This window comes from Argiope bruennichi, chromosome 1 (genome assembly GCF_947563725.1).
Source record: "Argiope bruennichi chromosome 1, qqArgBrue1.1, whole genome shotgun sequence".
Lineage (NCBI taxonomy): Eukaryota > Metazoa > Arthropoda > Arachnida > Araneae > Araneidae > Argiope > Argiope bruennichi.
Window position 1 is genome coordinate 74,253,756 of NC_079151.1, and position 72,089 is coordinate 74,325,844.

A 72,089-nucleotide genomic window follows, 5' to 3' on the forward strand; every position below is an offset into this window, starting at 1 on the left:
TGTTTCAATTTTTGAAAATTAATTGCTCTATAATATATTCTTGAAAAAATTTATGGGTAAAGCAAAAGCTGTTTATTCATGTTTCTCATATTTTATTGTTTTCTCCTTTATTCGCGATATATTCGAATGTCTTCACAATTATTTTATGTGATAATAATAAGTAAGTTTCTTATTATATCACATAAAATCATAAGTGGTATACAATATCCTTTCGAAAATTTCGAATTAAAAGTAAAGTAAAATAAAAAAAATGTCTACATTTTTCATTTGAATGAAAATAAAATAATGTTTCTAAATCACATTATAATAAACGATAATTTTTTAGAGTAAAGAGAACTGTTCAGAAATAAATAAGCTAAAGAATTATATGAAGCAAGAGACGTTTTGCATAGCTTTGTAAAACTGGAACTTATAAAAGATTTTGATTTTTATATGAGTATAAAAGTATAAAACTCGAATAGAAACTTCTATCGTGAAAAACATCCACAGCTAAAATCCTTCTTTAAATGTGAGATTTTATATTTGATTTATTTACTTTTTATTTAGTTAGATTTTCCAATTTAAAAATATTTTTGGTTATAATTATAATATTTTGATTATAATTATGTATCCGTTATTCAGCAATTAACATATACACATATTTTGCTTGCCATGTTCCAAGATATTTTGGAAGATATCGAAATGAAAATTAAAATCTACTATCACAAATTTCAAGTTATCATGTGTGAACATTATTATTTTTTAGTCATTATTTGTTTTAATTAATTTAAGTCATTAACCAGTTTAAACCGGTTTAAAACAATCCCATTTTATTTCTCCCTCCCTCCCTCCCTCTCTCTCTCTCTCTCTTACACACACACACACACACACACACACACACACACACACACACACACACACACACACACACACATATATAATATAATTTTTTAAAACTTTCATTTTTAATTTTACTATCTGGCAAACAAAGTTTTGGATCTCGACCGATTTTGAGATGAAATAACAGTTATGATATCATAGTTCTACGTCAACTTTTTAAAAACGCATCTGCTGTCAAAGAAGCATACATAATAATAATAATGCAATACTGGTAAAAGCAGGTAAAAAATATATGTGATTAAAAGATGATGATGAAAATTGCCATTTATGCTTTATTCATTGCCTATGCAATTTCGAGCTTCAAAACCCCCTAACGAAAACAACATCATCTTCTCGCATGCTAAAATCTGTCTAATGATGTATCTGTGAAGCCAAAGATCCTGGAAAAATAACACGGGTTGTTATTTTCCCATTGTTGATTCATTTGTCTTAGTTATTTATCAATTTTTCCAGAAACCTTTTTATTCTGTACGGCAAAGTAATTTATCACGTTCCGCTTCTGAAGAAAGTAATGCGATTTTGTAACCAATGAATAAGAAGTTAGATATGCTCTAGTGTTCGGCGTCAAATTTATAGCTCTTTATATATTAAAAAATAACATTCAATACATAAGGAAATATTTAGTAAAATATACGTAAGTTATTTTACAAAATGATATCAGTAGTTTCTTTTTGCATTTCGTTATATTTTAACACCAATTGCAATGGCATACATTTCAAATATAATATAATGGAACACCGATATTTGAAACGCTGAGCGGAAAATAAAATAAAGGAATGCTAAAAATATCTCCACTTCTTTGGTTGGCATCATTATGAATGTTTAAATATTGATTTCTGTTTCGGCTTGAAGCAACTCAGACAATTTTTTTTTCTTTTTTAATCAGACATTACTTTAAACTGATTGATTTATGAGAGTACAAATAAACCGACGCATGAATAGAAGTTAGTTATGAGATCGTAAACTTTATATTTTCATTCATTATATTTCTTTATGGTTACATGCATTTTCTTTATGCTGGATTGTAGTAAAGACTAATGAACTGAGATCTGCGATTATTATTATTTTGCGTTCTTACTGATTCATTATATTCTTCCTTCACGGACCTAATCGAAGGTTAATGCTAATATTTTCTTTCATATTTAAAAAAAAATTTTTTTAGTTGGCATTGCATTTTTTTTCTGTTTATGGACCACTATTTGTTTCAATCTGATTTTGCTAATCAGATTTTATTTGAATGTTCGTGAACGATATGAATGCAAAAAATCCTACTGCAAGGAAACAAAACTTCTGATATTACGAAATTTTTACATTTGAAGTGCACTGCAAATAGTACTTTTTTTAAATTTCTTTAGCATTCTGCTAATGCGCATGAAATTTTCCACTGCACCTTTCGTTAGTCATGCTGTATCAAACAAATTTCAAATATTGTTAAGATAGAAACCCGTCTAGACGAACACATCTTTTAGTAATAAAATAAAATTCTTGCTCAAACAAGTGAGTTTATTTGCATCAGACTCGGGAAAACATTAGTTCTTTGGTTACAATTTATAATAAAACCGAAGTATGTCTGGGATATTTAAGTAACTAGAAATGATGAATAGGACACACATATTGTTTTACTTAACTATTATAAATTATCTAAAAGCTTTAAACCGTCACCGTAAGCGATACAGAAATTCCTTTTAATCAGTAGTGTTTATTCTTGTAAGGCATTCACTTTATTTGATTACATCGCAATTTTATTTACAAACACACAGGGGCCGCGGTAGTCTGGTGGTAAGGCATCGGCTTCGGAGCCGGAAGGTTTCAGGTTAGAGACTCGATTCCACCGAAGAACCAACGTATAAGCGGGTCTCGTGCACGTTAAACCGTCCAGGCCAAACGTCCTCCAGGTCGTGTGGTGTATGGAGAGGTGGGTGCCAGCTCAGGTGTCGTCCTCGTCATCTGACCGCGGTTCAAAATTACGAGCTCCGTCCCAAAATAGCCCTAGTGTTGCTTAAAACGGGACGTTAATCTAACTAACTAACTAACTAACTTTGAAAAATCCCTGTAATTAGTTATTTCGGATCATTTTAGGAATCAATGGGATTGCAAATAATGAAAAATATTGATCAGGAAATTCTGTGGCAATTAAGATTCTGGAAAATGTGTCAATTTGGGTAAAAATAGTAAAAATGTCGTTCGACGAGGAGAATGCATACTTAACAAATATTACATTGCGTTAAAGAATTATTCACTTGATTTATCATAAAGCCAGATACAAGGTTAAGGTACCTAAGTTAAAGACATTCAAAAAGTTATTGTTAAACTGAGAAAATCTGGCGAAGTTAATTATGCATTTCAGAGTCGTTAAAGTCAGCAGATTCTTCTACAGATTCATAAGTGTCCTAGCTACTATTGAAACAGTAATTGATCTCTTGCCAAGTATTAAGTAGCATTTGAAATCTGTTGTCTTGCAATCTTTTATCGCAGATACAGCAATTCCATTACTAATCTTACATAGTACTTTCAATAAAAGCATTTAATGTGAGTATATTTTTAGTCCAGACATTCTGTATAATACTCAGTATAATACAGTGAAAATAATCTTAAGAGATATCAGAAGTCCTTATATTAATTCCTTGTCATTTTTTTTTCTTAGTAAAAGATAATCAAGATTTAGTTTTCTATGAGTTATTTGAGAATCCATTTGGGAATGATTATAACATCTTGGGAATGATTAAATTAAATATAGTTTAATTTTTACTAATTTTCTTGCTGCATGTTTCTTCATTTCGATCAATGTATTAAACAGACTTCGAAGGATTATTAAATTTAATTTTAAAAAAATATTTACTGATAATTATTTTAAGCTTTTTTATTGCAAAAACACTTCTATAAATTTAAATTATATCTTAAAAATATGTTCATGTTTATAACTCGTTTAGAGGAATGACACCTCATAGATTCGTATTCTAAAGGTGAGTACGTCTGTTCCACTCTCGGGGCTTCCAGGATCTTTACTCCTTTTTTACCCTTTTTTTCCCCCTTCTGCTTTCAACTGATTCTTTAATCCATCAATGGCAAGCGAGGAAGTTCTCGATGAGAAGCTATTATAGCTTCGTTTGCTCTTTAACTCCCATATACAGTCATAAACCTCACATGCTGGCTATACAAGATGTCTCGTTAGATGGGTAGTGCACTGCGGCCCCCAATGTATCGGCCGGTAACAAAACACATGAGCGGTTAGTCAGTTTGGGATCAAGAGGTGGGGTCTTTTCTTCGGCTTTGTGGTAAGGATAGTCCCCGACCTAGGGATTGATTTCTAGCATATAAGCTCTGATTAACATCAAGGCTAGGAATGTCCAGAACTGGTGGTTGCTTTCCTTGTTAGGCTCGTAGTTGGAAAGTGCTGTCAGGGTTGATTTTTTTTTCATTTTTTTTTCTTTGATTTCAATTTTTTTGTCGCTCACGCAACATATTTGCACATATTCTTACATAACATATGATAATTAATCCAATAAATGCATTATCGATTGCATTTGAAGGCCAAATAAATTACTGTCAACATTTTAAGATTTGTGAATGTGCTCCTAAGTCTTCATTTAGAAGGAAGACAGGAAACTTAAGTAATGGAAAAAACTACTCTTTGGAATGAGCTGAAATTTTGCAAGTACCCCATAAAATGACTTAGTCCTTTGATTTATACGTAAATTTAAGTGTGTTGCCATTAAAAAAATGTTGAACTCTAAATTTGCAATTTTTTTTCATATAAAAAATTACTTTTCAATGATAAATATGTGTGCAAAATGTGTAGAATACCTTATATTTTCATAACAAAAAAAAGTTAAAATCAATAATTATATTATTTTTTTAAGATATGAATGAAGCTCAAAATTTTGTTTTAAGATTAGAAGATCAAAACATTGCTATCTCATAATATCGACGCAAATACACATATACTAATGAAATTTGGTTTCCTGGAAGAAGTTTAGATGTAGTTTTGAAATTTGATGAGAAAAAGGCCGTTTTGTTAATGAAAAGTTTGAAGTTCTTTCTTATTTTAATATCTAGACAGCCCCTTATGGAATTTTTAATTCAAAAATTCTTTAAGAATACGTTAATTCCTTTCGATTGACGGCTTTTCTATGAATGTACCAAGTTCAATTGTAGAATAAAACTGGGTGGTTCCTTCTTTTTATCGGCAACTGAAATCATTTGAAATAATATAGATAAATAAAATTTTTCTTGTACATATTCGCAACATTTTAATTAAGTGAAAAGAAACGGAACACGCAACATTTGTCAAAAACAATATATTTTTTTCAATAAATTTCAGAACATTTAGAATTGTTTTAAAGGTACATTGAAAGCAATTTCCTTGAAGTTGAAAGTCACGAGAAAAATATGTTTTATTGGTTGTTCCCATCAGTTTTTATATCTAAATATGAGGACTTAACCAGAGTTGGAATTCTTTTTAAATCGCATTATATCTGCTGAATACTAATCATAGAAAATGGCACGCAATGTTTCCTAATTTATAGAATGACCTCTATAGTCTCAGGCCAATTAAGTAAGTAGGGTTTGTTCTCATGTTTATGTACACGCCATTTATCTTTCTTCCAATACTCTCTTGAATATTTAGATAATAAAATCAATATTGTATTCTGTGGTCTTTCCCAGATGTTTCGCTTTCATACCCATAAGAAAAATACCGGTGGAAACATATATTGATTCGACGTCACAGTAATGGCCGAGAAAAGAAAGGTTTGTTCCATAAACAAAAGACTGATGGCTTTTTTATGTAAATAATATGCTTCTGGTTCATATAAAAAAGTACGCTTATTATATCTCTCCCTTCATTACAAGGAATTGATATTATTATTAAGGCTTCACATAATTCTATCGCATTTTCTTATATTCGGAATTATTGATAGATTTCTTTCTTTTTATTATAAAGCTTAAAAAACATTTCTTTATTGAAATTTTTATTTGCTCAGAAATTGTCGTTCCAAAACTTCAAACATTAAAAGTGCAATGCATTTTCTTTGAAAGAACTGAAAATATTTTTATCACACTTATATTACAAAGTATTCTAGAAATTATATGTAATGATATTTAGGAAATGCTTTGAGCTGAACATGGCAAAATCTTTCCGATTTATCATAATTATTAAATCGATTCGAATGACTTTATATCTGTGACGAAATATATCTATTTAATTATTGTAAGTTTTTTATTCTAAGGAAACTGTAGTTTAAACGATAAATATTACTATACCAAAAAAAAAAAAAAAAAAAAAACTGAGCATAAGTTATTTAGCAGGCAGATGATTTTTCTAGACAATTTGACATTCTTCATAGATGTTCTGTTTTGCATTATGGGATTACAGAATTACACACGTGAATTTCGAGAATGATACTCTTGCTTCTTATTTAAAATATCCAATCCGCATTAGAATTATAAAAACAAAATTAAGATCTAATAATTTGTTATTTTGAGTGGATTTATCTAAAAAGACACCTTCTCCATTTTATTACAATAAGATAAAAATAAGATTTGGATTATGTGGAAAATGTATTTATCTTGGAATTCCATATTTATGTGTTTATAGTTTTTCGTCTTATTGTTTGAAATCTATATGCATTCATTGGAATAACATATTGCTGAGTCTGTGAGTTTTAAATTACAATTTATTTTATCGATTCCTATTGTTATTCTAAATGTCTACTGAAAATTTATTTATTACTCCCAAATCTTATTCTCAAACATTAAATCAAACTTAAAAATTTGTAATTTTCTGTCGTGTTCGTAATTGACACCATCCTTTGATGGTACAATCATCATCAACAACAAAAAAATTGCACCACCTCTTTAACTTTATTATTTATTATTGCATCTTCACAAAATTGGTACCCATGGAAAATGGATTAAAGGGACAGATTTACTGAGATAGAGAAACTGATTAACCCGGTAAATTAACACATTTTACTAAATTTTCGAAACTTTTTGATTACAAAAATCGAGATTTTTTAGTAATTCGATTCAGTAGGCCTTTTTATACATGTGTATCAAATTACAAAATTCTCATAAGTTCTTGAGATATATTTAATTTTGTTAACTGAAAATACATTAAGTAAATTTCAGCTTTTTAGTAATAAAATTTACAAGCAGAAATAATAACGAAATTAATGAATTAATGCTTAACATTAAGCAATTGAATAGATAAAAACTTAATGCTAATTAATTTTATTATTTTAAGGTTAATGGATTTACTAAATGGAAAGAAAAAAAAAACAGTTCAGATTTCCCTGGATTCTATTTTGTTTAGATGTAAATGATAACTATCGGTAATGATTAAAAATTAATCAAGCATTTCTATCATCAGTTTATTTAACCAAATATTAAATCGTCTAAAAACAGTAATTTTTCTAAGATAAAGCAAAATTCATATTAAATTTAAATAATTTGATTTGAAAACAAATTTAATATTTAACTCATTGCGATGTTATAATGGCCGTTAAAATTCATGCAAAATACAAATTAGATCTATAAATGCAAATAAATTTAATATAATGTACACTAAAAAGTGGGTGTTGAAACTCGATTGTGTGAATTTACAATTTTTGGGAATATTCCGAAAATTATTTCGGGGAAGCACAACATTTTTTGAATACTCCCATTATAGCGCATCAGCTTTAACCCCCATGAAAATATTTTACTGCATAACAATTCACTTTGATGCATTTATTTCCTGCTTTTATGCAATATTTCTTTAACTGAGAGAAATTTTTTGACAAATATATAATTGTTTTTGAGAATCGGTACCCTATTACTCTCAAAATTATTATTAAAATACAATCTTAAAAAGAGCTTAATTTTATGATGACAAATCAATTAAGCAAAAAAATTGTTAACCATAATAGAAAAATTTCGAGATGGTACTTAATTAACTCAGTTAATAAGTTTTTTGTTTTGGAATAAATTTGTACCCTCGAGTTATTTCCATCATCATTAAATTTGTGAAGTTGCGATAATAAATAAAAATGTTACAGAGATGTTCCATTTATTTTGTTGACGACAGTACAAATTTGCCCAAGGGAAAAATGCTAATTGCATTCATATAACAATATTTAAGTAGACGCTACTCTATAATTGAGCTAATTTTTAAAAGTTTTCCTTTCCTTTGGAGTAACACATTCAAAACGCTCAACAATAAAAAGATATAGAATTGAAGAAAGGAATCATTATGACGGTAGCGATGGTTCAGATGTAATAACTGTAAACTAATTAGTCTGTTAATATCTAGTGAGAAACAGTAACAGAAATTGTAAATGGTGTCTCAAACGATTTTTAACAAGCGCCTAATATCAGCTTTTCGAAACTTAACAGAAAAAGGAATTAAATTGCTTTTAAGATCCTTTAAAAATAATTTATGAAGACATTTGAAATATTTATGATAAAAAATTTCAGTATTGTTTGAGTATTTTATATTATAATTTCAACAATTTGCATATTTTTGAAAGGAAATCATCTCTTATTATATGATTTTGACGAAATTGTTTTGTTTGAAAAAGAATTTGTAAACAATTTATATTTTATTAAAATTTATTATTTATATTTTTCGGCAAATGTATTTTTCCATATGTGTTTTCACAATTTTCACAGACGTTTGCTATTTTATCTTCCATTACTATTATTCTTCGTCTTGATAACTGCTGACAGCTCTTTAATTGTTAGTTCTCTTTATATAGAGTCTTTTAACTTCATGTTTTTATAAGTTTTCGTTTAAATTCATTAAAAAACTGTAAATAATTATTTAAATTATAGAATCGCAAAAAAAAAAAAAAAGGAAATTCAAAGATGATTTGTTCTGTCAGACTGTATTTCTTTTTAAAAATTCCGTTACCATAAAATTGAAATAAAAAAAATATTCCATTGGAAATTAAAAAAAAATAGTGTGTACAAGTATGGGTAATTATTAATCACGTTAAAAAATATTTTTTTTTTGCACTTATCTACTTCATGCTATATTGCTAGTACTTTACATGCTATATTGCTAGTACTTTACATGCTATATTGCTAGTACTTTACATGCTATATTGCTAGTACTTTACATGCTATATTGCTAGTACTTTACATGCTATATTGCTAGTACTTTACATTCTATATTGCTAGTACTTTACATGCTATATTGCTAGTCATTATATTTTGCTAGTACTTTTCTAGCAATGTTTAGCGCAAGTCTGAAAATGCATTGACGTTTAAATTTTATGAATGCTAACCGTAAAGAACAAATGCTTTAAATAATTCGTTTTTATATTTTTATGATGGAAAAAAATTAATTTTTAAAAAGTAGATTCGATATATCTGAAGCAATGTCAATTCATTCTGTCCGTCAATTAAACCATCATTATTTTTATGACTGAAAATTTAAAATAATAAAATGTGCATAGAAAGTTTGATATCATTCTAGTTCGAAATTTCTTCACATTGATCTAAAAATATTCTAGTGAGTTAAAAGTTTTCTGGATAAAAAATTTCTTCAGTAAGATTCCAATCTTGCGTTTTACAATTTAACAGAAAGAAACAAAGGCCTACTCGTCTGAATGATGTTATTCATATGGACAGATATGATGCAAGCAGGCGCATATTTTTTCTCTTATAGATCGTTTGCCACATTTATTGGAAGAAAAAGTGCATTTTCTTTTTCTTGTTCTTATTTTTACCTTTCCATTTTAAGATGAATAAAGGCAATCTTCTTTTCCGCTTGGTTAGAGTTTTCAAATAAATGGTGATCTTAAACTGAGTTAGGAATGGAAATATAGGAACATTCATTCCACTATTTCGTTCTTTAAAAATGTATCCATTTGTTGCTACAAAATGTAAAACGGCGAATATGACTTTCAATTTATGAGATATTGTAGTATTTGCTGTTTAAATTCTTGTGTTTGAGTAAACTAACGATTTCTATTATTTGCATTGTATATTTTTTACATTTCGTTAATCAATTATTGCTTATGGAAGAGAAATTTAAATTTTCGGAGTTTTCATATGGTTATCCATAGTTTATGCAATGATGTGACGTGAAATTTCGGATGAAATAAATCTTTAACGAAATAAGCTTTGCAGTATAGAATTGAAGCTTTATGCCAAATAAAGTGAATAAAAATTACGAGTGATATCAGCAGTTTTATTGTTGAAAATAAAACTAAGGGGCTTAAATAATGTGTTTCTGATGAATGGTTGCTATTGTTCGAAATCGAATGGACGAAGGCATTTTCAGGGAAGGAGAAAGCAATGAAACGGAATTGACGAATAACAAAGTTACTTAACACCACGCCACAACTCTGTTCCTAGAGCTCATGTGTTCCGTTTGAGATTTGGTACAGATGTAGGTTGACTATTAAAAACAAAAGATAATTATATTTTAATCAATTGAAAAGAAAAATACAAATGACAAATTACGAGTACACATAACATAGTAAAAAATCGTAAAAACTAGAATCAAAAATATCTGGAATGCTATAATACTGGATGAATGAGCATGATAATGTACAGTATGAGTGAAAAAAATTAAACAATTATAAAAATTAGGCACTTGAAGAGGCTTAAGAATATATTATGAATAAATTAAAGACTTATTAAAATAATGCATGGAAAAATTGATAAGGTTAATCTAACTGGAATAATTCTAAATGATCAATTAGGACTTTTATCATGTTTATGATTTTTTTGAAAGATGAATTATTAAGGATTCTTTTGTAACAAGGATTTTGTGATTGTGTTCTGATTATTTGATTCAGATTTGGGTTTTCTGAAGCGCTATGAAAGTGTTAAAGAGCAGAATGTCACGATGTTATTTGGATTACGTATGTGTTTAGCTTGGGGCGTTTTTCCCCATTTCTCATCATTAAGGTATTTGTTATGAAGGAATGAAGTGTAGTCATATCTAACAATCATTGATTTACATTTCATGTTCTGAATGATAAAAAAAAAAACACTTTGGTTGCTATAACACAGTGTTATAGTTCAGGTAATACAAAATGCCCCATTTAGTTGCCATTCAATGTTTATACTAAATGCTGATAGAAAAAAAAGACGCAATTAAAAGTTTCATGATCAGTTATGAGTTTAAAATTTTTTATCGAATTTTATACGTTTTATTTCTTTGCAAAACATGAAGGTATATGATGCAAAAAGTTACTTTTCATAGTATATTTGTTTTTTAAATCCACCAAAAAAAGCCAAAAAATTAAGTAATGATTTGAAATTAACCCTACAGTGCATCGTGTGGCTATTTGGCTTTTGGTTTTTATTTCCATTTATAAATTTCACAAAGGGCAACAATGAGTGTTTGGAAATCCTTTTTATTAATGCGTTTCGATAATCTTTTTGTAGAAACGAGCAATATAAGGCAATAGAAATACTAGAATTGGAATTAAACTGTAAACTTGGATTAAACTCTTTACCATGAAAAATACTATCTAATATACTAAATGTGTTTTTTTATATTTTTATTTGTAAAATTGTTATAATGTGGTTTGTGTCACTAGGATATTGTTTAATTCATAATGTAGTCGTTTGGCTCATTTTAATTTTTTTTAAATTTCACAAAAAAAAATGGTTAACAATTTTTAAAAGAATAATTTTCCTAAATTATTTGTAGCTATTCAAAACTCTACTTTTAAAAAAAAATCCATGCATTTTAGGGTTAAGATTATCTTATGTGTATATGCATGTGCTTATAATAGATTTTTGAACCTTAAATTATTTTTCATTTTATATCAGATTTTATACAGATATTACTGTTAAAACCTCAGAATAATAACTTTCAATTTAATATTAAATTTCACATAATTGAAAAAGCATTTAGGAATGAAATAGAATTTAAATATAGAATTGCATTTTAATACTTGTATAAATTCATGATTTTAGAATAGAAATATAAAAAAGTAGCAAACTTTTCACTCTTTTTTAATGTAAAATACTAAACTCTGCGTTGCATATTGAATGGAAACTATAAATTTTATTCGTTTCTAGTAAGTGTAAATAACTATAAATATACTTTCATAATATTAACTGAATAGTGTGCTGAGAATATTTATATATAATATAAGAAACTGGATTTTCACACCTTTTCAATTTGAAATGTTAAAGTCTGCGTTAAATATTGAATCGATGCTATAAATTTTTATTTCCTTTTAGTCAAACTATAAATCTATTATACTATATAATCCATTGTTCTAGTAGTCTCAAATGTTCCACAAAATATTTACTTATATGAAATATTATTCGAAAGTTTTATTATGTAATGTTTATTTATTTTCATATGAAGATATAACGTAAAAGTTATAGCTATAATTTCGCGAAGCTATAAACTTAGTGAGTTTTCATGCTATGTTGAAAGATGCATAATGCACTCTATAGTGTATACTTGAGTATAATAATATATTTTCTGTTAAAATCTATCAAAGCCAATATAACTGCAGATAAACTTTTATTGTTTTCACGTTATATGTGTTTCAGGTATTAAGATAAATTTCCATTTAAAACCATGAATGATACTTGAAGCAGCAAACAAATAATATCAATAAAAATAAAATCAAAGGACATATTTCGCAGAATTAAAATCCCTTGATACAGAAATGAATGAGCCAAAACAATTTAAAAAGTTGTTGCATTTTCTTAGATGTATCAAAAGGTATTGTTGTAAAATCTGGAGGTGCGGGATTGAAATAATTGCTTGATTGCAGATTACATATTCAGAACAGAATTTAAAGAAGACAAACAATTATTTAATCATTATAGCAATTTGTATACTTAAAAATTAAGAGGAAAATAGCTTTAAATAAGTTCATATCTAAATGCCATCTAACGACTATAGAAATATTTAATTTTCAAATGTAAAAAAAAAAAAAAAAGATCATGTTGTTGCAATTAATTTACCATTCTCTTTCTAGTTATTTAAACCGTAATAAATAAATCCGTTTGGAGCCTTTTTACTATATTACTTTACTATCTTTCTTACGGATTTAAATTCAATTATATAAAATGTTATAAAAATATTTTAAGTGAAAATGATGTAGTAATAATTAGGATATTTATAAATAACATTTCAATGTAAGAATATTTGCTTCTGTAGAATTTCTTTTTTGTATGTTATGCTATACTCAGGAAAATAAAAAAGATGCTTATTCCAAGAAAATATTTTTTAAAGAAATACATGGAATTATTGTTGGGATAGATACTCCTATCATATCTTAAAATTGAATAATAGATGAAGCAGGTGTTTTAAATGCTTTTAGGCAACAGATGATCAATTATAATATAAACGGCGAGTTTATATTATAATTATTTTGTTAATTATAATTTCTCGGTAAATTATATTTTTATACAAGTTATTAAAATAATAATACCGATTACAAAATAGCTATACTTTTTCATATATAATGAGTGCTCCATTTTATAACAGATACAATGAAACAGGTTCACACTTATCAATTGATTTCGATGGCAGCAAGCATGATGCGCAAGTGACTATGTAAATTAAATCTGAAATTAATTCTTGTGTCTTCATTTCTTTCGGATATGTCATAGATACCGCCATAATGCTCCCTTTACATGTAAAATTTAACATAATAAAATATAACTCCGCATGGTAGTGAAATAAATTCCTGCACAGGCGTTGCCCATGCGACCAAAGGAAGTAATACAGGGCTGTTACTATACATACAAACAAAACTTTAAACTTCCATTTTTATTGTGTTCAAAGTGTTTTCTTCCATCATCATTTTAAAGAAATAATAGACATCTGCAATAGGTGCGATTGTTTTGAATAAACCTATATATTCATTTGGAATTTAATACCTTATTAGAAATTCAAAACTCTCCCCAATTAGTTATACGTAGATTTTAAATTTAAAAGTTATAACTGATGAATTTTGAGATTGCATATTTAATAGATGAATTTTAATTTTCATATTAATTTATAAACATAATTCCATATTTTAATTGAATTCTTTGTGTGTTGATCAGTATTTCCTTTAATATTAATATTTCATATCCCTTCGTTAAATAGAATAGCAGATATTTAATTTATCAAAAGAGATTCTGAGGAACTTGACTAAAATGACAAATAAAATGAATCGAATAAAATCAAGCAGCATTGGACGAATTTTTAAAGTTGCATTTCGTAAGTGAATAACTATTCTACATATATTAATTTTCAAAACTTTCAAAAGAAAGATTGCAAACATAAACATTTTCATACCGTGCCCTCATTTAAGGTTTTCTTAAATAACATTAAATAACAAGAAATTTGCAAGTCATGTTTTCAGTTTAAAAACCTAAGTTTTCGGAAGTACTATACATTTTAATATCATTTCCAAAATATTAAAATTCAAGTTATGTTTGTTTACACACTTAATATTTTCATATATCAGTTATCATTGAAATTTCTCTGTATACTTCAATGTCAGAAAGGTGACATTAAATTCGCCAATGACTTCATTCTTCAATGCCATTAATGAAATACTCGAAAGCGAGCTTCTGATAAGTGGAAATGCGAGATATCTGACAAAGAAGTTTCGTTTCCATTCACTTTATTAAAATATTGATCTCTCCTTATTTTCTTTACTTATTATACCCTTTTTTACGAGGGCTGTTTTTATTAAATCTCTAATGGGTATAAAAATAAAACAAGAGTAGAGAACGAATGACTTTATTACTAGAAATGATGATGTATAAATATAATTACTTCGCAATATAATCTACCATCTTCGAAGAATGTTACCTCTAATGATGTGAGATGGGTTTAAAGTTTCTTATGGGCCTTAAAGTTTCCTTTTAGTCCTTGAAGTTGGAAGCTTTGAACTCCTAATCAGTTCTTCTATTCAGCGAAAAGATAATAATTATTTCAGCTTGAAGCCGAGTGCTCTATGAAAAAGAGGACAAAAGCACTCGTTTAAATGATATCAACGTGTTGAACGAGCTGAGCGACCAGCATCCCGAAAATACGACCCTGGAATTTAAATGTTTAGTTATGCCTGCCCTATACTTTTTTCTTGAAAGAAAATCCAAAGAACTTCTAAGTTAATAAGGACTTACAAAGAACGTTAGGTCCTATCTCACATTACTGATTGCTAAGCTTGGGTTGATATCCAGTTTCGTGGTATAAAGCATAAGATGATACTGATATTATTCGATTGTACTTGATAGTTTTAATCTCGTACACCAAGTATAGATTCCCTTCCTATCAACAAGTACTAAAGCACCGTCTGCTAATAGATATTGGCTGTAAAGATACCTTTACCCAAAATGCTCATTAGCAATAATTTCCGTTAATTCTAATTCTATGCCTTTTTTTAATTTTGTAAAACGTTATTTAAAAGCAAGGAGTCTTATTTATAAATTTTATAAAACTAAAAAGTCTGACAACAAGATTTTAATTTTCTTTTCATTTTTAAGTACTTTTCGTACTTAAATATTTATATTTTTAGTTTTGTAAAGGTAAATTCTTTCTTTTTAATTTGTAATATATTTTTAATTTCTATTTTCTGAAAATTCTATTTAGTTTCAGCTCTGAATTTTAGTTTGCTTTCAATCAAATTACTAATCATATTCTGCTGTTTGGATTAACTATTCAATTACAATAAAAAGTTATCTAAAAAATACATTTATTTATTCATCGGAGGCCTCCGGGGTTGGGGATGAAAATTTTCCGGCATGGAGGATGGTTCTCGCAGACTTGGTAGGTGCGAAAATGGGGTCTGGTGTCTATCCCCGTCGATGACGAGACATGCATCTTAAGGGAGCTGTTGTACCATGGGCGGTGATGGCCTTAAGGACTCAGTCGTAGTTCCCACAAACGCTGTCGTGATGTCTGATCATTCAGTTTTTTCACCTTTTCTATGGGCAGGGTGGAAGAGTACGCTATAATTATTCAAATCTATCTCATCAGGCTTGTATATATAAAAACACTACAAGAAAGATAAACAAACGCAGGAAAAATGTTTTATTCCAGATAGTGGTAACAATTAATATACTTAAGTATTTAGAAAACATAGCACATTTATATAGCATCACTGACGCAGAATGGCGGATTGGCTGATACTCTAAGATCTGGTGATTCATTTTTTCATTTTCATACAAACACAACCTTGATATTTTGTTTCATGTTGATTCAATCATCTCTTTGATACTTTGTTTCTTGTTGATATAGCTGATATTGAGAAGAGGAAATGGAAATTTTTTCTTGATAACAATTAATATAGGAGAAGTTAAATGTTTCTTCAGTAGTATGTATTTTACATGAGATAAAAGACAGTCGTGGCTAGAAATGAAATATATTTATGATGAACAAAAATATCACACATGCTCGTAGATATACTGTGATTGTGTAGAAAAATTTCAGTGAAATAATATTAATACCAATAAAAAGCAAAGTTGTTGGGTTTAAAAGTGTTGTAAAAATATTTTTCATAAAATGTTTGTAAGTTCTTAAGAAAAAACGTTTAAATATTATGGCTAATTCTAATTAAAAGTAAAATTTTGAGAAATGCTTTCTTATTGATTATCGACTACCTAATAAGTAATTTCCCTCTAAATTTGATAACTCTAATTCTAGTTACTATTCTTGTCAAGCGCTTTACATATTATAAAAATAATATGTTAAAAATATATTTAAGCACATGATAAATGTTTTACAACAGAAGTCACATAATTTAAAATAGTTGATATAAATATTACAATGTTATATTTAAATCAATTCAAATGCATAGAAAATCATATAAGAATATCATCACTAATTATTTCTTTAGATGTAATTAATAGTTTTGTTCTGTTTTTATCTATATTTTATATTATTTTACTTTGCTATTGAACGCTCGCTGATGTGGCGATTATAATAACTCTCTCCCAGTTTTATCTATGTGATTCAAAATGTATTCCGAAATCAATAGCAGCAGAATTGTTTGTGAATCCTTTCCATTTCCGCGATTCTTGTCTGATTTGACTCCTTCCAAAATAAGAGTGCATATTCCCATTTTAAACTCAACTTCGACTAAGATGGCGTATTTTCGCAAATCACTCTTGCGGAAATATATTTATTTTAAAATATTGTTGCATTCTCTAGCAGAAATATTTATCTTGAGTTTTTGTGGAATGCACTGGTCTCTATCGGCCTACTACCAGTCTTTTGATAACTCGTAAAATAATGTTTAAAAAGACTTTGTTTTAAATAATAATAAATTGGATTTGTTTATCTAAATTTTGTTTCAAAATGTGGAAAGAATATAAAATGTTTAATCATTTAAAAGCGAATAATAATATACTGATAAAGGAATAAGGTTTCTTTTATCATTATATTTTACGTCGTAAAATATCGGTTGTTATTAAATTAAGTTTTAAAGATATATGGGTAGAATTTTTATTGGTTATTAGAATCGGGTAATCCAATAGGGAAGGAAAAAAATAATATCTAATTTGAAAATAAAATAGGATCTAGATCATAAATTGCTGTTTTTTTTCCCTAGAATCTATTAAGAATATATGAAACTATTAAGAATATATGAAATGTTTGAGGATTCTTTATAAGAAAACTAATTGGATTCCAAATTTAAAAAAAAATATGATAATTGGATGAAAATTATTTCTAAGGATACGATAGTTAGGTCGTTAATTCGACAATGGTTTCAAAATTATGAAATCCATTCTAAAATAGCTTACGTGTTCTTTGAAAAATGGAATATTTATATAATCAAACACAACTGTAGATTTCTGTTTGATTTCTCTATTCGGTCGCCGTTTGAAACATAGTAATCGAAGAAATCTGTTTTGAATCTAGGTATTTTGTTTTCTCTAGCAGTCAACAATATTAATATGGCATACGAGAAATAGAAAAATTTACCTCATTTGCAGTTGCGAAATTTTATAACTAATTTTAAATCTATGGAATTAGAAATTTATATAAATTAATTTCGTAACTAATCTTTTATTGATAGTTTGCAATATATTTAATGATTCTATTTCACTTTGTGTAATCTTCTTGTGAATGCTGCGTTTTTACTGTATATGAAAACAAGAAATATTGTTAGATCTTAAAGAAGTGATAATAAATTTATTCTTATTTAAAATTTTCACGAAGCTGAAATTTTAATATTTCGTCTTTAAATTCTAAAAATGTTAGGAATGATTCTTTTGCATTATCTAAGACAAGAACTTCTAATAAAAATGCTAGTACAAGTCAAATAAATAAGACTTAAATATATATGGGGCGCAAAGGACCCATCATTTTTTATGAAACGTTCGTTTTTTACTAAAACATAATTTAAACAATGGCAGTGGCAAAGTTAATGTGTTCTTCTTAACCCTTGACATTTCTTTGCGAGCATGTTTCCCATTTCGGAGATATTTTTTTAGCAATGGTATTTTCTAGACAATTTCAAAATAAATGCCAATAATTCTTAATTCTGAATTCAATATATGATTTACTTCTTTATTAGCTGCTTTTAACGGCCAGTTGATTCGGCGGAATTAATGATCGCTAAAATTTTTAATTAAATATTTTATGCAATTTGGTTTTAATGGCTTGTTTAGCAAGATATTTTTATGCTCCAATTTTTTTAAATATATAATTCATACTTAGAGGCCTTATAGCGTCCATTTCATTTTACTATACTTTCTCTCTCTCTTTTTTTTCTTTTTTTGTGAGATCACTTGAAATTCGTAAAAAGTGGATGCACTTTAACAATGTAACCTAATTCTAAACTAAAATAATCTAAAATTTGTCATTTTTTTCTTCATGTCAATAATATTTAAAATACAAATTGAAATATTTTACAGATTCTTCAGAGATTTTAATAAATGTTCCACTCACTTTTCTGAAATCTTTGTTAATATTGATTTGCATTGAGAATGAATAAGGATTCGGATTATGAAGCAAAAAAGAAATAAAAATATTTGCAACTTTAACAGTAACTTTTATCAACAACTTTTGTCTTCCAGAACTCTTATGTTTTTGTGTTGCCTTTCTTGATATGTGTTTTATGATCAGGATTCTTACGATTCTTGCTGGATATACTTTAAATACATTTTTTTAAATAATTGATTAAAAATAAATATATATATATACAGCAAAAACATTGGAATCATTGAAAAGATTATTTTTCGCCTTTATTTGAAAATATGTTCTTAATTTTTTGTTAAAAATTTAATTCTAATTAAAATTTCAATATAAATATCTCTAATGTGCACATAGCTTTATATCAAACGGTCTAGCATGTAAAGCACCACCACATACAAAAATATTAATTAATCTTTGTTTTAGTAAAGCAAAAGATATTGCCACGTAGGTTCTTTAGTGTGGAACGCAATTCTACACACAAGAAGTAGAGCTAAACCAATTTATTAACTCAACTCTGAACTGAGAACACAGTGACTGACAGATCTGCTTTTATACTAAGAGAGAAAGTTCCAGAATACTTTTCTGGAGACAGTAAGAAAAGTCCAGAACACTTATCTGGTAAAATAAGAAATGTCCAGAATCTTCTGGAACATGAAATAAAGGAAAACACAAAATCAAGGAATTAAATATTTACACAGACTGTGAATCGTATTGTCCCTAGCGGGATTCGAACTTGCGATCTCTTGGTTAGGAGACCAGTGCTATGACCATTCGGTTACGGGGAGTCGACTGCCTCCTTTCAATGCGGCAATATAAATAAAACTAATTGCGTATTATAATAAGCACTTCAATTATAAGAACAATCTCATAAGCCAGTTTTGGCCATAACCATCAATCTGGTGGATAAATAATTATAAAATGCTTCAGTTTTAATTTTAAATTATAAAAACAACTCTCTTAGAGTGTGTTTTTTTGTTGTTGGAAATGCGAACTCATCATAAATTTACCTATGCAAATTCTATTCAGCTCATTGTAAACTTTTTGGATCTCTAAAAAATAAATCTAATGCGTTTTAGGCAAGAATTAATTTTCCTAATGAAGCAATTAAAACAAATTTCATCAGATTCAAATTTCTCCAGACAGTAATTCTAAAGTAGCTATTAAGATAACGTGTTTGCAGTACAAGCATATAACCAAAGAACCGGCATTTAGATGTGTTCCGAGTCTGATACGATCAAAACTGTGTTATTATTATTTTTGAAACATACACGTGTTTGAAATGGCAACGAGAGTAAAGATTATAATAGAATACGGAAAAGATACGATGGTTATGGTATCTCGTAAAATGGATACAGGATATATGCTATAAACATGTATATATATATATATATATATATATATATATATATATATATATATATATATATATATATATATATATATATATATATATATATATATATATTACAGTTACCTTTTTAGAAACCGCTTTTAGGCATAATAAACATAATTTTCCATGCATTCTGTTTCCCGTGCATTACTTTGGACAAAGTAGCACATGAACATGGTCAGAATTAAGGGACGATAGAAATAAAAATTTATTTCAAAATAAGATGAATTCTATACCTATTGCAAGGTACAGAATTTTATACACAAACTAGTTAAATATAGGACCCAACAGGTTCAGATTGAAGATTTCTGTTTATGCTTGAAAATGTTCACAGCTCAATAATAATTAGTGATCTTAGTTATATTTGGTTATCAGATTAATACACTAAATTGATAAATAATTAAATGATATCTTCGTACTTTTCTCACTTTCTTGCCAGAAAAAAACTTTTAGTTTTTCTCTATCAGTTTATTTAACCGATGGTTCTTTCAATAAGACAATTAGATCTAAATTTTTAGTGCAATTATACACAGTCAAATCATCATAATATTTCTTTTTGCAAATTGTGAAAAAAACCTTACTACTAATCCAATTTTACTACTTTTCTAATCTTATTTCCAATTAGATTAGTTATTGTCTCAAATCAAACATGTGCTTCCGCTGTCATTAAAAATTAATATTTCTTCCCCTCTTGCATACATGGATTAACTATGCATCGGGAATTTTAAGAATCGGACCGAGCAATGATATAAACAAATATATAATCTAATCCTTTCATCAACTACAAAAATTAATGATCTAATTCATTTAACTCCATTATCTAAGCGTCATACGTGCATCAAATGACCAAACGTTAACTTTATGAGTATTGAAAGTCTTCAAATACTATTAAACAAAATTACGGTGGATGCTCGAAATGTCTGGGCATCATTCCGAAATTCCTCCCATAAATGTGATTAATTTAATACTCGCGGTGTGTGCTTTGTTCTTTAAATGCACCAGCCAATATAGAATTTGGAGGCTGAGAGATTGTCTGAAATCTCTCAAAATCTATACGAGCATACATTTGCTTAATAGCCAACAGCTAACCATGGTTATTTTTTGTTGTCAACCTTTTAAGTACGCGAGTTGTTAATGCGGATTTTGAGAAAGGTAGGTAATTTTTCATGTCTTTGAAAGAGAAGGGCGTTTTAGTATTCTGAAGTATCTGAACTAAATTGATCTTAAGAATGAGAGGTTTAAACATTATGAGTTACAAATAGAACATTTGTTATCATAGCAATTGGATAAAAAAATTGTGAAACATCTAATTTTTTGATCTTTAATGATTCGTGAGAGTGTCAAACGTTACATTGGAGAATCCTTAATTGTCAATTTATTGTATTAAAGCACAGGGGCAAAAATTCTCAATCAGAAAATGTCGTTTCATTATTTAGGAAAGAAAATCATTTAGTTTTAAGTGAACCATAAACAGATTTCTGATAGTTAATTGACCTTTTGACTGCTATGGGTGCATATGTATCCAGTAAAAACCATCAGTCTGTGGGTGCTTATGTGCATCCGACGATGGCTTTGGCTGTATATTGCGATCCCATATATATGTTCGGAAATTATTCATATGTCCAGCACTCGAAGAAATCTCATACCTAGTAATTTAGTAACGAGAAAAAAATGAAATCTTGTTTATTTGGTCACTTTGATTGGTTATTTTATTTGATTCAGTCAACCATTTTGTCTCATCGATAGACATTTCCTTTGAAAAATGTTTAATCATTATCTGTAAGAAATATAAAAGAAGGGATACTTCATACGAGTGCACCAAATGCGAAGTCGTATTATATATTGATACTTGGTTTGAGATTTGCCATATGCAATTGAACTATTAATTTTCATATTGTTCTTTATTTTTTATTAAAAATTTTTTTTCTTATAAATAGAGCATTTATGTAACTTATTTGTTATTTGCTCAATTTTTCAATTTTTAATATCTAAATACATTCATTATAATTATCAAATTAGGGCTTTTTAAAACTTCATCATTGATAAAAACTACATATATATTGGAAACAAACAAAAAATAATTTCGGATCTATTTTAGAAATGGATTGTGTACTATGTTATAATGTTTTAATATGCCGTTAAGAAGATCCATATTACACGAAAACGTATGCAGTCTCCTGTGATCGTTACTGCTGGCTGTTCACGTGAAGCGCTTCAACTTAAAGCCTTTGGTAGTCAAAGAGTTAAAGTGTTTCTATATTATATAAAAATATCTTTGAATGATTCCAGGTCCAAGGTTGTATTTCCTTATATTCAGCCAATCACCATAATCCCTGTTTATATGGCTCAGTTTTGTAGTAATGGGGTGACTCTCTGTAATTAAAAATTAACTAATTAATTAAATTTTTAAAAGCTTCATGGATAGATATTGTTTTATAAGATGGAAAAAAAATTAAATCATATTTAACTTCCATTGATATGCCAATTTGGTAGTTATATTAACAATATATATTTTACCATAATTAATGTTCTAATAAAAATAACTACTCTGAGGCATGCTGGCGAACATATTGTTTCCTGTAACAACTTCTCATTAAAAAGCAATTAACCGAAAATTCAACTTTTCTGTTTTAAATTAAACTCCCAGTTGGCACAGCCACTCTTATCGATAAGCATTAAACTACTTAATATTCAGGAAAGATAAGTTAATTCTAGCTTTTAAAAACAATTTACTTTCACTGAAACTATTCATCTTATTTATGTGCCTAATTCTTCAGCAAAAAATTATTAGCATAATAAATTACTAAATTTAACACACTGGATTTCATTTAATAACTGCAGTTTAAGCAGTGTGATAATGTTAAGGGTGATTGCCCTATTTCACGTCAAGATATTAAACTTTTTTGCATAAAACTTTTGAGATATTTTAATTAATATTTTGATAAAATAATGAAAAAAGTACATTATTTAATATTTCTTTAACATTTTATAGCCTTAGAGTTTGTAAAGTAAAAGGCAGCGTTTGAATTTCTTTACTAAGAAGCCCTTATTATTTCTTAAAGAAAGCATTTTTACTAAACGAATGAAGTTTTTCTGAAGAAATTTATAGCAATTAAAAATTTATTTGATAAATGTATTTCAAATTAACTTCATGTTATTAAAGATTTAATAATGGTTTTTAATTACTATAAAGATATCTGAATTGTGAATGTTGCTCTATCTCATGAATAATTTCATTTACGGGAATATAAAAAGTTTCTAGGCACATTTATTATTTTTCAATCCTTTATTCTTATAGCTCAGAGTACATTTATTGTTTCATGAATGCTAATAATTTTCCCAAAACAGAACTTCAATATTAACAATAAGAAATCGATTCCATACTTGTTCAGTTGTAGAAATAATAAGTTCCCTATTTGTTCAGTCCTAGAAATAATAACGCCCGTATAGTGATTTATTAAATAAACCAAAAGATTATTTCGTACAATTTTTAATTTCTTCTTTTTTGTTTAATATTTTAAAAAACTGGTTGTAGAATACTAAACAAATCTTTAAATGACTTCTTTTATTAAAAAGACTTCAGATTCGAATTCAAATTTAAAGGAGCGAAAGTACTGTGTGTATGTGTGTGTGTGTGTATGTGTGTGTGTGTGTATATATATATATATATATATATATATATATATATATATATATATATATATATATATATATATATTATATATATAGCTTTGATTAATACAAATAGGAATGGCTATTATTATTTATTTGGGTTGAAATTGAGAAAATTCTACATCAGTTTTCTTAAAAGGATTTAATTATTCTTAATAAAAAGCATACATTTTTTGATAAAGAAATTGGAATCTTAAATATATTTTACCTAAATTTTATAAATAATTTAATATTTAACGAAATCTATATGAAAACTCATTGATCTTAAAGCAATAAAAATTAAATACTCTAAAATACTTTTTTATTTATTTCTTTAGGTTATTTCTCTAAATTTTGTGTCGAGAAATTAATAATATAATAAGAAATACCATTGAGAATTTTGTAACTAAACAGTTGTTTTCCTTTCCATCATATTTATATCTGATTCAATAACAAAATCTGCTTTTTCACGAAGGCAAATAATTATTGCTGCATCTAGTTCATATAGAAAGATGATCGATGAACATTAAAATAAACGAATTGCAACATACAGGCGAAGTTTGTGTTAGAAGACATTAACAAATTCTGGAAGCACACAAAACGATAATTTAAAAGCAAACAATTTATAATTTCTGTCAAGAGTAACAGTAAGTATATCAATTATGATATATTTAAAGCACATTATCTAATATAGAAAATTCATAAATAATGAATACATAAAAGATATTCTTTCTGACATTTTTCTTTGTAAGTTAACAAGTAAGAAAATCGATCGTATGAGTAAAAAATAGCAACTACTATGCTGTCTACTAGTATGTGATGTTTTGATTCTGCTTTTTATCGTTTTATGTTTCTCTCGTAATTCCTCGTCCTTCTTTTATCCACGTTTCGGTATCAAAAAAAACCGATCGCCTCAAAAATCGAAATGAAATAATAAGGTTAACATTTATCCAGAAAATAATAAAATATCTAAATAGAAATTTGTGAATGTTTCATATTTTATTTGTACTTTATTTTCTTAATAATTTTTATCATTTCAGAAATTTTATATTTAGAATAAAAATTTTTAAATAATTTTAAATTTTATATATTTTTTTATCATTTAGAAACAAATGAAATGGGATTGTTTGTCTACATTCTTGACTAGGCAATATTGGTTTCCTCAACTAATTACATTTTAAGTTTACTACATACATCAAGAACGAAAGGTTTAAGATTTTTAAATTTTACGTACAATTGTCCTTGTTGAAGTAGACCTGCTGAAATAATTCTGCAATAACTAGGATCTGAAAGAATACATTTTAATTAAAACAATAACTAGGATCTGAAAGAATACATTTTAATTGAAACAATAACTAGGATCTGAAAGAATACATTTTAATTAAAACAATAACTAGGATCTGAAAGAATACATTTTAATTAAAACAATAACTAGGATCTGAAAGAATACATTTTAATTGAAACAATAACTAGGATATGAAAGAATACATTTTAATTAAAACAATAACTAGGATCTGAAAGAATACATTTTAATTGAAACAATAACTAGGATCTGAAAGAATACATTTTAATTAAAACAATAACTAGGATCTGAAAGAATACATTTTAATTGAAACAATAACTAGGATCTGAAAGAATACATTTTAATTAAAACAATAACTAGGATCTGAAAGAATACATTTTAATTGAAACAATAACTAGGATCTGAAAGAATACATTTTAATTAAAACAATAACTAGGATCTGAAAGAATACATTTTAATTAAAACAATAACTAGGATCTGAAAGAATACATTTTAATTTCAAATATTTAATGTTAGTGTAATTTCTATTCCCTGTGGATCTAATTCTTTTCTTATATAAACCTATTTATAAATGTAAAAACAAATATGTATTACTTTCGGTAAATGTAGCAGAAAAATAATTTTAAAAGGTGTATGTTCAAAGAACTTTATATCTTTTCTTTGTTGAATTAATTCTTATGCACGCAAAGAATGACGGAAGCAGTTTAGTTTTACACAATTTTTTGCTACTCCTTCAGTTAGATTCAAATGTGATATTTACGCCATAATTTAAAATGTTATCTCTCCTATTCTGAAAACGAAAAGTAAAAAAGTAATTATATATTTCTTGATGGAAAAAACATTTTTTTAAAAATAGTCAAAATCATTTGGTGTTCTGCCTTAGAAATAAGCATTGCAATTCAGATGCGTGTAAAATGAAATTTTATTAATTAAAATTTTACATTATCGAAAATGATGCAGACAACGACGAGTGTAGAAATATTGTTGAGTAGAAAAGTTTGGATGGAATTACTTATATAACGAAAAATTGTTGTTAAAACAAATAAAATTGTTTCTTTTATTTCTTGTAGTCTGATTTTATTCTCTATTTCTTTTTATTCGATTGATATTGAGAAAAGTTGATAATATGTATAAAAACTTAGCTCAAAATCTTTTTTATTGGCCAAAACAATGGGATTTCATTTTTTTATTCTCTTTAGGATTACACAAATTATTTTTTATAAATTAATGAATGGACAAGGAAATACTTTTGATAAAATATTAAGTTGTAAATGAATTATATTAAAAAAAAACCTCCAATGCTTGAAATTGAATAGTTTGGTGTTTTAAAACAGCATTAGTTTTAAAGCCTGTATTCTGAATATAGATTCAAAACTTTATTATTGATATTTATGATGAAAAAAAATGTTTTACGAAATATCGTTGTAGTAATTTCTTTGATTGTTGATTTTAAGTTAAATTTAATTATTCCACATTATATTGAACATTTAATTTTAGTTTCTCTAAATTCTAAGATAAATTTTTACTTACTATCCAAATTCCTTTTTTCAGAAAATAAAAAATAAAAATAAACGAATTACAGAGGGTGTTTATATAGTTTTAGAACGATTTCGAGGCCGTTTAATTATTAATAAAATTGTAAGGACAATTTTTTTAATGTTCGATCTGATAGGGTTTTTTTTTCTGAATTATAAATCTGCATCGTGCTTAATTTGATAGAAAGACGTTTTATATACTTTCCAGGGATTTTTATTTATTTATTTACTACATTCTACTAATTATCTGTCATGGTGGAATTTTCAGAAAGAACTTTTGTCAACATGCCAAAGGCACAATATTACATAGATTAAACATCAAGTGATATGCAGGAATTTGCTGAAAAATTATATATCCAATTACCTGTGTTCATTTTTTTCAAAGAATGAATCCATAGTTTTTGAAAAATAACTTGTAACTTGATCTTAATAAATTTTCAACCTTTCAAAATCCTTCTTTGCATTGTCGGAGCCAGATCTGTTCATTTTGTTTAGTAAATAGATTTATTTTTGTTGCAGTCTTTTAGATAAATCCATACTTCATCAAGGATTACAATGCATTACTGTTTTTGTATTGTTAAATAGTTTTCATTCAGGGTTCTGCAAACTGTTTTATGTTGATGCGCGTTCCTTAGCAAAAAACTCGAGAGTATTATAATTTGTAGTATTTTTTGTGCACCTCGGTTTATTATTTTTTCTGGCCACGGATGTATTTGAAGACTTTTCAATTTATTTGTGAATGAGCAGATTTTTACTTTGTACTAACAATTTCACTTTAGAAATAATTTAAATCTTTTTGATTTTTTTCAAAGTTTTCTTCCCATATCAAAATAAATATTGACGAAATTTCCCTTTTCGATTAATAATGTTGCTTATTTTGCATTTACAAATTTTAATACCATGCATTTTGCAACGTCTTTGAAATCTGGAATAGGAATATTTCGCTTCAAAGCACAAAGTCATGTCTTTCAATTCACACTTGTTTACATGCGATTATTTAAAATAACAAATTTCGAAGTAAGCGATGACATTTTCCATTAAAAATAAAAAGCATTTGACAGAAATTTTTATTTCAAAAATTAGCTCTTTTAAAATTTTTTTATCGAAATCGTTATGAAGATGTTTAAATACTCTCTATAATTCTTCTGTGAGAAGTATTTTAATCTTTTTAAATTAGTTTTTATTTTCTTTATTCAGCAGCTAAATTTCATATGATTTAAAAAGAAATTACATGATGGTTCATGGGAAAAAGCATTATTAGAATAATCGAATGGCAACATGTTAAGAATTAAAATAAAAGAAATTTTTGCTAGCATTGTATTAATGAACTTGATTGAAATAAATAAATAAATAAAATAAAATAAACTGCTTTTCTTAAGATAAAATTTTTGCTAGAAACAGGGATCTTCATTTATTCAACGCGAATTCAAAACTATTTCACCAGATATTTTTTTAACTTAGATATTTTGTCAATTTTTTCTTTTTTTATATGAATGGGGTTCCAACGAACCATTGTTGACAAAGAATCTGAGCATAATTTTCCATTTCTTTTTTTTTAAATCATTAGCTGAAAGAATTGTCGCTTAACCCATCTGTAATGTGTAAACGCGTAAAAAAATATACCGTCTCGAATGGATTAATATTCCCTTTGAGAAATCGTACACAGTAAAGGAATACTATTCAATAATAATAATTCGAGTTAGTAAAGATCGACTCACATAATAAAAAAATCTGTATTACTGAAAGAATCTCTTTAATGATTTATTCTTATCTATTTATAGAACTGTCAAAGAAAGCAAATATTAGGACTATAGAATTGCTTCACCTTTTTGATTCCTTTATAAAATATATAAGGCGTTTTCACTTAAGTAAATATAATTAAATTTCGAACAATGGATGAAAATCTTTTGAAAAACGTTTTTCCCCTTCAAATTAATTCATTTTAGTCAAAGAAGGTATCAAAATGTATTCTATTTTATCAGAAAAGAATTTTATCCAAAAAAGAATTGAGAATCTCTTTTGTGTAATGAATCTTCTGGAAGAAAACGATTATTTGCATTTTCTGCTGGTCATAGCATTATTAAAAGGATTTAGTATCAAATACATCAAGGGCATTCACTTTAATCGTGCTCTTTTAACACAGTTCATATCATATTCTCAGACAAATAGCTTTTTTTTTATCATGACGTATCTTTTTATCCTATTTAGATTTTAAATTAATTTAATCAGTATTCTATCCTTTTTGCATTTCCTTTTGAATAACCTCGATAGATATTTTATAATTTTTTTGTGTATTGGTATCAAATCAAAGAGAATTAAATAAAACTGCATACAGATTGTTAAGAAAAAACTCGTTCCGAAGAAGCATGTTTACACACTTTTATTTAGCTTGCCTTTTTTCCTTTTTCTAAAAAGATAATTGATTTTACTTTCACTCTCTGATCGGTGAAAGTTTTGAAACTTTGTACTCTTATATGTTCTGATGGCCAGGCATGTTGAAAGTAATTATCAATTAATAAATGAATTTAATTCTTTTTTTTACCAATCTAAGTGGTTCGTTTGATTTTGATCTTGAAAAAATAAAATTCAAGTTTCAATAATATTTAAAGATTGAATTATAAATTGGAGATTACAATGCGTAAAATAATTAAAACTTGAAATCTGTCTTTTAGTTCATTAACAGACGTGCGTTTCTAGAAACTCTTCTTACTGAATTGATATAAAAATAAAAACTGTTATTAATTCGTTTTTAACTTAGTTTATAAATTTTAGCAAGGCGAGGACATAAAATTGATTTTGCAAGATCAGCAAATAATGATGCGCGGATATATTACATTCCTAACAGATACTTTATTGAGATTACTTTGATTCTTAAACTAGCTTCTTGTGAGAAACAACACCATTATTCTTATTGCGTTCCACGAAGCACACATGTGCTAGATTATATTATTCCCAAAATAGAGCCCGTCGGATATTTGCGCGACGGGCTATTTTCCTCTTAGAGCCACTTACATTGATATTACAATGACAATTAAACGCAATAACAGTTAACAACATCACAATGACAATGCAACTGAGTGACATTGCAATGTATTTTATATTAGTTTCTGATATTAAGATGTGTAGGTAAATACCTTTTAAGGATGTTTTTTGCAAATATATAATAATAAAATAAGTGAGCGATATCAAAATGGGAAAAACAAAATCCACTTAACCATATCATGCTTCGCAGAAATATGTGATATGGAATAAATGCGAACTCATAAAAAAAAAAATGTCAGTCACTTTGGGGAATATTGTCTACTAGGCCGTGGCATGCGATGTGTTGAAACAGCTGTTTATTTATTATTGTCTAAAGTAAGATTAAATTAACTAAGATTTTTTAAAAAAAAGAATAATATTAAGATTGATTAGATTGCAAATCTAGATATAGATCTTGGGAAACACAATTCGAAACTTCTTTTTTGTTTAGCTTAACGAAGTAGTGTAAATTTTAATTTTTAGAAGAAGAACCCTAAGAGTGAAATTTCGAATGAAAAGAAAAAAAAATCTATATAGTTATATTTTTTATAGATTGCTTATATTAATAAAGTCAATTAAATATAAATAACGATATTATTTTGATAAAGATTTATAAATACTCAAGCAATCGATTTGCCACAAAAATAGCGCAGGTATATATGATCCCATCTTAAATCATTCACAGTAGTTTATGTTAATTTTATAGCTTTTACCAGAAAATAATTATTCGAATAAGAGTTTTGAAAAGTGTGTCAATTTCTGAAGAATGTTGAGATAAAACATGTCTCCAAAAATGCAATAAGGGCTTATTAAGGAAATCACCACGTTTTCATTCGCATTTTGCTGTTAAATATACAAACCAAAAGGATGGTACAGTTAGTACTAATACCGATCCCATCACTAATTGAATAGTACCTAGGATAAATAGAACGCATTTTAGTCCTAAGTTTATTCAACTCAATGAATCCTATTTCTGGAATTATCAGATTTAAAGACAACTAAAGAGATAAATGAACCTCATTTAACCTCAATAATTTCACTGTCATTAGGAAAACGAAATGAGAGGAAATCTGAAAATCAGAGAATATTTGATAAATTTCTATAAACATAGTTTCGTAATCTTTTAAAATATCATTTTATATCTCTTTTGTTTATCTAAACGAACGCTTGAAAGAAGCATTTATAGTTGCTAATCTCATATGGATGACACATGAGTAATATACTTTTAATTTTTGAAATATATAAAGACATGACCATAACTGTCGTATTTAATCACCAGGGTAAATGCAATTGAAAATAAAGTACATTTATATTCACTCATGTAAATACATCTAAATAGATTTCTTAAATTGAAAAAGGACTTGTAACTTCACCATAACGAACTGAATTTTAATGATACTACAACACAATATTTTATGACGCATTCATTTCTTAGAAAGTGAATTTCCGCAATTTTCAAAGCAGTATTTGCCAGAAAAAGGGAAGATGGTTTTTGTTATTCATAAATAATGGACATGGACTTTTAGTAAACAATCAAACAATTACCTTTGGGATTCAAACTATCAAACAATTGTTCTAAATTTAATGCTGAATCTCAGCACAATGGATTCATATTTAATGTTTGTTGATTCCCTTCTCTCTGGACCAAATTAGTTTGGGCTTTCGAGACTATGGACTTTTAAATATCTAAGGATAGGCTTTGTAAACCCTTTTTTGGCTGGCATTTCAAATCTAAAATAATTATAGAACAATAAACTCCAAAGATGCTCCTAAATTGTAAGAAATAGTTTACCAGGCACCGCATGTGGTAATGGTTTCAACTTTCTAAAATTGAGTTTCTAATTAGATTAAAATAGTTTACTGAATGTCGTAAGCATTTAAGAAGTAGATTAATACATTTGAAAGAAAAGAACCTGAAAATATATTCGCTTCCAATATATTCCAGTACCAACAACATTATATGACAAGAATTATTAATATTTAATAGAATCAAACGGTGATTAGAATCTACAAAATGAATCCAAAGTTGTTTCCTTTTTTGTCTTTGATTTTGTTCATAGCTCAGATCAAAATCTATCTTTAAACAAATGACATCATATTTTTTTTTAAAGAACATTTGCTGATAATCTGATAATAAAGGGTTATAGTTATCAACTCATTAAATAACAGTTGAAAGATTTATGAAATATTGTATGATAAAGTAATTTAATAATTTATAATATGAGGTTTGCTGAAGTGTTTCAGCAAAATAGTAAAATTCAACCATGCATATTCATTTGGTAAGCAAGTTCACAACAATTATTCATTACCAATGCCATTATTATTATATTTGTACAACTTCTTGCTCTACACTTTTGTCATTAAGACACATTCCTTTTTTACCATGTCGGAAACATAGCATTCCTTTCCACTCTTTTTTCGGGTACGATTTTAAGCGTCACAACTCAGGCTTCAACATATCTTTCTAAGAGCCAACATAATGCTCTTATTTTTAGTTTTGAAAAGTTACATCGATGAGTTTCAATCATACGGTAGCTTTTATATATCAATATAGAACTCCAAAAGAAATATTAAGAATTAAAATCAACATAAATGAGAGAAGATTGATATATTTCAAACTTTTGAAGAATTTGCATGGCTAGGAATTGGCTGAATTGCACTCCATTATTTTGCTCAATTGGGATGACGGTGTTATTTTGAAATACGAGCACTATTAGTATTGTGTTCCATTTTTAGAACACATGATTATTTAAACATAATTTATAATTTATTTTAAAACTTTTAATAGGATAAAAATGTGAAGTTTCTTGTCAACATAAAAAAATATTAGATATAGATAAAAAAAACATATATTCATGTCCATAAAGTAAGGATAATGCAAGTTCAGTAAAAGAAAGAGTCAGAAGCCAAACAAATGTGATTTATTTGTAAAGCCTATTTATTAAGCAAAAGGTAAAGAACAAAAACGATGCTATATGTTTCCATTAGTACAAATTAAGAATTTTTGCTCCCTGGAGCAAATTACAAAAAAAAAAAAAAAAAAAAAAAAACCTATTTACAAAAATCAATATTACATGGTTGGTATGATGGTTAATACATAGTGTGTCTCTCAGACGATGCAATACAGTCCGTACAACACCTAGGCATGCTGAGTATCAAATTATAGATCTGATCTTGGGTAATACTACACCACTCATCAAGCAATGCTCTTCGAAGCTCCGGTAGACATGTAGGAGGTGGTTGACGGGCTACAACTCGTCGTCCAGGCATGTCCCACACATGCTCTACTGGATTCAAGTCCGGTGAAAAATGCTGGCCAGTCCATACGGGTGATATCCTCCGATCGAAGGCATTCATTTACGATGTTTGCACGATGAGGATGGGCGTTGTCATCCATAAACACGAATTCTGCGCCCATGGCGCCCCGACACAAACGTACATGTTGTTCCAGAATGACGTCCCGATAAATTTGGCCTGTCATGGTTCCAATTTGAACATGCAGGTCAGTTCTGGAACTCAGAATAATTCCTCTCCAAACGAGCAATCCTGCACCACCGTAACGGTGTCATTCAATGATGTTCTCTTGGTGGTAACGGGTACCTGGCCCTCTACATATGAAAGTCCGGCGAGAATTAGACTGCATGCTAAACCTGCACCGGTCGGAAAACATCACACAAGTCCACTCTTGCGGTGTTCACAATGCATGCTCTCTACTCCAGCCTAACCGCAGACGACAGTGAGTTGCAGTAAGTGGAACACATCTGACAGGCCTATGAGCATATACACCAATCTGCCCTAAGAGTCTGTACACGGACTGCCTTGAAACTGTCGTACTAATGGTTGAAGAGAGCTGACGAGACAGGTTTGATGCTGTGCTCCGTCTTTTTCTTTTGGCAGTAACTGCCAAATACCGGTCCTCATTCGGCGTTGTAACTTGGGGGCAACCTATGCTGTGACGTCTACTCATATTACCATCATCTTGGATGAAAATGTGTGTAGTCATTTTACGGGTAATATATGTATTTTAGAGTTCGATTTCCGCATGACTCTGAAATATCCTTAATTTATGGATATGTGTGGGGATAACAATCTTGTCAACATAGTTAAAATAATAAATAATGTCCCTTAAATTAATGCTTTGAATACGTATTGATTATCTAAATTAAATTGATTTTTAATTCTTCATCTTTAATATTTGTTTACTACCAACTGTTGCTCAATATTTTTTCGCGAACTGTTATTTTTTATTTAAAAAGCGTATCCCTGTTTACCTCTACTGGCAAGTAAATTAACAGATAGTGTATTATAAAAATATAAATAGGAAGAGATATCTTTCGTTGTTAAAAACTAAGAAACAAATCTAGATTCGGTCGGATAATTCAAAAATTATATAAAAGCTGAAACAAATATTTTGAATTTTCAATGAATTAACTTATTAAATTGAACACATTAAAATATATAAATTTCATCGGGCGTACTGCATTTTCACGAAATTCTGAATTGTTTATTTTAATTTTAAATACAAAGTTACCCACAATCTTGACTACCTGATATCTTGTTTCAACCTGCACTTGTCCTATTTGCTTTATTTCAATAGAATAAGAACTATTTAATCTAAGATTTAACTCAACGAATCATTCTATATAACTATAGTTTCAAAGAATTTCCCAAAGCAAATCGAAAGAAATAGCCTAGCATCAAAGAATGTATTTTAATGAAATCCTGTTCCTCTTTCTTTTACTTTAATATGGTAGCAATGAAGACGCTTCAGTCTAACAAAATTAATATGGTATCTGTGCGTTGCGTTTTCTTCCTTAAATGTTTTTCAAATTTTAAAGTGAAAGCATATTATTGTTTCATAAATTCTACCTGTCTGTATTGTTATTAAAAATATTTTTACCCTTTTTCAAAGAATCCATCGTATTTTTATATTATTCAAACAATTTAATTTTTGAGAGTTGAAATAAAAGGCAAGCCAATGAATTTTTATTTGATTCAGCTTCACAATAAAGTGTTATTGAATGTTTGGTTTGTTATGCGCTGTCTGCGTTAACAACCAGTTGGTTCGTAGGAACATGATTGTGCCTAAATTCAATAAAATTTCTTAAGTATAATTTGATGTTTGATTCATTTCAGAGAGTATTTTAAAACATCAAATTGTAATGAAATTGTGTTATTTAAATAATCTTATACTTTCTCTACTTATTATGTGCACCAGTATTCCTAATGGAGTCAAATTACATCACAATGCCATTAAAACAAAACCATCTGATGAATCCACCTTCCAATTGCATATTGTTTATCCGGATACTGGAATTTCTTCTTTTTTATCAACATGCAAACAATGAAGAAAATAAACGTACAACAACAACTTTGGATAGTGTGAAAAAGTAACATGTTTAAATATTGAATGCAACTATGAAAACGATTTGAAATTCATTTGAACCATGACATTTTGAAAATTATGCAAAATATATTTCAAAAATTGCTACAGTTATTGAAGAAGTGTGAATAAATTTAAATTGTTAGCATTCAACGACGTATAATCATACATTTTTGTCTTATTAGCGATATACTCTGTCAATAAAATGATTACAAATGATCTAGAGGAAAAAACAAAAATAAGAAGCGTATAAATGGTACTTTATTGTATAATTGTATCAGTATATTTGGCTGGGTGGTTGAGCCTATTAGTTGTGTTTATTTTAATTAATTATCTTATGCAATGTAAATTGCTGTAATTACATCAACAACAAACTATTTTTAAGTACCAAACTTTCAGACTTTAGAGCCGTTTTATTTCAATAATCTAGCATATGCTGTATATGTAACGAAATATTTTTAAGTCAAATTTTATGACATCATTGTTTGGATAATTTATTTTCTAACATTCTAGGTGCCGTAACTTCGATATTATTTCTCAAATTAAACAAAAAAATTTTTTTTGGTTAGTCATCAATGGAGGAAAATAGTGAGTTCAAATATACAATGAAACAATAAAAATGATTTAAGTTTCAGCTCAGTAATGAAATTGTTCATTGGAAGTAATGCAAAAACTGTATTTTAATAATTAACTTAATTTAGGAAAGATTTGGACAGCATTTCATTCGGTATTAATCAAACGAGATATATTTAAATTTTAAATGGGTATTATATGAAGGATAAGTTTTAAAGGGAATCCGGGCATTATTTCGCTTAACAATATTTTCAGAAATTTTCATAAAAAATAGCTAAAGATTGCTTAATTTGTAATAAAAATTTCAAAAATATTCTTTCAAGATAAACATTTTATTCCTCCAGATTATATTCTGCTTCAAACCTTGGGAACGTTAAACCGTCTATTCTATAGAATACCAACGCACACACACGCACACACACACACACACACACACACACACACACACACACACACACACACACACACACACACACACGCACACACACACACACACACACACACACACACACACACACACACACACACACACCAAAATTAACGCAAGATTTGAATTTGCCACCATTCGTGCAGTAAAGTGTTAGCAAACTTATTAATACATGCAAAGTACAAAAAATAAAAAAAATATTTGTAATTTTTCCATGTTTTTTTAATAAGTAAAGGGAACTTTATGCTTGTGTTTTCAATTCAAATAAAGCAATTTCTTTAGAAAAGAGAAAAAAGTTTGTTACTGAACTCGTTTGAAATTACTAAGAAGACAAACAAATTTTAAAACTGAAGCAATGACGTGATTTTTTGAACAAAAAATAATAAATGAAATGCTGTTTACATTCTGACGTTTTTCATTGAAAATCAGATTTTCACCGACATTGTTTACTTAATGAAGTAGCTTCCTCTATTTTGGAAAATAAATAAGCTTCGGACTCGGACTTAGGAAAATCAGAAACAAGCAGCGTTTTTCGCTGATTCTATTCATTGTTATGACGATAAAGCAATATATATAATTTGCTTTAAAATTTCGGACTATGAATCTAATTATTAAGATGGAATCTACGATTTTCTTCTTATTTACTAAAACTGATTCAATGTAAATATCAAAATAACCCATTCCTAATATTCTTTTCGAGCAAATTATAAATTGTTGTGATGGAACTATTTTCCTCATTTACCGAGCTGTATTTATTTTCTAACTTAAGATCACGTTATGCTATTTTTATTCTGCATTCTGTAAGAGATGTAAATATTATTTTTCCGTTTCCTCATTATCGTTTTCCATTAAATACAGTAATGAACTAAAGGAAAGGTCGTTTTAAAATGTTTTTAAGAATGTTTTCTTATTTTATCTTCGAAATTTGAACTGATCTGGTCATGTTTCAGTAGTGCTTAAAATAATTAATATTTGTATAAACATCACGATGTAACCTTTTTACTCAGATGAAAATTATTATTCTTAATAATTTGATTGTTTAATATTCCAATGCATGTTTTGTTTTAAAAAAATCACAATGTCTGGGCTTTCTTTTAAATAAATAGACTTGCCATTTATATTACTTCGTTCAAAATATTCTGGAAATAATTTTACTATAGAAAATTATATAATATAAAAAAAATGCTCGGTGTCTCATTCAAAAAATATCCCATGCATTTTTGAGATCCTTTATATAATGAAATAAATGTATATTGTAATTTCCTTTAGACTAAATCTTATCTGCCTTCGTTAATGCTCGCTGCACTTCTTCGGAACTTGCGAATCGTTTCCCGGTCCTTTAAGCAGATTGTTCATTCATAGAAAATGTCACATGAGAGGAGATGATCATGTTTATTGACTGATTGTGAAATTACGAGAATGTGATGCTTTGACAAAAACTTGACACTTATTATCCTTTATTGACATTGGTGTCTGCATTGACCTCTCATCATCCTCGATATTTTGTCAACTTTTTTTGTTTGTTACTTTTCAGTCTTAGTTGGCTTTACTGATGGTTTAATGTAAGATACCTTTATCATTTGAAAAGTCTCGACAAAACATTTTGAAAGCAATTTTTAAGCTATACCTGTTATTCTGAAGTCGATAGAAAATTATTTAATGTAACAATTTTCTGTCATTGATTTTTTTTCGTTGTTAGTATCCTGTCACTCACTTGAATGGAATTTAGATTTTGCATAACAAACTGCATAATTTTGCAATGTATTTTGATGGAAATTTTTAATGGAGATCTTGAATTCAAATAAATGTTGATCGAATTCTTTTTGCAAAATAGCATACGTTTTTAATTTTTGTTTTATTGAAACATTTTGTGAACATAAGAATTCTCATCATTGGCATAGTTAAATTAATATTATTCCTTTCCTATTCTGTTCAAAAGAATTAACGTAAACTGTTTCCTGTATGTTACGTTTCCCCCCTGTTTACGTCCAATGTTCTCTTAAATATTTTGAGCTTCCCGAGCTTGGATAATTTGGCATCTGTCAGGATAGTAACTGAAAATTTGAGCGAATATGGTCCAAGAAAAATATGCTCAAAGTAATGAAAAGATTCAGAAGGGGATAATTTATTTGCACCTGTTCACACCTATTTTAGAACATAGAATTTTGCAAATCAATGCTTTTTCAAAATTGGATTTGACAAGTCAGCTTCTGCACACTCTAATCGCATACAAAATAAATTTTAAAAGATAAGGTTAAAAAAATATTTTTTATTCTTATTTTATTCTATTCCATGTATTTATTTAATCCATACAATAATATATATTTTAAATTTAAAGTTATATAACAAAACATATATAGAAACTTTGTGGTTTGGTCAAGAGTTTTAAGATTGTTTATTTAATTGATATAAAGTCATAAATTTTAATTTATAATAAAGGAAATTTAAGTAGACTAATTTTACGTATTTAAATATTAAATATAAAATAATATAACAATACATTATACAATTATTATTATATATTTGCCTACATTTAAATATTTTAATGTATGTCTGTATGGCAAATTTATCAATAATATTAGTTCGATCCATATTTTCTAAAATAACTTGATTTATAGGTAAAATACTTACATCATTCAATCTAAATGACAAAGGTTTTTTTTATGTTTAAATCACTGTTATTGTCGACTCAACAAAACCTAATCAGATTTTTACTTTCAATGTTATTTATAATTGTAAGTAAATCAATTATTTAGTTCAAAATTAGAATCATAAATTTTTAGAATCATTTCAGATCATTGTTTCCTATGATTATTTGAAAACTGTTAAATTGAGAAAATATTATGTTTGAAAAGGATACTGATATTCTGCACATTTTTCAAACAGCTTAATAGGGAGAATAATATTTTATGAATGTTATGTCTATTCGGAATGTTAATCATATGCATATTGATTTGTTATCTCTACTAAAAATAAAAATGAAACTGTTGTTGTTGGCACTCTAAAGGTTTGACCATTTACCTTACAGTTATCAAATTTGGAATTTTGGATTTTGAAGGGAGGAAATGGACAACTTGGAACTATTTTTTTGAAATTTTAATTAAATGAAAATGAAATGAAACTTTATTATTTTTTTGATAAATTCCAGTTTTATTATTTTTGTATCAAATTTTATCGTTTTTCTTGGATTCAAGAATTTAAATTTGCTGATTTTTTTCCAGAGTTGGTAGCTAAAGAAGAAGGATTCTGCTCAATGTTTCTGTAGTTTGCAAAACGAATAAAAAAATGAAGTTTCTGTATTGTGAAATTTAGGAGACACACGAATCGGGCATTTACGTTTGTAGTGCTGTGATGTCATGGAACTGGTCCATTAGAAAATGTCATGTACTCAATTTGCAAAACATATGTATGATAATTAAAACAATACAATTTTAAAGTCACACAATTTGGCTGAATCATGGACATGAAGTTATATCTACACTATTTAACTGAGATTAAATCTAGTCTGTACCTCCGATGAACCAGTTGGTGGACAAAAGCAACTAGTTAATAATGAAGCAGAAATCGAGAAAGTTATTACCAGAAGCAATTACAATTTGAGGAATTATTAGCATTATAAATGAATCAAGTCTTCTGAATGATAAACAAAGAAATTCAGTCATTTAATATCTCCAGCAAATCTTCTGACACATTCATCAAAAATCACAATCATTTCTAAATTTTAAAGGAATAATTTATATTCGTATTTAATGTGAATAGATGCCACATTCAGTTGACATTCAGTTAAGTATGTCATTAGCCCTTATCTGAATGGTCTACTTTTTGACCGTCATTAATCCTCTGACCTCTGTTGATGTAATTTTATTTTCAAGAAATGTTAATAAAATAACATCATTGTTATTTTTTTTTCAAGAAAAATGAGGTTATTTTATTTTCTTGATGTTATTTTATTTTCAAGGAAAAAAAAATAACATACTTAATTTTTTATGTTCTATGGAAACTTCGAAAATGAGTGTTCAGATACAAAAAGACGTTTTATGGAAAACGAGAATGTTTAATGTAACGCACATTAAAGTTGTTAAAAGCACCATATTTCTGCAATGGTTTGTTTTCGAGAAAAAATGCAAAAGTATAACGTTACATCTACTAATAAAAATTTTCTTCGTTTTTATAGACTTCTTGATGGTTATTCTAATTCAAAAGTGTTATAACATATATAGGAGCTTTATTTTTTCTAAAATAGTTCTTTACATAAATTCACTGCATACAGGTTTTACGTAATAGAAGGGAAATGGAAAAATCTGCATATCTTGAACTTGCTTTTTTTAATATTCAGAAAATAAATGCTAAAACATATCCCTATAAAATGAATTAAAGATTTTGATAACCACATGCAGAAAATGTAAGTGGTTATAGAACTTCTTCTATCAATGGATTGAACATGTTTTCCATTGTCTGCCATTAAATAGATTGTTAAGAAATTTGTAATGTTACTTCCCTGCGCAGATAGTTCCATCGCAAGGAAAACAGTTTGACAGATAATTCTATAGGCTGTTGTACGGTTGCCGGATCAGTGACTCCCAACCTTAGTGGCTACTTTGGCCACCAAAGAGAAGATAGTATAATTTTCAGCAATTTTGGCGATAGGTTCATTCGGATGCGATTTAAGGTGACTTTTCGAGAACCTTCTCTGCCGTGTCTCCAGTTGCAGTCAGTTAGCTCAACTCAAGTTAATAGTAGAACGAATTTACTCTCCCTCAGCGCTTCGAGCTGCTTGTCATTGTTGTGTTGCTTACGTTCTGCTGTTTGCTAGAAGTGCTGTTGTTTATTGTCTGTGTACGTCTGGCTGTGTCTTTTCATTTGTATATTCGTGTCTTCATGTTAATAAGCGGCATTATTTGTTATTGAGGCCTGATTATTCTGCCACCATACAGTCATTACAGCAAACCCAACGATTTTAAAGAATTTTGCAAAACAATATTTTTACGCAATTCTGTAGTCTCGTATATTTATTACAGCGCGCCTAAGGAAGCAATTGTAGGAAAACACTTTTCCCGAAAAATATATCTAAGCATCATTATCATTCGTGTGTGATTTAATTCTCCACCACAGAGGTGAAAGAAGAACGTTTGTACTCGAACAATCATAAAATTATCATATTTAAGAACATCTTAATAAAAAATATCTTTTAACAAGTTCGTTTTCATTTAATTTTCAGCATGAATTGCTAACCAATATTATGTAACCAAGAAAAGTCACATAGGATAACTATTCTTTATGAAAACACAGCTTTCTGCTTTCTTCTGTAAAGTGTGTTTAAAAGTGCCCTTCGTACTGTTGCTTACAAGGAAGTTAAAGCCATTTATAATCTTTCTAACAGTTTTAAATACTTTTATATAAAGGAAAGTTTTACAGATCAACAAAATAAACTCATTTATTTAACAATCCGTAGTTTCCGGATGACACATAAATTATTATATCTTAATTATATTAACTACTTAAATAAAAAGAAAAAATACTTTTTTCTGAAAGTCTCTTCTCTCGTCGCTCTGCTGCTGTTTTAATTTATTTAAGCTCTGAATTTCTACGTGTGAAAAGTGCAAGCTGAGGGCATTTATGAATAACGTTCTTTCTGATGCGGTGAAAAGTTATCTGCAACATTCAATATTTTCTTCATACCACATAGAGAAAGGCTTAATTTATATCGAAAAAAATGTGAGCTCAGTCATTAATTTTGCTGATGCAGACACGAATATTTTGGAGAAAAAGAACAAAATAAATCGATATATTATAATTTACCAGCTAGAAATCCATTATTTGTAGCAGTAATTTTCAATTCGCATGTAAATTCTGCTCAATTATTCAGCCACTGATATTTTCTAAAGGAGGTTTAGTTCTGGGTTTTTTCCAATATATAAAGATTTACTCGATTTTCGTTTCATTTGACTTAATTTTACTAGATTAATTCCTTTATCAAATTCCTATCACAATTAAATAAATATTTAAAGTATTATGTTTTAATATCTGTATTAACAGTGAGAAATAATTCAAAAATCAAACCATAAGTTAATCCATTGTGTATGTATATATATAATATAATGTGTGTGTTTATGATACGATTTACTCACATACATCTATATACTTATAATAAAGCTCAATGTGTGTGTGTGTGTGTGTGTTGGCGCTCTACAGGCCAGGTCATTTGACATAAAGCTACCAAATTTGGTACATGTATACCTTAGAGGTCGGGAATGCGCACCTGGGGTCCCTTTTTTTGAAATTTTAATTAGAATTTTAATTATTAATTAAAAACTAATTTTCTCGCCAAAAAGATCTTCCATTTTCCCCACCGCCAAATTTTCCGCCAAAAAACTCTTCAATTTTCTCCACCGCCAAATGAGTAAGGCTTTATTTTTTTTTCTCCCAACAGTAATAAGGCTAGGGTTAACATTTTACGGCGGGTTATTTCAAACGATTCTGTTTATTTTCTTAATGTTTTATGCATTTAAAATTAAACATTGTTAATTAATCCATGTTTCAGATTCATTCTGAAGTACTTTTGAATTAAAATAACACAGAATAAAGGAAATTAAAAATGTATAATCTGCATAGCGTTACCCAACTGGCGTAGAAAAATTCACGCATGCGCACTGTGTTCTGATTGTTGGCATGGCAACCATTATCAACGGACGATTTAAATTACTTTTAGGTTAGTTGTATGCTTTTGTAAGTAAATTGTATTTATGTTAGTTATATAGTTTTTGTATATGCTTATAGTTTTAAGTACATCGTTTTTTAAGTAGTTTTTTTTAACCTGTTTTCAATGATTTAAATTATTTTTAGGTTAGTTGCATGCTTTTGTAATTAAATTGTATTTATGTTAGTTATATATATTTTTTTATTTATGCTTATAGTTTTAAGTAGTTTTTTTAAACCTGTTTTCGACAGATTATTTTAAACGATTCATTTTATTTTCTTAGTGTTTGATGCATTTAAAATGAAACATTGTTAATGAATCGATCCATTCATGATGAATCTGAGAAAATTTTGTTGACAAATTCTTGAGATATTACATAAATTAAGAAAGATATACTTTAGTGCCCATAAAGTTTAAACGCTCAGTGACTCTATTATCAGTAATCATATTATTAAAAAAAATGCTTTGTTTCAGTAAAAAATATTATTATATTAATTGCAGATTAATCATTTACACTTTAATTTAAAGCATAAATTCTAGGAGGGGTAACAGAAAATTAGAGAGATACATATCACGTTATGACTGAAGGCCTTTATAATATTATGAGTGAATTATATGACTATCAAAATTTGAAGTTTTAAAATATTTTGCTGAAGAATCTATTAAAGTTGGAATTGCGTAAAATATTTAATGGTACGACCGGAGTTTTATCCCCTGCTTGGCGAAATTTTTAAAAATCGCAAACAACGGCCTTGCGAAATGTTCAAAAGCAAAGAAGCAGATGTTCAATTATAGTGCATAATAAAGATTGCCAGCTTTGGTGCGTTATCGCAACTTGGCGAAGAAGGGGGTTAAACTCCGGTTCAACCTATTTAATTATTAAAATTTAAACGAACATTAAGATTGGTGAACCGGCTGGTCGACAAAGGCGGCTAGTATTAATAATAATTTTTGAATTATGCTGTGGAACCATAGCAAAAAGCATAAATTGTTTCTATGGGCGAAGACACCAAGATTGATTAGAAGCGCAATCTAAACTTGTATGCATTTAAAATGGGAATGGAAAATGAGACTACAGAAGATCGATTTGGAATGCAATGGAGGTTTATAGTCTCGTGCTCACGGCCGCATCTATTTCAGACGATTAAAAATATCTCAATTAAAAATGGGTATGAACCAAACTGGAAACACTCTACGTAATTCGAAAATTAAATGACTTGCGTATTTCAATTTAAATGATGAGAAAAACAATTCACTTCTTCAATTTATTACACTTACAGAAATATGTAATGTAAATTTATTACATGCACATGGATATTATATATGTGTATGCGTTTTACGGTCAGTGTAATCAACCGGTTATTATTAATGACAGCAGATAATTCACACTAACCATAACATGATTATAGACTTCAAGAACGGTTTTTCAACAAAACCTTAGAACATTTTTCCGTTTTTTTTAACCCTTAACTGAGGACGTGCAGTCTGTGAGACCGCTAGCGATGGATTTACGGTCAACCCTATTCTATTTTTAGCTCAATCCAATGGACTGACCCTGTAGTTTCCTGTTTTGTGACCAATACACGTGCACTTTTTTAAACGATTTCAGCGGATGCTTTTTAAAATAATTCAGTTATTTCTTCGAGCACGGTCTCTAAGACTGCACCTCCCTGTTAGTGTCCCAATGCTAAACAAGGCTTAGCAGATGACTCTAAAACTTGGGCCCCGAAATATCATCCAATTTACTGATCCTATTATGAAGCAGTGCTCCAGACACTTTTAAATGAAGCAGAAAGTGATTTTAGTGATACGGATAATTATACAGAAGATTTTTTTCGATGAAAGTTCGCATTCAGATCATTCTGATATGTATGTTCAAACATAATTAATTTTTCTAATGATAATGTATTTTGAAAAATTTATAAAATATATTAATATGCCAAGATATATATATATATACAGAATTTATAGGTTGATTTTTATGCTAGTTCTTAACCTGTATGTTTAAAATGCCCTAAAAAACCGTGCTATGAAAGTCAACCAAGCCGATAAAAAAAAGCGCCAATTTTACCCATTGTCAATTTTTTTTTTATTTTTCATATAGTTGTTGAATTTTACATTATATTGTCTTCTATATACCTTTATATATTGTAAAAATAAATATGATTTAAAAAGTAAAAAGTAATGTTTTTTCGAGAATATTATTTATTGTAACATGTCATTTGAGAAGAAGATGTATGTTCCAACGCATTTCCTTGTTTCAACGATAATTAATATATTTTGAAAAATTTCTAAAACATATCTATATATCAAGAAAAATATCTGCAAAATATATTGGCAGTTTTTCATACTAATACATTCATTAGAAAATTTAATTTGAGTGTAAATGAAATGCGGTTTCGTAGACCACACCTTCCCAGTTATGTTCTAAAATTTCAGCTCCCCAGTTAAGGGTTAATACTACGGTTACGCTAAAACCTCGTTTAAATCGATGAGATTTATTTTGAATACATTTTCGTTTTATAAAAGTATGCGATTATAATTTAAAATAATTATAATTAAAAAATTAATATAAAATATAGTTAAAAAATGCATTGTTGAAGTTTTGAATTCATTCTTGATTAATAAAAGTTTTTTTAATAAAATACGAGCATGGTCATTTTTTCCAAGGATCTTGTTTCCAAAGATTTGTATGATATTTTCCCAACTACTTATTGTTGAATCTACAAAACAGTATGTCTATTTATTAAGGTGAGAGCTGATAGATTGGCACCATTTTGTTGAAACTGCTACCAAAAGGAGCCATCAGGCAAGTAAGCTTCCGCACAAAAAAAGTAAGCCGGAGTCAAAATTTTTTGGCACCTGACAAGAAGAAAAAATGAAACTCTTTTCAAACCGGAAGGCGAAAGTAGACTCCTTTTGTTCGGGTTTATTCAGAAAAGAAAAAAAAAATTCTCCCCTTTCTCCTCTTTTTTCCCCTTTGATTTCTAAAGTATATGAGCTTTCAGGATGAAAGAAGCAGCAAAAAAATGAGAGCTTAGCTACGGCTTGTCACAGATATAAGTAAAAAGACTGTCGGAGTTTGGGATTGAGTGTTACTTCGCTTTCATAACTTAGAAGCAATTGGAATGATCTCAAAATTTTCTTATAAAAATTATTAACTATGATAAAACAATATTTGCATAATGTAAATTATCTTTTTCCATAACTATAAGAGAGATTTTGAAAAATAAAAAGGTCAGTCTAATACTTTTCTTCTTAAAATACTAACATTTATTTTAACTAGGCCTTTATTAAGGAAAATATTTGGCAACTGAATACGTGTTAAAATAAATTGGAAAACAAATGATTTTAGAATTTATAAAATTAGCATTAAATTATAGCTATAATCTTAGTATAAATAAAAAATAATCGCGGTTGTGTATGTAGGTACAAAGAGTAATCGGTAAAGTTCTTTTAAGTCCTTTTAAATTTAATAGGTGTCTCGGTTAGCAAGGATAGTAATGTGTACCTTTAGTAAAGTGACTATGCTAAATTTATTGAAAAAAGTTACAACGACACTAGCGAAGAAAGAATATATATTGCAAATGAAGAAATTCGAAAAAAATAATTGAAAAATAAATGAGATCGACCTAAATGTTAAATTAGGAAAATGTATTCTATACCATAATATACACACAAAAAGTTTCATGGAATTATCTGTAAAATTGGTGTTAATATTTGCGATTACAATTGCGAACATTCAGTTAATTGAAAAATGATTCGTCTAAAACTTTAAAATGTATTATTCGGTATTATCATACTGTTTTTACGAGTTCAGCAACGGCGAAGTGAAATTTAAGCAATGAAGTATGTAAATTAAATCTTAAAATCTGAAATACCGGAGATTACATTTTTCAAATAATATATATATTGTGTTTCAATTCAAGGAAAGCTCATAACTTTATTCGCAAATATCTCCGATAACACCATGAATTCTTTCCTGTTTATTATGATACAGCGTACAGCTGGACTTTTTGGTCGGTAGATCCTTTTTATTTTTTCAGTTACTTTTGTAACTTCCTTATTTCGGTGCTACGGGTGCTGTAACTTTTTTAATAAATTCGGCATAGGGACATCATAATAGGTAATTGTTATTTCCTTGCCCTCAGAAATTAAAGGTTTCATAAGAATTTTACCCATCAATTTGTATAAGCATGCATGTACTTATATAAGTTTGACAATCGAATTCAATCAAATATTGTGCACTTATTATTGAAAACAAGAGAACAATTTAAACATTCCAAAGTCCAAAAATTAGTTAATATTGAATTATTTACACCGTCTTAAAGTTAAAATTTTTCCTTTTTCAACAATACCAGTTTCATTTTTGAGCAATTTTTCTTTACTTATTATTAATTCTTTAGAAAAGTTAACAAAGATGATTATGAAATAAGGATATTTATATATACTCCTTTACTGGTAAATTTTAAAACTTTGAACAATTCTACTAATATATTTTTGAGAATTTTGTTTTATTTCAATACGAATGTCTTGTAAAAGATTTCGTACATTCGTACATTATTTTATACAAAGGTAGTGTCTACATTAGAAATATTATACATGTGAGAATTTTAATCCCGGACTACGGGATTATATATTATATATATTTGTTGTCTTGTTATATATATTTGTCCCGGACTATAATAAAATATATATAACAAGATTGTTACCTGAAAATTATTTAAAATGATCCAATCAGAAGAACTTAAAATTTAATGTATGAAACGAAATTGAAGTTTCTTTTTTACAACTTGCATATATATTGCATTAATATTAGTTGCATGCAATCGAAATTCAGAGAATAATTTTAGAATAAATCTCCAGTTTTTACTTTTTATTATAGATAAAAATTTCGACAAATTAAAAAAAAAACTATAACATGCTTGTCTTTTAATTTACTTGACTTTTTTCAATCGTACAGTACAAATTTAGAATACGTTTTCAAACGCAAAACAATACACAAAACAAAAAATTATTGGAATATAGAAAATCTACATTACTGTTCATAATATTGAATGCATATAATCCATTAAAATAGTTAAAGCAGTAAATGCATGTAATACATTAAAACGGCAAAATTATTATTTTAATGCATTATATGCATTTACTACATCAAAGATATGATTTCAATTATCTAATATTGAGTGTTTTATTCTATCAAGTACCTTTAACGCAGAAGTTTCGAGTAGAAAGACTTTACGAGACTATGTCTGGAATGCTGATTTCATTGTTTTGATTGCGAATGGAAGTTTCCCATTGAAGAATTAAGAATGATTTGATAGCAGCCTTTATTTCATCATATTTCTCTTTAAACAAATGAAATGCAAATGAATTAATTTGTTCGAAGAAATATATGAGAAAGCTTTCTTCTTTCTAATCTTCATTATTTATTCATTAGATTATATCAGTTGGTAATACTAAGTTTGTCATATCCGGTGTTAGATTTAATGCGATATAAATTAAATTTCAATATGAAGAAGGCGTATTTCTTATATTTTCTTCGAAAGACAAAGCAAAACCGGATATAATTTAAATCGGCAGAAGTTATGTTAATGGCTTATTAGTTTTGAATACTGATGATTTCTTTTAGTTTGTGTTAAACTATTCTTTTTCCTTAATCTTTCCTTAATCTGATATCTGATTATTTTATAATAAAAATATTCCGAACTGTTTTATTTATATATCAATGGAAGGAAATCACGTGATTAAATATATGACGAAACCTAGAAATGGTTTGAAATTTAGGGCAGCAATGTAATTTAATGTTGGGAAATAGGCACAATTTTTTTTTCAAAAAATAATCCATATTCAAAATAAATTTTGCACGATTATTAAATTGGTATCATAAAAAGAAAAATCCTTCCTTTAAATTTTGGAATGGTCTTATTTATGGTATATAGCATTTTTGGAAATTATTGATTATTTTGTAATTCATTATTTTTCAATTCACTATAATCACTTCAGTTTTATATTCAACTTATTTTTTAATTCACTAGAACTCTAATTAAAATTTCAAAACCCTGTTCCAAGATATACATATCCATTCTCTAATATGAATATGCGACTAATTTGATAGTGGTGGAGGAAATAATTTGAAATGAAGAACACAAACACAATTTCCCCTTTATAATAAAGATATATTCACATATCGAAGAATATATAGTGTAATCAACAGAGCTGCAATGAGATATGGTATTGAAATAAGACATTTCAATCATGAAGAGAAATAGTGCTAATTAATATCATAACAAGATGGCTAAAAAAATCTAAGCCTGATTTATCAGAGTTTCTGTGTGGACAGAAATCTCTCTTTGGGGAGGGGGGGGGGGGGAATATAATTCTGAGGGTAAGAGTATTTCAGAGTGAGAGATAATAAATTTAGCTTTCATTCTATTTCCTGGAATGTAGCTTATATAATTGTTTGTGAATTTAAAACTAATTATTTTCTGATGTAAAATAACTTTACACCGACAAAATGAACTTGTTTGCAACATGACAATTCGAAGTAATGAAATAATCCCATTTCGCATCACTATTAATGAGTAGAGAAAACAACTTTTATATTTATTGCATATATGTGCAGGAAGTTAAAGATTCACAAATATATGAATTAATCTCCAGAGAACACGAAAATTGCATTTGAATTAACCCCTTAACTGTGTTTTCTCTCTTCATTATTTAATTGAATGATACTTTCAGTTTTGGAAACATGCTGTGTTACTGATTCAATTAACAAGTCCATTAAATACTTAAGACTTTAAATTGATAACGTGTAATTTTTGTATCGCCTTATGGCGCCTTTGAATGTTTTAATTTTAGAATATAGGATAGAGATGCGATAATTGGATACTTCAATGACGCACAGACGCACGAAGACTAAAAAAAAATTTCATTTCAAAATATGCAAGTTTCTTTAGCGAGATAGAAGGTATTTTTAGCATCTTCAAACAAACTATTTTAAATATGAAAATCTGGGAAGATCTTGACTTTTTCATATGGATAGAAAAATTCAATGTTGGTTGTATAGTCCAGTTCTTGTCAAAATGGGAGAAGTGTCTTTTGGGAACTATAAAATTGTAAGGATTTAGTTTTCTATGGAAATAGTGATAATAGGTAGTTTTATAAATTATATTTTGGATAATGAATGAATAAATATTTATCTAAAGGCCCGTTTTATTTGAAGCAGATATTGTAGTCTACAATTTATTACTGTAATAAGAAATGTAATATTGTAATAATTTTTTGTTTTGCCCTTGTTGCCAATAAATATATCTAACATATTGTACTGTAGTGATGCTATTATTGAAATGCTCTGGAAACAAATGAATCAATGCAACATATCAGTGAAACAGAATGAACAAGATAAATTCTTGTTAATAATAAAAATATTTTATTAATAGAAATTTATTATTAATTTTTGTAAATTGAAAATTGTGCTCCAAAACATTTCTCTAATGAACACCTAGTCCGAAAAAGCACTTTCTATAGAGAAGTGTATGCTTTTAATCTCGAAACTAAAGTCGTGCAAGTTAGTGCAAAACAATATCGAAACAAGGTAGACTATTACAAAGAATCACAATTTTAGAATTTTCTGATTTTTAAAAAAAAATTCTTGCGCTATATTTCGCTGTAATAAAAAAAATAAGTTTTAAGGATACAGAAAATTTTAACAATGTCTTCTTTTTTGCATTTATCCATTTTTAGTATAAATTAATAAGAAATCTAAATATAGTCAGCAAAATTATTCTTTTAGAAAATTTCAGCTCCAATTTAATAGTGTATAGGGTAACAGAAATTTAGAAAAAAAAATGCTTTATTCAGAAAGTGGCAAAAAGTTAATCTTCCCAAAGGCTCAGCACACATTCTGAAAATGGAGCAACAGTTGCTGCCGAGAAATTTTTCCGATCTCAGTATAAAATTGAAATAATCTTACAAAACTACGTCTTGGAAACGTTAAAGGATCCTATTACATCAGTTTTACTTTAAGTTGAAGTTTACATCTCAGGAATAAAATACGAAAAAGAATTTTTCGTCGACTTAAATTACAAAAAGTTACAGTAACACAAATTCTCAAAAAAAAAGTCTTTCAAGTTTTTGGAAGCAATAATCTGCCATAATACTGGATTCTTTCTAACTGGAAAATTTCAACTTTGAGAAACACAATTTGCATCCAACTTTTAAATCTGAAAAGAAATTTTAATATCTAAAAAACAAAAGAATGCCAAGATTCTTGCACATTTGAAATATATTTTCTATTTGTATTTGAAGATGACGATAATTTTTTTGTTTCAAATAATTTAATTTCAAGTCTATTTAAGAACTCAAGTCTATTTAAGAACGTTTAAATAGGAGAAGGTTGAATGCAAGATATAAAAATTAAATCTAACAGAATTCTAATTTGTTATGTTGCTTCTCTTATCATTCCATTACTTATTAAATGGTATTTGTTCTAACAACCTTAAAGAGAAATCTTTTTAAAGTTGCAGAAAAAATCAGGAAATTCTTTTTCATCTGCATTATAATATCTACTAATAATAATGCAGATTGTGCTTGAACATATCTTGTTGCCCTATAGAATACACAGTTAGACCAAGAATTAACAAATTTGACAAAGGTCTCCAGGAAGTGGTTATGTTCTCAGAACTTTTTTTGTATTTTAATTAATTAAAAATGAAGCAAAATTCCAGTTTTTAATCGCCATATTTCTGAAATTAGCATAGCACAAAAAATTTATACTCCCATTAAACTTACAATTATTGTTTCCTTTATATAAATTGTATCGCTTTCGGTTATATAAGTTTTTAAAATCTATTTTTAAGATTATTTTACAATTTATTATTGTTATTAGCATAATTATTAACATTTCTTTTAAAAAAAACTTATTTTACATCGTTATGTAACAATATTTTATTGTTGATATGAAACTGTAATGATTCAGCTTCTTCCCTGGGTGACCACTGTGACATTCCTTTTTCCCACACTCGATAATGTACATTCCGGGCGATTCTTCATCAACGAAACTCCCACAGTGTTAAGTGCCTCCAGATTGCCAAATGGAAGACCCTCCTTTTAAGTACGGTCGTCTGGCCAATTAGTTCTAATCCAGATAAGGAACCACACGTGCGTTTCCCAGGGAAATAAATCGTGTCTTCGAAAGGCGAGAGTGTCAAACACTCCAGATGTCCAGATGTCCTTCATTTTTCCCATTGTGGAGGGTGGATCATCAATGGACATTTCTCACGGGCGACCAGAGACGATTCAGGTTGTTCTGAACGGTGATTGGGTAACAGGGAGTGGACAGGAAAGGTGGAGTCTGAGAGAAAGATAAAAGGTGAGATTTTTCGGAAGAAGAGGGAGAGAGGAGCTTGGTATGAAGTGGACTTCGGAGAAAAATTCAACCTGAAGGAAATTCGGTGGATTCCTAGAGCTAACCCTGCAGTAGCCTGAGACGCCAACCGCCTGTTAGCTGTTCTTGTGAAGGCGTTTTCTCCAAATTTGTTCGAGGAACTATTCTTGTTTAAATTTCGTGCTATAAATAGCATCATTCATTTAACCTAGATGAGAAAGAGTTGTTTTTATGTAATAAAGCTGTAAATAAAGAATTTGATCATAACGCTACTTGTTATTGGATCGAGACTTTACAAAACTAAAATCGTTTTTATTACTGCTAGAAATATGTCCTCCTAGATTATTTTTTTTTTGCATTGTTGGTGTAGAATAGTTTACTTTATCGTGTAGAGTAAATTTTTGCTTAATGAATATTTTTAATGAAATTTTGTTGTATTTACAAATAAGGTTTAACATCACCAATAAGCAATAGTGAGAATATTTTAAGTTTTACTTATTTTAAAAACTGCTGCTTTTTCATGTATTAACTGGATATATAAAATTAAATTACTTCCGATCCAGCCCGCTGAACGCCAAAAGTGATTAATAATACATAAGCAAATATTGGTATAATTTTATCTTACAATAACTTTTAAATCATTAATAATTTCAGAAATTGTTCCTAAACTTTTTAATTAATTATGTTTTAAACTATAATTACTTCTAGAATATTTTTAATAATTTTGAAGTTTTACTTTTAGTTCATCATTTTTTTAAATTTCAGTGAATGAATCATACAATTAATTAAATTAAATTAAATATTATTCTTCAATTTTCATTTTAAAGAGATGAATAATTCAATATTCACAAAAATTTCAATTAATATAAATTTACAGAAAAATTATAGTACTAACATTTTCATTTCTAGAAGAAAAAACATCGAATTCAATTAATGAAAATACATAAAGTTTTAAATATGTGAAGCTCCAGCGATTGTTTAAATTTTACTTATATTTTCCTATGAGTAAAAAATTAAATCTAAAATCATTTAGCAAAATAATAAGAATCCTTTTACTTGTGAAGTTTTTGTATTTAACTGTTCGAAAAATTGAAAAATTTGAAATGCATCCTGCTATTTTTTGTATTTTTAACTTTTTAAATACACCAAGTCCACCAAAATTCACTAGGATATTTATATACAATAAATATATAGAAATCATCCCGATTTGTTTTTTATGCTGTAGCTATTTAATGTTTATTATTTATTGAAATTTGTATTGAACTAGCTGTTTATATTTGTATTCAAGTATTATTTTGTATGTATTAATCCATTCCCAAGCGATTTTGAATTGAGGACAAGATAATTTTCGAATTCGTTCATAAGCCTTTCTAAACATATCAAAAAAGATATAAATGTGTTGTTGACAAATTATAATGGTTGTAAATACGCAGCAGCCCTGTGGCATAGTTAAATATGAAGATATTCGCGTATCATTTTTATCAATGGATTCCCATTTATTTAAGTAGACTGGATCAATAAAATAATTTTTCATTTTTTTCATTGAAATACGGTTAAAATGGCCATTTACCTTTTATCACTCCAATAAGTTTTCCGTGTTTCAGATTAAAATTAAAATTTTGTAAGATTGAGTCTGAAACAATGATACTAGACATTATTAAGAATTTAGACATTCTTGTTCAATACTACCAACTTTTGGCGACTTGATAGTAATGCCTAAGACATATATAGAGATTCAATACTCGTTCGAAAAGCTATACATAAGAGATGTTGCTGAAACTGGAAGCAGGCAGTATTTTTGACAAATTGGCTGATGGTCTAAAGTGACTCATTATAAGGAAACTGCTATTTTAAGCTTGAAATATCAATATATTTTCACCATTATAACGTGTCCTTTAAAATGTAATAATTGTTATGTTGTGCTGAGAGATTTTTTTAACATTCAAAATATAAAAACAGAAAGCAATTTTATACGAGATAAATGTAAAATATGATCTATATATAATTTTTAAATCATATTTTATAGATAAAAACTTTACCTTTTTCATTTAATGTAAAAATTAAAATCAGTTTTTAAAATGTAAGTGAAATTTCTTTTAAATTATCAAAATTTTATTGAAACCACAATTTTACCAATTAAAATAATTGTAGGTTACCAAATGTAAAATGGTTTTATAATTCCTTCAGATGGTACCAAACTTTCTTTTAAAACTATGTAACCACTGGAAAAAAATTTCATTCTTTCCAAACTTTTTCAGAACATTTTTTGCGCGTTATGTTGCAAAATTGTGTAGAAATGTTCAACAAAATATCGTCAATTTTGCTAAAGATTTTACAATAGGAGAAAAAAAATAAGATTTAAATTTTAGTTTTATATTTCTATTTTTATATCCATTTCATTTCAATCTGTTTTTAACTTTGCTGGAAAGATAATAACATTTATTTTCATTTCTTTTCTGACATATAATAAAACCCATATCATAAATATTTAATATTATTACATACAAAAATTCCCTACAAGTTACTGTGTATCTCTAAATATTTAGAAATCTTAAAACATAAGCAGTTCATTCGCTACTGTATCTATTTCTGATATATAAGGAAATGAAAGAAAAAAAAGGGAAAATGGGATTTCAGAATTCATCTAAGCCAATAAATAAGAGTTTTAGATTCCTGCTGCTTTTTCCCCCTAAAAACCTCAGGGAAGATTTACATTTATGAAATTCACATTCGACAAAATTGCTCACAAAATTCAGCTTTCCACTAGAACTTATGGGATTTTGGTCTAGATTTCCGTGAATTTTATATAAATGCAGTTGCACACAATTCTTTTTTCTCCCACACAATCTCCAAGAAAAACGGTTTTTAAGCTTAGCTAGACACAACTTAATTAAAGAAAGACAGTTGTGTAATTACACAACGCATTGTTAAAGGCATTTGTTGACGCATTATTAAACGTTCTACTCAAGGTGGTCAAGGAGGGTGCAAATTAAGAATAGAATAATAGAATACAAATTAAGCGATAGTGTGCCTCGTTTTCAACATGTACTTTCTTCGTACTAATTAAGTAATGCGTCAAGTTGCGAAATAGCTGCTTATCTTTACTTATATAATTATAATTGAACCTATATAACTAAACTAAAGGGATAGACCCAAAATGAGAGGGATAGAGTCAGTGGAGACAGACTTCCTGGCTGACCAGGAAAGAAATTGGCGCGCACAAGTATGGAAAATAGAATGGAGTGGAACAGAATTCAGAGGAAGGCACTGGCCCACACTGGGGTGTCTAGCCAAATATAATGATGATATAACTAAATTGAAATATTGAAATTAATTATTACAATAAAATATTAAATATTAATAATATTGAACTTAAAATAACTTATATAATAATATATTATATAATATTGAACTTAAATAACTTACACTTGCAGGTCTTTGTATGGTCTTTTGTATATCTTATGCTTGCAGCATGGCCTTTTGTAATGTTTGGAAGTTTTTCATAAAAAGCTTCCTATACTTTACAAAATAAAAATAATGTTGATTCACTTATGCTAAAAGTACTTGTTATGCGAAATATGTCAATATTTTATAACTTAAATATTATAATTAATTTAAGAATAATTAATGTTTATACCATATAAAAATGTATAAAAAAACTATTCAGTATAAAAGCTAACATGTCTTAAATTACTATTTTAAAACTATATTTAGGGCAGTATTTTGTTTCAACAATAATGAACACTATCTACGAAGCTTTTGATAATGGTAGACCACGATCAAAAGCTCCGTAGATTATTGAAAAAAAACTTTTCTTTAAATGAATTCATCTGAAGGATTTTATTTAAAAGCGTTTACTTGAGAGAATGGAGAATAAAAGCAAAGACTTTATAGAATTCTCAAGTCTTTATTAAATATATGTAAAATTTTGAATCTAATATATTTATCTAAACGCGTATTTCATATTTGAAAAAATTTCGTATAAATCATTACAAACATAAAGCAATAAGAGACCTTTTCTATTATTGTTATATTTTTTTAAAGCTTATATAGTCTTACATTTACGTTTTATGATATATATTTTTGTTTTAAAAACCAGATATTGAAATAAAAAAATAAGAAGTCACAATTTTTAACAACGTAATTTGAAGTCCAGTCTAATCGATGCATTGATTTTTTTTATTTTCTCTTATCAAAATCAAAAGAGCGCAGGTTCTGGTTTGAGTTTTGTCATATAGGGGATGGATGCTAAATCCTGCTGGAAGTTAAATCTACTGCGGAATTAACTTAAATTCCTGGATAGAGGAAATTCGGTAATTGTGTGTGAATTGGTGATTTATATTTTTCTTCTGATCATATCTATAAATTATAATTTCTACTTCTATATAATAACTAATATTTAATCTCAGAAACTGAAACCACCAGCCTTTTGTTCAGTTGAATGTTTCTCTCAGAATAATCCATTTAAAGATTTTTTGAACTGAATTTATAAAAATATATTTATCAAAAATTCAAAAATACAAGTTTATTCCAATAGGTATTGTTTGAAGTTTCTGTCTTTGTATAGACAGGAATGCAATTATTTTCATTTATCTGTCTATTGATTTGTTTAAACGGTTTTTTAAAAATCTGAATTGGGAACAATTTTTCAGAGATCCTATGTATCAAGGGCCTGCAGGCGAATTTGACAGCAATTTAAAACCATTTTTCACTTGAAATCTCTTTTCTTTGCAACTTTGAAGAAAGTAATCCTGTGAAATCACAGCTGCATTGAATGTGATGTAATAACAAGAAAAAGGAAGCATGACAGCGTTTCGTGTACTACAAAAGAAATTCTAGATCTTAAAACTTTCTTTGATAGCTTTGGTCTGGATTTCAGACCGCCAATCATTCATTTCATTTAACGTCTGTCTAGACGGATGTTGCGAAAATTTCTGCTAAATCTCATTGGTTGAAGAAGGGGGAAAAAATCTGCGTAGGAGTACATTTTCGTTCCTAGAACTAAAGCTTTCTGCAAGATTACTTCTTTGTATAATTTACTTTAAGCAATATAACATATATTTACTTATTAACCACTTTTTGTTATCAGATAGTTCCCCCAAAATACTGATTGCATTTACTTTATTGCCACTCTCTCATTTATAACTTGATTTTCAGGATTCTCTTGATAAAGGGTTTATAAGCTATGAATTGCTATAAATAATAAAGTTGTATTATTTTAATAGCTTTGAGTTAGGTCGCACTCAACCAGTTATAATATTCCAGTAAGATCACGCAGAAGGAAGACTGCGCATGCGCTGAGGGAGCTGACAGTAGCAAGTCCTTCTCTTGACGGGACAAATACTTGCTACTGTACAGTTGCAGATGGATTGCTGGATGGATTGCAGTTGACTGAATGTAAACCCATTTTATATTTGCTTTTGTTTTTAATTGTTTTTGTACATATAATTCTATTTCTCAGTACTCAAATAGCTTTTAATTGATATTATAGTGGCATTCAAAGCTTAAATAGATGGGTAATATATTTCAAGCTGTATGTTGTCTTTTGTGGTAAAAAAATTTCACTTTCTAATTTTTCACGTGAACGGTAGAAAAAAAAAATCTTCTTTCCTTAGTTTTCAACTATGGACGGAAATCAAGCAAGTAAATATTCGATGAAATAAGGAAAATAGTTTGAATTTCTCTAGAACTATGAAAAATGTTGAAAATTAAGAAAAAACGATAGTCTAAAAATATTTTCAAAATTTAGAAAAATTACATAGAAACTAAATATAATTTAAAAGACAATTTTTGAATTTTAAAGTATTTAAAAATCAATTTTTTCCAATAATATTTTAGGACGTTACCATGGAAATTACTAAACTATCATTTCATTTTTTTATTAATTAAATTTACTATCGAAAGTATCAAAAAATCACATTTAGTTGCCCATTGCGAACCTCTAAATAATGTTTTAGAAAAATGCGGCAGAGCTCAATCAAACAGTCTAGTTTCTAGTGCACCAACTGGTAGAATGCATTCACTTGTTTGTAGTAGATAGTTTGTAGTTTGTCACATTCATTTGTTAGTATTAGATATAAACTATTGATTTGTCATTAATGGAGATATACTAAACAAAACCGTATTGCTCATAGACTTTCAACTTTGTATAAAAAGTTTTTTTTTTCCTAATTATTTTACTATAGTTTTAAACTTCAAATAAATTTAATAAAATTACATGAATATTATATTAAAAATAAAAATATTCTTGTTTATTTCTGTTTGAAGCAAAATTAATGATTTTTATTAAGTAAATTTATATAATTTTTATTAATAATTATATATTTTTATATTTTTAATAAGTTAATATAATTTTATTAACATTAATATTTTTTATAATTTCATAAATTAATTTGCATTTTTTATGTTAATATTTTATGTAATCAGCATTAAATACACTATTTAAATACCATAAAACTCATTTAATCAACCCTATACTGAATGGTAATTCTTAATAAATATAAAATGCAATAGACAATAATAATTATCCTAAATTACAATAATTGAATAATTACATTTCGTGACATTTTATTTCAATGTAAATGCAATTAATGTTTATGTTAATAAATTGTTATATATACAAAATGCAATAACAAATCTGTAGTCCTAAATCAACTTTATATTCCAATATAAATGCCATAATACTTCATTATAAAATGTTTTAATCATAAATACCTCATTAATATCCAATGAAAATCGAAAAAAAAGAGGAGAGAATTTATTTCTTTTAAAAAATGAATAGAAAATTACTAAAAGATAATAAAGAAATAGCTTTCAAAGTGGAATTTATTTAACCTTCATTCTAAGATTTTATTCAAAATCTATATTTTTTATTACGTCCTTATTATTATGAAAACTATTGAAATTAATTTGAAGTTAGAAAAACTATTTTTCTAATAGCGAATTCGGAATCCAATTCATCTGGAACTTCAAAAACAATTGTGAATATTTTAAAAAGTTTTCGCTTCTTCTGCGAATAAAGTAAATCAAATGATCAGAAAAAAAAATCCGAATCGAAGTTTTTTGACAGTGTATGTTTTCTTTAGGACTAACATCTAATACCATTTCAAAAAACTCCTTTTTAACTATTCTAACTTTTGGAATGTAGAAACTTTTTTTAGACGTTAATCAATGATTCTGTGGTGCAGTGGATTTTTTTTTCCATTTACCAAGCTTGCAAGAACATGCAATTAAACACGCGATTTTTTTGAAATAAAATAAAAAGTTTGCGGTAAAAAGAACTATTTTTTTCACAGAATGTTGAAAGTAACTTTTCGATACAAACAAAAGCTGTATATTCCAAAGCAAAGAACATTCCATTACATCATTTTTTTAAAAAAAAGATTGAAAGATATAAAACGATTTTTTTAAAATTCATTATCGTTTGCAATAAATATTTTTCAAGAAATGGAGAATATTTTTACTTTGAATCTTTTTATAAAGGATTTACAAACTATGAAATAATAAAAGTTTTGTTTTTAAAATCTTATATTTTAATACGAATCAAATAAAGAAAATTTATTTTACGTCACATGACATTTGAAATCGATGCTGCTTAATTTTTTTTTCTTTTTCGTTTTTATTTAAAACTAGCCGCCTTTGGCGACCAGCCGGTTCGCCAATCTTAATGTTCGTTAAAATTTTAATAATTAAATATTTTATGCAATTTCTACTTTAATAGCTTCTTCATCAAAATATTTTAAAACTTCAAATTTTGATTATCATATAATTCATTCATAGTATTATAAAGGCCTTCAGTCATAACGTAATATGTATCTCTCTCATTTTCTGTTAGCACCCGTAGAATTTATGCTTTAAATTAAAGTGGAAAGAATTAATCTTCAATTAATATAATAATATTTTTTACTGAAACAAAGCATTTTTTTTATAATCTGATTACTGAAAATAGAGTCACTCAGCGTTTAAACTTTATGGGCACTAAAGAATATCTTTTTTAATTTATGTAATATCTCAAGAGTTGGTCCACAAAATTTTCTTAGATTCATTATGAGCAGATCGATTAATTAACAATGTCTAAATTTAAATGCATCAAACACTAAGAAAATAAAACGAATCGTTTAAAATAAACGGTTGAAAACAGGTTTTAAAATAACTACTTAAAAACGATGTACTTAAAACTATAAGCATATATAAAAAATATATAACTAACATAAATACAATTTACTTACAAAAGCATGCAACTAACCCAAAAATAATTTAAATCATCCATTGATAACGGTTGTCATGGCAACAATCAGAACAGATGCGCATGCGTGAATTTTCTTCCTCAGTTACGTAACGCAAATACGTGATTTTTTCTACGCCAGTTGGGGAAACGCTACGCGGATTAGAAATTTTTAATTTCCTTTATTCTGTTTTATTTTAATTCAAAAGTACTTCAGAATGAATCTGAAAGATCGATTCATTAACAATGTTTAATTTTAAATGCATCAAACATTAAGAAAATAAACAGAATCGATTGAAATAATCCGCCGAAAAATTTTAACCCTAGCCTCATTACTGTTGGGAGAAGAAAAAAAACTGAGCCTTTCTCATTTGGCGGAATGAAAGATTTTTTTGGCGGAAAAGTTGGCGGTGGGAAAAATGGAAGATTTTTTTGGCGGGAAAGTTGGTTTTTAATTAATAATTAAAATTCTAATTAAAAATTCGAAAAAAGGACCCCCAGGTGCACATTCCCAACCTCCAAGGTATACATGTACCAAATTTGGTAGCTGTATGTCAAACGGTCTGGCCTATAGAACGCCAACACACACACACACACACACACACACACACACATTGAGCTTTATTATAAGTATAGATTAAACTTCATCCAGTTTCCCTCATTTTAATTTTAAAAACAAACTTTTAAATTAAGAAATTATTTTCATCAGATTTATTTCACCATATGCATAAATGTATGATGATTTCAATATGTATACATCGAGTATAAATACTTGTTAGGTTGATTCGAAAACAATTATTAGACTAATCACAACTGTTTCCGGAAATCAATTATTTTACAAATTACCCAGTATGTTTCTTCGTTATTTCGGAATGTTATAATAATAATAAAAATAACAAAAAATAAAAGAATTAAACCATGATGTTTATTGTTTAAATGAATAATTTTCTTTGCTATCTAGAAAAAAGCCGTTTTTGTTTTAGAAATATGTCGTATCCATTCAACTAAGAATCTAAAGAATACCAAACATTTTTTTTTTAATTGGGAGTCACTTTTGTGTCAAGTTATAACATATGGTCGATTTCGTTTCAAAATATCATGTCTAAATTTTTATAAAAGTGAAATTTATTTGGATTCTAATAGAAAATAATCGAGAAATATTATTTTTAAAATCTCCAAAATCCTTATCACCCTTTTATTAGTGTTCTCAGTAAGCATTTAAAAAGTCTAAAATAGTGCTCATAACTGCCCTTCAATAAATAGTGCAGACATTTTAAAATATTATTAATGCCGCTTGAAACATTTCCATTTATTGATTTCTATGTGTTTTTTAAACCAAGTCGTCGATATATAAATGACACGAGTGCAATTCGGGTATCAGAGTTGAGGGATTGAGAGTAAGCTGTTTGTAGAACCAAAAATGTATCAAAAAGAAATTGACCACTTTGTGTCTGGGGCCAACTGCTTCGAAGAGGATGTCAGCTTCGGTAAATCGTCCGGGTGTGTGGGCGGGCAGTGTTAAAGATAGCAGTCGGCCACAACAAATCCTGTTGATACTGCTTCGTTCATTGGAGGTGAGATGGTCGGCTGTACAGAAGAAGAAGAAATGTGTCAAACAAATAAAGAACATACAACCTAACAATTCTTTAAAAACTTTCATGATAGAGATAAGAGCTTTGAAGATAAAAAAAAGTCAAGAAGATAAGGAATCAACTAGGCTCATTATTAAATCAGAACAGTCCGAGAAAATTCAGAGAAAGAAATCTTTAGATTCAATAGTGGTATAATACTTGTACCAAACTGGGAAATAAAAAAAAACCTTGACAAGCGCGTCCCACATGAAGTAGTCGAATAACAAAATTTTTGTAATCATGGGGCCTGCTTGGCACTTCTAAATAATTGAAATTACTTATTTCTTCATCATGTCATAAAATTTTTATAAAATTAATTTCTTCATATTTATACGAAGACGATTTAAATCAAATAAAAAAAAACACCAAACCGCTTTCTAGCATGATCTCTCAAACAACAAAAAAGATTATAATTACAATTTGGTGATCATCAAAGGGAATTGTGCACTGGAAATTTTTGAAGTCTGACATTACAGATGAAAAATGTAGTCAAAAAAATTGTCGAAGTGCATCAAGAATTACTATGCTTATATCAAGGGCTGGTCAGAAAAAAAAATAATTTGCCTTGATAATCAAAGATTTTGAAAATTTTCTTTATGGGTATGATTTCATAAACGAAGAAGCAGTCGAAAAGACTTTAGATCTATATCGTTAGAAGTTATGGGATGAACTAGTTTTTTGATAGAAATGATGAGTAGATTCCTATGGTTATTAAATCCATTAAATAACTTTCAAAACCATGATATAGTGCTTTAATTTTATAATGGCGGTTCAGGCGGTTATAGGCGATTAAATACAGTCTGTCAAAAAAGTATTGGTACACACCATAAGTTCACTAATTTTATCATAATATTTTACTTAAATAGACAAATGAAGTCAAAACAAAGAAGTAAATAGTATTATTTTGCTATATACAAAACATAATTATTCAAACAAAACTCCCATATTAATGCAGTTATAGTTATAATTCAAAATAAAAGAATTCAAGTAAAAAAAAAGCTGCTCAAAAAGTATTGGGACACTTCCCAATAAATAAAGAAAAACGATGCCGACTTAGAAGTTAATATCTTGATGGGCCGCCTTTAATTTTCATGACCTCTCGTGGTCTATTTGACATGGGTTGAAGCAATTTCTTACAAAATGAACCATAGATTTTGACCTTCACTTCGGCCAATTTGTTTTCTTAAATCCTGCTTGTTAGAAATTTGATGTTCTTAAAGTTTTTGCTGCAAATAATCCCACACATAATCAATGGAATTATAGTTTGGACTTCGTGCAGGAGTCTTAATAACACTAGGACAGCGGTAGAGGACCCATTACTTGTAAATATTAGTAATGGGTCCTTTATGTTTCGGGTCATTATCTTGGTACAATTTAAAATGTCTTGAGATTTCCCGCTTGCTCGCACTTTGCTTTGAAGTTAGCTTTAGAATGTAAAGATAGGCATGTTTATTCATTGTTCAACCAATAAAATGGAACTTCCCGACACCAGTGCTTGCCATACAACTCCCAGACTATTTGATTGCCACTTCCGTATTTGACATTAGGCCGTAAATTTTTTACATCCATAGCTGTCAAACGTTGGTTTGCGTCAAAAGTTTTGCTTGCCGTCCGATCCGAAAATGTTATATTTGCTTTCATCAATAAAAATTACCTTTTCCCAAATTTATTTTGGTTGCTTTACAAAATTTTAGCAAATGACAGCCTAGCTTGTTGATTCGCTTTGCTGTTGTAGGGCTTTCTTTGAAGTATTCTTTCATGATATTTACGTTTTCTTAAAACATTTCTGACAGTTTTAGGATTTACAGATTTTCCGAACTTACTTTTACATTGCAAGTCAATTTTACTGCCAGTTTTCGGATTAAAGTGAACTTATTTCACAATCCATCTCTTTTCACGTTCATTAAATGTTCTTGGACGCCATGATTTTTTTTCTTGTTTTGAACACTGTTCGTCTTCTTGAACTTATGAATAATGTTAAGAACAGTGGACTTACTCAATTTCAAGATATGTCCTATACAGCGAATTGATTTTCCATTTTTTTTTTTTTTTTTTTTTTTTTGCTATGACTTATTACAAGATTTTGCTTATTAGCCGATATATCTTTGTTTCTCGTCATTTTTTCGATAACTAATTTTATCTATTGAAAATTTAATGTTTAAAATTATAGTCTAAAAATGTGGCAGTAAATTCAATTCTATTGATGTGCTATATATTTGTTGAAATTCTCATTCAAAAGTGTCCCAATACTTTTTTGAATGACTGTATATCTATAATTTAAAAGCGAGGAAAATATTTCATTTTTCAATGGTTAAGACTAATTCATGAAAGCAGAATTTTTTCCCACCAACTTATTGCTTTCCATTTCAGAAAACTTCGTTTATTAATGTCCAAAAGAAGTAATTTCCGATCATTGCAGTTGACTAATATCAGATGGAGTAATTGGTATGTCCTCAGGCGATGAAGAATTTCTCTGTTCTTAAATACATTTAGTAATTTTCCCCTTAGAATATCTCGTTAGCATTGCTCATTTTTTTTCTTACACGAATAAAATCACTTAAGAATATTGAAAGGTGTGAATTTTATTTTCCTTTAATTGTGAAAACTGAATTACAAAGATAATAGGATTACTTTAATTTTTAGTCTTAAGAATAAAGTAGCATTAAGTAAGGAATATATTGAGCATTTATGAGAGAACCAACTGAAAACATAAGTGTATCTGTAATTTAATTAACTATTATGATAAAAATATTGTATATTAGATCACAGAATGTACAAAATTGATTCGTTATTCTAAACAAAAGACTTTTTATTTGTCTAAATAAATTTTTCTTTTATGATTTACAGAAAAAATTAATGCATGTATGTTAGAGGGGAAAAACTATTTCAGAGCTCCTAAAAAAAGATGGAATTTAATAGAAGACAATCCACAAAGAATTTACGTGCATAAATAATTTTCAAGCAAAATTAAATAAAGCATTAAGCATAAACAGGCTATCTCAAAAAACAATACAACAACCTTCAATACGAGATGAGACGACATTAAATAATTATTTTTATTAAATATAAATAAAAAATACCGGTTGAAATTCCATTCTCAGATCTACATTATCAGATCTGTTTGAGGGGAAAAACAATATCATTCCAAGTAAATAAAGGTAGTGAAACAATTACCTCCGACAAATATAGTTTGACTAATAAATAAATAAAGTGCTAGCGAGATTGTTTGTAAATCAATAAAATTTGAACAAGTTATTGAATTAATGCAATAAATTCAAATTTCGTTATCTTTCTAAAAAATATTGTCAGTTATTCAATCGCAAGATTATCCGAATTGGATTTGATTTCAATCAATCTGGATAGTATATGATTTTCTTTTTAATGCTCTCGGACAATATTTGCTTAACCTTGTATATGCCGAAAGTACTTAATACTACCATTAAATCAAAAAGAAAATGATTCTTTTTTTTTCTAACGATATTCAAAGAGCAGAAATTCGACAGCGAATAATAGAAATCAGCTAAAAGCAGAAATTAAAAACCTTTAATTAGTAATTAAATTCATTCAATTATTTTAATTGATTTTCTAAAGTTTCCCTCTTTCCAATGTTTATTCTGCACCAAAATTTATTTAATAATGCAGAAAATAAAACCGGAAAATTGATGAAAAAATAATTTGTAAATAGAGGATTAAGTAAATAGGCTTCGTAGTTTCTAAGGACTTACTCGTGTGAGTGAGATTTATTTCTCAAATAATCATTGTGCGCTTAATCGTTCGCGTGTGTGCATTATGTTTTGCTATTTCAGAAATGCATAAAGTAATCAGAAAGATATAGGATAGATATAAAGAAGCGCATTTTGATTCTTTCTGTGATGTACTTGTGTATAGTCAATTATCTCGACACCACTAAACAAAGCGGTTTCGATACGCTCGAAATGTACTGAAGGGAAAATAAAATTTTCTCACGATGATTAATACGATGTAAAAATATGACTGATAAAGAATTTAAAATAATTTTAAGGCCGGGATAACCTGGTTGGTAGAGCGTTGGATTCGCGTCCCGTAGGTTGCGAGTTCAAACCCCGTCGGCCGAAGATTCCCCCGTGCTTGGTGGCTGACGCGCGTATAAATCTGTTGTGGTCACAAAGTCCTCCATGTCGCGAGTAATACCGCTGGGGGTACTGGATCAGGGGTGATCGTTCTCTGATTCAGGTCTAAATTACGATCTGTGAATGAAATGCGTGAATGAAGTCCGCCCCGTACAAAGGGTTGTGACGTGTGTGTAGCTAAGTCGTTCTCTTGGCCCTAGATGGCGCTACTATAAAAGAACAAGAGACGCTCCTCCACCGGCTTAAAATAATCGCTGTCTTCGTAACAGCGTCCAGATCCATGGCAAGTGCCATAAGAAACAATAAACAACAAAATAATTTTTTTTAAATCTCATGGAATGCTGGATGATGCTTTGATTTAAGTGCTTTTTTTTCCACATGATGCAAGATATCTAAAAAAAATATTTCATAATAGTGTACATGCAATATATTTTCCGAATTAGGAAATCATCTTATTAAAGTAAAAAGCAGTGATTAGCAAAATGGGATTGTTAGAATAATTAACTTTTAGCCCTTTGTATTCGGTGTCTCCTCTCAAGCATCGTTCAAGACAGTATATCATTTTGATGTTTTATTTATTAATTTCCAAATTTTGATTGTTAAAAATACCTAAAGAGTTGTAGGAAGATAGTAGGGGTTGATATTTCAGAAAAATTCAACTTAAAACAATTATATACATTTATTTTTCAAACCAATCTTTATATTAGGTGAATAATTACGGATGAATTTTTTTCTGTGTGAAAAGGGTTAATAACGTACTTTTATACCACTCAGCCACCTTTTGCTGATTTTTATTAAACTACATCTTACCATAACAACTGAAATTTAACTTATACTAGCACAATAATCATACAGTATTCTGAGTGGTTAACTATATTTGCAAAGTTGCAAAATTAATGAAATTGCTTTAGTTGTTGAGGCTGGGGCTGTAGTTTCATTTTGTAATATTTCTCCATATTGAAGAGAGGTGAGAACAACTGATCCTTGATTTATAATCTTTCACATAGAGTAATAATTTATGAAATCGAGTGTTTGTGACTGACAGAGTCTGTCAGATTTCCTTTCCGTTGAGAATATTCAACGAATTAGGGATTTTGAGAATTCTCTTAAAATTAGAAGATGAATGGGAGGCTGCCAGCATTTAGAAATAATGGATTTTATATGGAATAAAAATTAATGAAAGGAGAGCTGTGATTGGAGTAGGAAAGGCTGGTTCTTTGGTTTTGATCATTTTTTAAGGAGATAAATGATACAAAATATCATGTTATATTGAAATTTTTAAAAAAATTCTATATCTTTAATTGCATAGTCTTAAAACATCCATTCCATTCATAAGGTTTAAAATATCTTTACAAATCAAAATAAGTTTAAATACTTCACTAATTTTAGATCAAATTTACACAAAAAGAATTTTATTAGCGTATAAGTATTGAAACTCGTTTTATATTTTCGCAATTTGATCGAATTTACTTACTGAATTTTAATTACTGCAGTATTTTCTTTACATTACTGTTATGCTAAAACAAGTTAGGATACACCATTTAATTGTTATTTGCTTAACAGTTTTGAAGGTAAAGAATTTATTTTAACACTTCTTTCAAATAAATTATTTACCTAAAGAGACGAAAAAATTGCTTTCTTTAAAGAGAAACGGTCTCCGCTTTCTATCTTTTCTAAACTATTTTCGTTACTGTCCATTACCGTTTATTGGAGAATCTTAATAAAAAAGTTACGGTCGAACAACGGAGTCATATTTCATTACGTGTCTTGCAACATGTGTTTGTGAGATAATATATTTCGCCGGTGTTCAATTATTCTAGCGGAGGTCGAAAAGATGCGAAACTGTAAAATTAATACCGGGTGAACATTTTTTAGACATTTTCCGTTCGCTATTAGGATAAAGAATTTTTAATAGCAAATGTCTCCGTTATAGTACATTATATCTTTAAAATAGTTAGGAAATCTGGATTCAAGAAATTCCCTTTAAAGAAGTTTCCTATTTAAGAAAATTTTCAACAGCATCTTGACTTTGAAGGATATTTGCGTGTGATTTGTTCTCCATATTATAAAAAATAATTTCTAAAGTTTTTAATTTTTGCATCATTTTAAGATTTCTCTTTGTAAAAGCCTCAACAAACGTAACTAAATCGTCTGTAGAGTAAAATAGCAGTATTTGAAGGGTATAAAAATTGTGAGAAGGCGAGAGCTATGAAATTTTCTACACTGTAATGAAAATATTGGGATCATATAAAAATTAGATTTTGTAACTTTTTTAGAAATATATTAATTGGTTCCAATGACACAAATAATAATTTAACCATTACTTAAAGATTTTTTCTAATCCAAACTATATATCTATATCTAACGGTTTAGAAATTTCATATTGGGCTAAGGTAAGAGTGGAGGTCTTGATATATACTTACAGCTTTTATAAATTTTTACATATAGCAACGACGAAATTGGTATTATTGCATATTTTCCATATAATTTATAAAGGTATAAATTCTTTTTTGTGAAATTTTCTGAGGCTATAAATATACATTAAAATTAATTTTTAATTAAAAGAAATTAAAAAACACTGTAAAATGAGCCTTCTTTAATTTTTTTTTGTTCTAAAGATCTATTTTATAGAAAATCAAACATAGGTTTTTGTAGAAATACAATACAAATATTAATAAATACATTCAAAAACAAACATGCACACATTTGTTTTTATTATTATCAGAGTAATTCAACATTTTCCTTTTAGCATAAAATTTTAATTCATGTAAATATGCCTTTTCAAAAAAAAGTTACATTATTTGTTTGGACATAACCGCATTTAACCAAATTTAATAGAATTAGAGTAAAAACAGTTATTATTAAAATTACAACTAGGCCATATTTTCATAAAAAAATTTCGATCAATTTGTTTGATAACGACAAATACTACGGTTTTACTACAAAATATCACTTTTTTTATCCGAAAAATAATTAAAACTCTTCCAAACAAAAAGATAATTTTAATTACTAACAGATCGCTAAAAGTTTTCTCAAATTACATTAATTAAAAATCAATTATTTCAAATTAATTTTGGATATATTTGCCTTACTTTTTTTTTCTAAAATATAGAAATTGCTTCGATTACAATAATTCTCAAATAAATTAATTTAAAATAATAAAATTAATTTACAGTAAAAATTCGTAAATAAAAATTTGATGATTTTTTTAAATTGTTGTTATTTTATAAAGTTTTGTAATCTTATCTTTAGCATTATTTTGATTACATTGCATTACTATTTAAATTTCTTCTTGTTAGGGTAAGCAAATTATACCGTTAAAGCGTATCATATAGTCCAAGTCTAATATTAAAAAAAAAATCGAAAACGGTTAATTTCTTGTTATTGGGATTAAGAAAATTAATTATTATTTTTTTAAATTTTTTCTTCAATTTATTTCTTTTTCCCATGTTATGGAATAAATTATTTAAAATCCATTTGATAATTAGCGTTCCCATATCAAGCACATATCACGTTACATTTATTCCTTTTATCGCAAGCAAAATTGCAATAAAATTTTTTTTATTTAAAATTTAAAAAAGAAATCCTTTAAAATAATAATTATTTAACAAATGATATTTTCAGACAATATGGTTAACAATATATAAGAAAATGAAATAAACTATTTGGTTGGATTTTCTGTGCTTGAAACTATAGAAATACTAGAAAATACAGCTATGAGATGTGACTTTAATGAGAAAAAACAAAATATAGCCGTCTGTGACATAAACAGAGTAATAAAAATTAATGAGAATTCTTATGAAAAATATGAACTGTAGCCATTTGCAAAGGAAAAATTCCCAATTTTAATAATGGTCAAAATAGTCTGATTGCAAAAATTCTAGAGAAAAGAAATGTGTTTTATTTTTGAATAGATATAAAAACATCGTCTTAATTCTCCTTCATAAATATACTGAATTCCGAAATATTTTTTTTCTGCGGAGCTTTATTTTCCACAAAACCTTAACTTTCTTAATTCTTTGCGCACAGTAAAAGGAATTAGATGCAATGAAGATAACAATGAAATGAGTTCAACTTGAAAATTTCCCAAAAAACAGAAGTTAAAGTGATAACACATAATTTGACATGATTTTTCCAGATATATGTGTGATAGATTTTGTTTTTCTTTTTGAACGAAGGTAAGAAAAAATTTAATGACGCCATATGGCTGGAAAAATAAATAAATGTTATGGATGTGAAAACATTTTCTCGCCCTGCAGAAATGACATTTTCCACCATCACTCACAGCTAAATGGTTTTCTGTACACAGGTGTCATTAAAAAGGCCAGAAAAGTATTTAATATGTCGTGACGCGCTGTCTAAAAATATCCCGAATGGGTGAACTTGTCTTCGTGCCATAGAACTCGGAGATTACTTTGGAAGGCTTTGCTTTCTTGATCAAAATTGTTTTTTGGAAACTGCATAATTCTTTCTTTAGATTTTCTAATAATGACACGCGACTTATTAAAAAAGCTTTTTTTAAATCCCTCCCTCATGTAACTTCTTATTTAATCCTGTTTAATTTGCTTGTGATCGTAAAAAAATTACCATGTAAATGGCCTTTTTTTTCTCTAAAAACATTTTTTGCCATTAATGAGATGGTAGTCTTTAATAAAAGTCTAAAAATAAGAATTCTTTTTTCTTTTTACCTTTATTTTATGGCTTCGTTTCTGAATTCAAAAAAAAACAACAACCAAACAACCAAACCGAGCCTGGGATTATAATTTCACAAAGTAAAACCAGGAAAAGGGCAATTAATTATTACACAGAGTGTAACCATTCTAACCGCGACCCAATTTCAAAAGCATCAGAGATCGGCAGAGACTTCTAATTGAAAAATGTTTTAGATGATGTAAGAAATTATCTTTTAAGTTGATTGAATCCATCAATATAATGCTGAAAATCTGTTTCAGTCCCCATGCACATTTTTGTCATATTTGTTAAAATGTTTTTAAATATATATTTTCTTATCTCTACTACAATTCTATATTATCCCCCCCCCCCTTCTGAAATTACAAGTACATAATATATAAAATTACAAGTACATATTATATAACACTATACATAAAAATTTGTCTTTAAAAAAAGATGTTCGTAAGACGATCAAAAAACTACCTTGTTTTTATTATTTGAAATAATGTTCCTACATTTCTTAGAATTTTAAACATTTTTTAATAATAATCGTTTTTTAAAGAATATAAAATGCTTAGTAGTTGTTGTGAATTTTAGGGAAATGAATAGATCATATCATAGCATATTTTTATGATTTTTATATTATTTTATTATTATTCTTTACTTTTCGTTGGCAATGGAATTTTCTAATCTATTTATCAATTTACTATTCTATAGAGGATTGTGGGAAAAACATTAGGTTGGGAAATTTCAAGAACATCGAGAAATTTCTTAAACTCAACCAAGTATTGAAACCTAAATTAAAAATTTTGCGATTTTTTTTAAACTATTGAAAACGATTTTGTAGTAAATATTACATTTTCATCGATGATTCAGTTCTAAGATTTACTTTTTTTAGATAAAGCATTGCCACAAAATTAAATTGAATATTCTTTTATAATTTTTAATAATAATTTTTTTAAAAAAACTTTTTTTTTGAAATGCTTGTATATTATCTATGTCTGATCATTTTGAAGCAAAAGTATCGAGTCGAACGATATTTTTATGTTGACAAATAGAATAGGAACCTAATTTAACTTCGACATAAATACCTTTATTTATTTTATAATTACAATTGGTGTGCAATGTTCTTAGCTATTTTTTAAAAACATTCACTATATTTTGGATATTTGGCATCGATACATTTGTCGAACTTTATATATTAGTACTAAAAAAATGCATCAAATATTTCTTTCGATATTCAATCCAAAAATAATCATCTAAGAGTGAATAAGCTTGATGCTTTAAAAATATTTAATTTATGACATTTTATTTTAATCA